The sequence below is a fragment of the Camellia sinensis genome, chromosome 5, assembly GCF_055761805.1.
Source record: "Camellia sinensis isolate YWXY chromosome 5, ASM5576180v1, whole genome shotgun sequence".
Classification (NCBI taxonomy): Eukaryota; Viridiplantae; Streptophyta; class Magnoliopsida; order Ericales; family Theaceae; genus Camellia; species Camellia sinensis.
The window spans coordinates 220,341,386-220,413,474 of record NC_138965.1 but is presented as its reverse complement, the minus strand read 5'-3'; the positions used below and the strand labels follow the sequence as shown (position 1 = coordinate 220,413,474).

The window sequence follows — 72,089 nt, the reverse complement described above, 5'->3', positions numbered from 1 at the left end:
TGTGAGTCTCTTGAAGAAACACATCGGCCCAGTTGCGACTGCCTCCAACCGATTGCCACCTGTGTCTGACGCATCTGAGGCCCTTCCCCAACCTGAAGCAATGCTGGACACCCGTGTCATCCGCAAAGAACGTTGCCGACTGAAAACTAAGATTTTGATTAAATGGTCGGGTGCACCCATTGAGGACGCTACCTGGGAGAACCGTTGGCGTTTTTCAAAGACCTACCCTAACTTTATCCTTGCGAACAAGGATATTGTAAGAAGGGGGGAGTGATATGTACGTGGGGTAATGATGGAAGTGGTCATGCATAGATGGAATATATTGCCTTAGAAATAGGCTTAGTAATAGTTTGTTTTCCTTCCTGTCAGCACATGTTTCATTAGTGGTAACATGTTTCATTATGGTAGTTTGTTTTCATTATTTTCGACACATGGTCGTAAACCACTTCTTCCATGATCTACCACGTCTTTTTTGCATTTATCTTTTGTATAATGTTTTCTGACTTGGCTTATAAATAGCCTAAGAACTATTGAATAAAGAAGGTAAGTTTAATTCCCAGCTTTGTTCCTCTCTCAAGCATCTGTTCTTCTTGCTCTCTTTCTCTAACTGTTTTTTCACAAATTCCTTATCAAAATTTGTAGTGAAAAGATTAATAGTGAAGAGATTAAGTAAAATTTTATTTGTTTTGATGATAATTGTTATGTATGGATTGTTAAATTATTTTTATATAAAATAATAAAACAAATAAAAAATGCAAAAACATTAAACATTAATGTTTCAAAAAAAATGCCCAACATGTAAAAAATATAAAATAAAACAAATAAAAATATGATTTTTACTTAACAAAAAATACAAAAAAATAAATATTAATGTTCAAAAAAAATATCCAACATGTAAAAAATAAAAATAAAAATAAAAATAAAAATAGTCCGGCGAACTATTTTTTAATACCAAGTCTCAAGCCTCCATCATAATCTCCGTCCCAAGGCCTATCCTAATATAGAGGGAATTATGAATCTCCTCTCCATCTCCCAAAACAAATACAGCATTAGTGAATCCCGCCAATCTTAATTCCCCGTCTCCTAAAATAAACAGGTCTTATGAACCAATAAAATGTTAGGGGATAGAGGAGGCACAGAAAGAAATATTGATTTTTAATTTTTCTATTACACTTTCTAACGTAAGAGAGGTTTATCTTTAGTAAAAATAGTGAAAATACTAGCAAATAAAGACACATTTAGTGACCTCATCCTGTTAATATTTTTGTAATTTGATTCTATACATATAAACTTACTATTTTATTATTTAGTAAAGGCAATTGAATTTCAGATAATTTATTAATAGATAGAGACCAACAACCTTTCCCTCTAATACACTAATAAAGTCTGGTGAATGAATGTACCTGATTATATTTTTATACTCAATGTGCCAAATAAAATTCTTTTGCCTCAAGATCTATTATTTATTTCCATTTTCTTTAGTTTAGTTTATTTATATTTTTTTTTCATAAAATTAACCACAACAATAATGCTTGAGACCACTAAAAATGGTACTCTAAAAACACCACTAGTGATGTGACAATAGAGACTCACTGCTTGTCTTTTTCTCTCTCTCTTTTTTTTAATGCTTGCCAACTCATTAGTAGTGTTTAAAAATACCGATGTATCATTACCCTTAACCACAAACTGGTTATTTTCTTACCATCTCAACTCACCTATTGTCATTCCACAGAACATACAAATAATAGAACTAAATATTCATATCCAAAAAACAAAAAAAAAAATTATTTTTATAAATAATGTAATCAAATTTAAAAGGCAACACACTAAATAAAGGGATTCGACATTCAAATGGCATGACTACTTTTTAAAAGACTAGTCACACCCCCCTATAAATGAAGTAGAAGCTATAGTTATTTCAAACCCACTTTAAGTGACTTCTTTTTGATCTCCAGCTCTCTTTCACACAAATGTTATGCTGTTGTACATTACCCCAGTAACATGGATTCATAGCTAACTTTTTCACGCAGCGTAAGTAGTTAACCACATTTTGGTCAAAAAATCTATCAACAGAGCATTTGTTTTTATGTCAAGAACGACTATTAACATGTAGTTGGCTCTTTTCACGTATTTCTTTTAAATGAACACGACAAGGCAGTTCAAATAAAATAAAATAAAAAACCAAAAAGAGCATACAAAATTATATGATGATAATATTTTTGTAATTATAAATCGTAGTAATAGACTTAACAGATATAAATGATACAGATTACTCAAACACAAGGCCTGCTATAATAGAGAAGACGTCATGACCGATCCCACAGAATCTTTGGTTTAATACAATGCCTTCCCATGACTTGGAACCCTCTTTCTTTTGGCCAATCTGTGTTGCTCTTCAAGCACCCCAAGTAATATGAGAGAAACAAAACAGCTTACCTGCCATTCTGAAAAAAAAAACAAAAAAAAAAACATAACACTTACTTCACCATCATCCCAGAAGGTGATGGCGTATCACTCCTCTTTCTTCATCAAACTCAAAGTTGGCTCTAGAGAAAAGGGTGCTGGAGAAGAACGGTTTCAAGTCAGTGATTTCATAATCCTGTGCCTGCAAGGAAAGATACCATCACAAAAATTCAATATTTATAAAAGACGGCCATCAGAATTGTAAAATTGAGTCCTTAGGTAGACTTTAGACGGTCCCTGGATGGGAGCTCCTTTCTTGCTTTTGAAATGTGATGCTTTTAGATTTTGTAGACAGAAGATTTTCAATTGCTGTATTATAGTTCTTATTCCTATAAATGAGTGATTCACCCTTGGCACAATGTTTTTTCTTTAATAACTTGCATTAATCGAAAAAGTATAATTATCAGAAAAGTAAACAAGTTGAATGCAAATTTACAGTACCTTGCTCTGTAGCTCCTCCACTTTCACATCAATATGAGTTAGATTTGAGGCAGAGCCAGACACAATTTCTTCAAAGTGCAGTGCATCCTTCACAAGCCCTCTAAGGAGATGGAGGATTAATTCATTGAAATCCTTCTTGAAAGTCATATACTTTTTGAAGCTCTGCAAAAAATAATAATAATAATAATTAAAAATAATCAAAATAAAAATTATCCAAAATTTATGTCAATGCATCCTCTCCAAAATTAACTATAGGAGAATTTCCAAGGTTTGGAAAACCTTCAGATTTAATTTCGACCATCACAACTCTGAAGAATCAGGAAAAGAAATCTTTTACCACCAAATAGATTCCGATTAAGGTAGCAAGGTCAATAGAAAAGTTGATGCGGGACTTTCTTTGGGAAGGTAAGGATGAGGGGAAAAAGGATCATTTGGTGAATTGGGAGGTGGTGTCGTTATCTAAGGAGAAAGGGGGTTTGGCTATTGGTAACATTGTAGCTAGGAATTTGGCCCTTCTTGGCAAGTGGTTATGGAGATTTCCACTGGAGATTGATTCACTATGGCATTCGGTTATAAGAAGCAAATACGGGATTCAAGACAATGGTAGGGATTCACGAGTGGTTTTAAGGGTAGCTGCCGTGCTCCTTGGAAGTCAATTTCTCAAATTTTCTCGTGTTGGTCTCGACATCTTTCTGTAAGGGTGGGTAATGGGGAAATTGTTCGGTTTTGGGAGGATGTTTGGATGGGTCAATCTTCTTTTGCTGCAGATTTTCCGCATCTTTATCGAGTGGCTCGTTCTCATAATTCTTCAATTGCTTCCATGGCTTGCTCTCTCTTTGCTCCAATTGCTTGGAATTTTGATTTTTCTAGAAATCTTAATGATAGGGAGGTTTCACAGTTGGTTTCTTTATTATCTAGAATTGATCACTTTTCTTTATCTCCTCTTTTGGAGGACAAGAGGGTTTGGGCACTTCATTCGTCCGGAATATTTTCTTCTAAGTCTTTTTTTGATCACATCATTGATAATCCTCAAATCCCTCAATTTCCTTTCTGTAAAAAAGTTTGGAAGGCTTGTGCTCCCTTAAAGGTAAAGGTGTTCATGTGGGCCTTGGTTCATGGGGGAATTTTGACAAATGATACATTGCAGAAAAGGAGACCCAATTGTTTTTTAAATCCTCAGTGGTACATTCTGTGTTGTAAGAGCGAGGAATCCGTGGATCATTTATTCTTGCATTGTCCAATAGCTTTGAATTTATGGCATAGATTGTTTTGTGTTGGAAATGGTTTGTGGGTGGCCCCGAAAAGGAGTGTGCATATGCTCTTAATTGATTTTCATACATTTGGACGGTCGAAGAGAGCCAAAATTTTATAGACTTGTGCTGTCTTTGCCATTTTTTGGGTGCTATGGTGGGAGCGAAATCAGAGGTTGTTTGACGATAAGTTTCGGGAGGTGGACTGTTTATGGGATCATGTTTGTCACTTATCTTCTTTTTGGGCGTCGGGGAACTCTTTATTTAAGGGAGTTCCACTCTTTTTGTTAGCCAGAGATTGGTTGGCAGTGTGTGCTTTGTAAGCTTTTGCTTGTTTTTAGCCGGTTAAGGGCTTTTTCTGTTGTCTTTTCATTGCTTTGTATTGAGAGGATGCCTCATCCTCTTCCTCCTCTTTCATTTTTATCAATAAAGCTTTTGTTGTTGATCAAAAAAAAAAAACCAAGTATCCAAATTCTTCGAGTAACCTAAGATAACAGTTGCCTCTAAATTTATGTTGGAAGCCAGGTAGAGTGTCTAATTTGGTTGTACTTGAATCTCTTGGCACTAATGTCATGTGAGCAGACTGCAAACAAATTATAGAAATTTTACATTTTTTTAAGAAGAAAAAGCCCTATAGCACAAACCCTCAAAGTGGGATTTAACACGAGTGTAACCACTGAGGAACTCAAAGCTTTGGCAAAATACACAAGACTAATGTTGCCCCAGCACAATGACTGTTTCTTTATAACAGTAATGGATTTAACAGCATCCATTGCTAACAGTATTGACCCCTGCACAAGGATTGTTTTACATTGGGAACAGTATTGTTTCTTAGAATCTACTATACAAAATCAGAGAACAAAATAATTGCAGCAAGTAAGCATCACATGTTAGAAAATGACACTGCTCACAATGAATTAGTTTGGCAAATATGCACAAGAGATGCAACATGGTTTATGAGGAAAAATATTCAAGTGCTAGATCTACTAGTACCTTTTGCAAAGCTTTCTGAACACCAAATTTCTGTGTTGAAATGAATGAATCAAGCAGGACACGAATTGCCATGTCCACATCTACTTGAGTAACATGCTGTCTGAGGTGCATTCTTGCATGTGCTTCAGACATCCGAATCATTGATTCGATGTGCCTCACAGCAATGGGAACTCCTTGTCCATGCTACACATGCATAAAAATCAAGGCATACATCATGAGATGACATGTATGAATCACCAATAGCTTGAACCATTAGGAAGAACAAGAAGGAGAATCTAACCGAAGATTCTCTCCGTAGTTCAGCATAAACTTGTGTGAGCTTGTTAAGGTCCGCATCATGCAACCTTGGGAATACATTTAACTTGGCAAAAGTTAAGTACTTCTTTAGCAAATCTTGAGGGAGTATCTGAGGAGATAAACATAAATCAAGACATTGAAATTCAAGCATTTTCAAAGGAACAAGACCAGATAAGATAGCTCTAGAATGGACCTCAGGATCAGTTGGCATGGAAGATGTTTCAATTTCTTCTTGTGAATTGCTTACGGATTTCTCATGTATGTAAACACCTTTGGGTTGAGACTTGAAATGACTATCAACTACAAACTTTGCAAGCATCTCATCCTTGACTGGGTCCACCACATCCTGGAACAAACAATATTTCCTTCCCTATTAGACGTGTCTCATGGAGTTGCAGAATAAATTTATTGGATGAGAAAAATAACCTTAACAACACAAAGGATATCAAAACGTGAAATGATTGGATCTGTCAATTCAACATTCTGTGAGAAAGTCTTTGAGGAATCATATCTGGAGGAAAAAAAAGAGAAAAAAGAATAAACAAAAGAATTTCCATTAGATCCACAAGTAAGCATTTAAAAAAGAAAAGACAACAAAACCGAAGGCAGAAAATACAGCAAGGGGCAACATTGCAAGGTTGGCAGAACAGGATCCCATGTCTAATCAAGCAAATCTTTCATAAAGTACAGAGAAGTGGGATCAATTTATGAATGGCAGGAATGAAATTGGGAAGAGATATAGCTGCCATCTAATCCATCTCTCTCTCTCTCTCTCTCCATGCAATGAGTTGGCATTTGCTAGCATGATCTTCATTAAGCAAGCCTAAATACTAAGCCACAAAGGATATTGCCAACCTTATAATAACTCTTGCCTCATCAAATTAAATTTATTATCTTGCGTATTTTGCATACCTTCCACCAACAGGATTTGCAGCAGCAATAACAGAGCACCGAGCTTGGAGAGAAGTGACAATCCCAGCCTTTGATATGCTAATACTTTGCTGCTCCATTGCTTCATGGATACTTACCCTGATCAAAAGTTAACATTTCCAAAATCAACTAAAAATGTTTTAGAAGACTAAATACATGGGCACAGGCATATGCATTTACTTACCTGTCCTGTTCATTCATCTTGTCAAACTCATCAATAAGGCATATCCCTTTATCGGCAAGTACAAGGGCCCCTCCTTCAAGTGTCCACTCTCGTGTGACTGGGTCCTTGTGTACTGCCGCTGTCAGCCCTACAGCAGAAGCTCCTTTCCCAGTTGTATAAACAGCCCTATGGCCAGTCTTTTCAACATACCTTAGAAGAAAATATCAAACAAATGAAAGCCTGAGAAGTGAACACCATTAAAGAATTAAGGCACTTCAGATATGAACTAGGGTATCTCTTACTTGAGAAACTGAGATTTGGCTGTCCCTGGGTCACCTAGCAGGAGCACATTTATGTCACCTCGCAACCGATGTTTCCCTTCAACATTTTTCTCTTGACCTCCAAACATTGCAAGAGCTATTGCAGTTTTTATGTCGTCGTGGCCATAGATTGATGGAGCAATTGACTTGATAATCTGAGATATAGTTACAAAAGCTATTTACTGAAAAATTATATCTGAAGTTTTATAGATCTAATAATTAAGAAAAAATTACTCAAAATACATATCATTGCAATACAACAATGGCATGGTCTCAAAAGTTATTCACCAAGATACCTTTTCTCCAATATTTGGATCCTTAGCCAACTTCTCAATTTCTTCCTTGTCCTCCTCTGTAAGCTTGTAAGCTGAAAATAGGTCTTGCTTCTTCGTGACATAGTTTGCCTCGACTACTGTGGAAAATACCGGAAATCCATTCTTTGTGTTTAATGACAAGTCAAAATTGTTCGTGTAGATTCCAGTGACCTCCTGAAAATAATAGGCGGAGTAAGGGACCAAATCAAGAAAAAAAAAAATCACAGATCCAATTACTGCAAAAGCATTCCAAATGCAAGATGGGAGCATTACAATCTCTTCCCCAGGGCGAGCACAGTCAATTAGATCGTTCAAAAGTATTACTTCCTTGTATCTTGGAAGTCGACCTGCAGGCACAATTCCCGGGCTCTCTTGGAGAGTAAGTTTCTGATAATTCCTATATATTGTCTGCAGCAAGGAAAGAAAAGACAGACAGGTGTCAAAATTCCTAATTGTGCCTCACCATCATGTACCATATGAGATAATTTACCTGCTCAATGTTGACAGTGAATGGTCCTTTTGATTGGCATTCTGGGCAAGAACCAACCTTAACCTCCGAATATGAGTTTTGGAAAAATGGTCCAAGAATCATGCCACATTTGTTGCAATCATACTTTACCTGCTGCAACTGGGGGAATACTCCAGATCGTCGAGTCACAACTCCCCCTATACGAATCATGGTGTTCAAATGGATCTGCCTGAAAAACAACACAGAAAGGATGTAAGTTGTAGAAGGCATGATGATTATCAGTCATTAGTGGATCTTCCACAGTACCTTATATTGCGTATCTGATCATAAACAGGTAAATTGGTGATGCGGACGTAGATCTTTTGGTGGATTTGCTTGTACTTCGGATGTAATTCAAAGACAACATTTTTAGCAACTTCTTCCATAACCTCAAGGACAGACTGAGGTGCATCAGCCAGCCAGATCGCAATGTTAGGATGGACATAGATGAATTGTTTGTAGTCAATCTCCAGACTACACTTATTAGCTGCAGATCAAAGTTGAGTCAACAAACAAAAACACAAGATTAATGCATCTTGGCAAGTGAGTGGAGGAGTCGAATATGTAGCAAAGGATGAAAGGTTGCCCAATTCTAGAAGTTTTCAAGTTAAAATCAATCAAACAGATAAATTTACCTAACACAATCTCATTTATCTGCCGCACATAGACAATATCTTCATCATTGTTTGATTTGTGATATGTTAGCAAGAACTCCTTGAATTTCTTGGCAATGAAGCGGCGCACTTCATCCCTAGTAACCCACTCCCTAAGGGTTCCCTGGACGCGATACATCTCAAACTCTCCTTCATCATCGTTATCATCCTGCAAAAAGACACCCCAATGATTAGGGGTTTGGATCCATGATGTAATTTTAAATTTCAAGTGATGATCATATTTGGCAGAACTAAAATGATAGAGGTAAGGAGAACTTGATATACATCATAGGGTTCATAATCAGTCTGATCTGTCATAGGCACATCCTCTCTTGAGTGTCCCCGTTGTGATCTACCGGGTGAACTTTGCATTGCATCAGTATCATCAAAACTTCTTGCTGTAGTGGGAGGCCTAAAATCAGCTCTGGACCGTTTTGAAGGCCTGTAGTTATCATCATCTGTATCTGCAAACAAGCCTCTGTTTAGCATTATCATCAATTGTAGTTATCATCAGGATTTGTTCATACTGAAGGGAAAATATGATATATTCAGCTAGGAATCAGAATTAAGAGGTATGAACTGAAGTTCAGAAGGTGAAAGGTTACACAAATTTGATCACATCCTATGTTAGGTGTCAATAGTGTGTGTACAAACAAAATCCATCTATGACCAAGAAGTGCAAGATTACAAGGTAATATGAAGAGCATGTAGCTTTTTTTTCTTTTTTTCTTTTACCATATAGGCAAATGACCATGTAATGACCCCTATTAAAAACTAACTACAAATATATCTACCAGCAGGTTTCTTAACTAAGATTAGCATATTACAATCATTGTCTTCCCGGGAACCAAGGATGATCAAATTTCCAATTTTTTTTTTTTTTTTTTTTTTGCAACAGTCCACTTGCATACTTAATGATCAGCTAGCCTGGTGACTCATTTTTGCACGTGTCCTGCTTAAGAGCAAATCTTATGTGGCACAACATCTCAATTTTGACATGAAGAATGAAACCCAGTATGCCAAATGCTGAGTTGGCATTTGGCATGAACTCAACATGTCTAAATTTACATGCTCTGTGTTGATGTCAAATGTTGAGTCTACCCAATAAAATAATTTCATTTTTAAAAATAACAGAATAATAGATTTGACATATTGGGGGAGGATATCTATGTGAAATTGACATATGCCAAAAAAAATTTGGCACCCCAAATTTTTGAAGGTTTGGGTGGAGATGCTCTAAGATATCAGTAATGACTGCCTGATTATGAGAGAATACAAAAACACTAGCAACCACCAAAACAGCCTTCCACTTACAGGGTGTTCCGCCTTTTCTGCCTCTTTATGTGTGTGTGTGTGTGTGTGTGTGTGTGTGTGTGTGTGTGTGGGGGGGGGGGGGGGGGGGGGGGGGGGGGGGGGGGTAAACTAACTAACATGAAGGAATTTCTTACACAATACCATGTTCTGTACCCAGGAACAAGAAACCGTGATGTATGCTGAACTTATATGTTACTTGATACAGAAATTTGGGGATGGGGTTTACCTTGGTCGTGGAGTAGTTGGGGAAGCTTGCGCTGAGAGGCGCGGCCATCTCTGGCTTCAAGCTCCAACTCAGCAGCCCTTCGATCAGCCATGATCTGATCCAAATCCCTCTCGTCTTCGAGGGACTCGTCCAGCCCCACTGGTTCATACTGGTCGTGCTCATCCATCCTCCGGTAGTCGCTGCATTTTTGCCCCCCCATTCACAATAAATAAAATATCAAACATAGAGATCTAACCTTACAATATGAAGTAAGTAATGTAACGAAGGAAGAGAAAATGGAGAGAGAAAGAGAGATACTTACTCCATGTAATTGTCGTTGAAAAGATCCTCTCCTTCCTCCTCCTCCTCCTCCTCTTCGTCAGCAACTTCGGGGATGATATCGGGATCAACGGCGGCCTCGTCGTCGTCAGAGTAGTTTTCGGAGGTACGGCTGGTGTTAGGTGGGAGTTGATCGGTGTTAAACCCAGCGGAGGTAGGTGAATCGGGGGTCGATGGCGGAAGGTTCCCATGCTCGCCGGATGAGGAGGAAGCGGAAGCCATCTCTTCCCTTTTTTTCTTTTTCTTTTTTTGGAATTTTTCTTTCAGGAATAAGGATTCTGCAAAACTAGGCAATTAGGGCACACGACGCAACCACCCCCTCCGTTCCTCTCTACTACTATTACTACGCCTCACAACTACTTCTAGTTGTCTTTTGGCGGGAAGTTTTGGCGCCAAATGCTGACACTCGTGGCGTGGGCCATTATGTTTTCATCTATTTGCCTCGGCCCAAACTCAACTTGGGCCGGGGGGGTCAATCTCATTTCGTCGGACGGAACATTCCATAACAGCAAACAAAATAATTTGTAAATTTCTAAAAATGACTTTTTAAATGAGACTTGTTAAAAACCTTAAAACTCTCTTTCTTTTTTATCTAGATTTTCCTCTAATAGAAAAGAGAGACAGTGGGAGAGAGACAGCCATGGTTTTCCCACTTCTCTCATCTCCCTCTCTCTAATCCTCCTCCAGATTTGGTCTAATATTTGTCTCGCCAATCTGGTCATCAAAACTTTAAGATCATGTCTTCTTACAGTCTGGAGATCAATATTGGATAACACGTTTATTTAATACTAGGAGATCACCTCAATCTCAATATTATATCTTGATCAACAAAGGCGGGGTCATTAGATTTCAAGTTGAAGGTTGAAGAGTAGTAAATTTCAGAGTATAGTTGAAATTAGGGGTGGGCGCTGGTCGGTTGCGGCCACGAAACCTCCAATCCGCCATCCGTCTGCCATATTGGCGGATTAGAGAAAATCAATCCGCATCCGTCCGCCAATCCGGAGGATGTGGATTGAGCGGATTGGCGGTTTGGCGGATGGATGCGAATCGGTTTGGCGGTTTAAGATTTTATAAATTTTCAACATAATTCAACTTGTGCACTTCCTCAAAAAAATATATATATATTACAGTCAATGACTTAAAAAACTATTACAATCACTGTATGTCTCATCCAAAAAAAGAAAGTTTGAAACTTTAGAATATCACAATCACTGCATGGCTCATCCACATATTACAATCACAGCATGATTCATCCACATATTACAATCACAGTATGATTCATCCACATAAAATATTACAATATGTGATTCTTAAAATATAATAACAATTCAAACCACCAAAACCATGAACAGGACAGTAGTAGAGATTGTATATCTCTGTATTGTTACATCTATATATGTTTTTGAAAACAAAAACCAACCAGCATGTATTATATTTTCTATTTATTATTTTTAGAATTAAATTTAAAAACCAAAAAATATAGATAAATAATACATTTATTTTTTTCAATTCAAAAAATATATTCAAGTTGAAAACTTTTTTTCAACAAAATATTTAAACTCTTTTTCAATTGAAAATACAAACAAAATATTTAAACAAATTAAAAACATAAAATCTTATAAATTATTAGGGGTGCTTGCGGTTCGGCGATTCGGTTGCGACCAAAGGAATCTCAAATCCGCCATCCGTCCGCCAAATTGGCGGATTGGAGAAAATCAATCCGCAACCGTCCGCTCGTCATCACGCGTCCGTCCAAAATGCGGAGGATCGGTTCGGTTCGGTCGGTTTCGGCGGATCGGTATATCCGCTGCTCACCCCTAATTGAAATATACTTTCATTTTGTACTACCTAAAATATAAAAAAGTGTAATTCTTTTTTTTTTATTTTATTTTTTATCTATGACTACTTTTTATTTTTTCTATCTATACACACAAATTGTTTAAAAAGTCTTCCAATGCTCTTCAAATATAGCTAGCTTTGAAGAATTTTATTAAAACATCTATTATAATAGCTTACCCATTGGAGTAACTAAAATATGATAATTATAACTATAATAACTAACAAGTCTCATTTAAAGAGTTCCTTGGAGATACTCGTCGATTTGTTAGTAAAGTTCAATTATAACTAAATAAATAAATATAATTTGGACAACAAAAAATTTACAAATTCATTCAGCTTATTTGGTTCTGGTTTCATAAAGCAGTTTTTCATAAAATTTTACTTTTTTATTTTTCGTATTTTAATGTTTTCAATTAATTTTTTTAATATCTTAAGATTAGACACACGTAACATAAATACATTTAAAAAGTATAATATTTGTAAAAAAAATCTTTAAAAAATATACTAAATACCAAAAAATACAAAAATAAATAAATAAATAAATAAAAATTCAATATATTTTTCATATTTTTGTATATTTATTAATTTTTAAAAATATTTTTTCACAAATATTTTACTATTTAGACACATCCAAATAAGGTGCATCTAAAAAAGTAAAAAAAAAAATTTGCTTAAAATTAAAAAAATATTCACTAAAAACAAAAAAATACAAAAACAAAAAAAATAATTTTCAGAAAACTGAAACCAAACACAATGATTGGTATTTTTTAATAGTTCATCTGTCAAAATCATCATATGCATTTTAAATTTCAAATACAAAACCCAATCATTTTTTGTAGGAATATGAAAAGTAGTTGCATTAAAATAAAGGGTAAGTTAAAAACACACCCCCTGAGATTTACTTAAATTACAAATTACCCATGTGGTTCTAGAAATTACGTTATGCCCCCAAGGCTTATAATTTCATAACAAATAGGTCATTTTATTAATAAATCATCAAGTTAATCAACAGTTTTTAATAATGTTAAAATTTTATTTCAATTAACAATTCAGATAATTTTATTATTGTATAGGTGAACAGTTAAAAATTTCAATTTTTCAATTAGTTCTATTAAATAAAAAATTCTGACAGGGAGGTATTTGTAATTTTTCAAACTGTAAGGGACAATTTGTATTTTAAGCAAATCTCATAAGGTGTATTTGTAATTTACCCTAAAATAAAACAACGTACAAATGAAAATAAAAACAACAAGACTCTAAGAGCCAAATAAATAACCAAACAACAACAAAATCAATTACGATTAAGGAAAAATCACTAATATTTCCATAGATGTGGTTTAAAAAACTAAATATGCATCAAACCAAGCAAAATCTACATCAACACTCGCCATCGCCATTGATGTCGTCCCCGTCATCGTTATCCAATTCTGAAACCCCAGTCGCCATACTTCGGACACTGCTTGTAACGCCCTCAAAAAATATGATATAAATCAACCATTCATAAGATCTACAAATATGACAGAAATGTTATATTTTCATTCATCAGTGTCCACATTACAAAAGATATTACATGCATTAAACTTTCATAAATGTTCATCTTGAAACTATAGCATGTAACACTAATTGATAACAACAAAATAATTGCCCTATGGGCTTACATCTTCCCAATACTTCGCTTGGTTACAACAAAAAAAGAGTCAAAGTCTCTATACAAACAAAGCCCTCGGCTTGAATAAGCATTTAACATAAACAAAACAACAAAATGAAGCCTTCAGCTCCTAAACCTCCCAAGCTATGTCCTTAGGGGCGGCATGTCACCTGTACCTGAAAATGATTTCCCAAGTAAGATGAGTCAAAGCCCAGTAAAGAAATGCTAAAACAATATATAGGATTTAACTAAGATATAAGCATCAGATAAATATACAATATTCTTAACCAACACATATTCTTTCCAAGACCATTCAATATAGATAACCAATACCTCAATTCATTTCGGGTAAATCTATTAACCAAATTCATTATTATCAAAACAACCAAAATGAGACTACAACTCAATAGTTCACAATTCAATAAATTTATCAATCCAACACTTCTATTCTTTGCTATTTTACGGAATCACATCCGAGGGAACGACCACCCATATGTATATAAGATTTTGGAACTTTCACCGGTTTACCCTTGTTGTACAGTGATCCGGACATGTGTCCGTGGATGTTGGTAGTTGTTTATTATCTTGTTTACATCCTTTCTTACTTTGTATTTGAGTTATAGGATGTGTTGGGCGGGTTTGTTACAGGTTGGTTGAGTTTGGAAACCAAAACTAGTTGCCCAGATTTTGGCCTGTACGCTCGAGCGGGGGTTTGGGCGCTCGAGCGAGGAATACACCCATCCAGTTTTTCCTGTGCAGTGTTGTACGCTCGAGCGTGGGATTGGCCGCTCGAGCGGGGTTGTGTGAGTGCCGCTCGAGCGGGGAGTTGGAAGCTCGAGCGGAGACCTGGTTCTGTCGAGATGCTGGGAGAGTGCATCCGGCGCTCGAGCGGGAGTTTGGCCGCTCGAGCGGGAGTCTGTGAATGACGCTCGAGCGGGGTGTTTTACGCTCGAGCGGAAGACTGGGTTTAAGTTTCGAAGTTGTGACTTTTCAAATCACTTTTTCACTTTCTCTTCTCTCTCTTACTTTTCCAAAATCACCATTGTTGAGCCTCTCACTCTAGACTCTACCTTCTCTCTAGGTTTTGATCTAGTATGAGTGATTTGCTCACCTTTGGCCTTTACAAAAAGGTTGTTGATCGTCGAGGGCTACATTTTAATCTGAAAATCTCGGGTTTTGGAGCACGTTGGGTTTTGTCATCTTCTCCTTTGGGACTCCGAATTTGAGGTAGGGATATCCTACTCCTCTCTATGAATTTTGTCTTCAAATTTTAGTATTTTGAGATGTTGGGGTTGGTTTGGTAATTTTGTGAAAGTTTGGGGCTTTTGTGTAATTTTACAAAAGTTAGGGTTTTGTTCATAATAAACCTAGATGCATGTTTGGAATAGAGAAATGGAATAAATGTTAAATCATTGATGAAAATGGGACCTAAGGGTTGGAATGTTAATTATGGGAATTGACCTAATTACATTGGTTGATTAATTGGGATAATTAATTGTGAGAAATGAGGAAATGAAATGGAATTGTTGAGATTGGGAATGTGTGGGGAAAAAGGATGTAGTTGAATTATTTATCACTCACCGAATTGGAATGTTGATTGAATATCCATTTGTGCATTTATTTTCTGTTTAGAAATAATTGCTTTGGGCTATCGGCGGAGGATAGTCGTGAATTGTTGTAGACAATGCATGATGATTAGGCAAACGAAAACTAATCAATAGAATGTGTCATGGAACTTGACGGTTGATAGAATACATTAACTATATGTATTGAGTGATTGTATATAGAACCAATGTGTTTGTATACGTTATGTGTAGAGGAGGAGATGGGGGATGTACTCCGCGGTTTAGGGGAAGATGGGAGATGTACCTCTAAACCGGATAGTGTTGGGAGAAGATAGGGGATGAACTCCGTAGATACAGCTCATATGCTTGTCTAGAGAAGTGAAGATAGAGCTTATATGCTTATCTTTGTGAAGTGTGGATACAGCTTATATGCTTATCTGTGGATATTGTGGTTATACATATCTGTTGTAGAATGTGGATATAGCTTATTTGCTTATCTGAGAATGTGGATATTGTTGTTATACATATCTGTTGAGATTGTGGGTAGTGCTCATATGCCTATCCGTTGAAAAAGGGAAAATGAAAGGTAACTTGGACTCATAAGTCGTATGACATAAATATGTGATTTATGTGAATGTATCAGTGTTGGCCATCTATCAATTGCTAATCTTTTAGTGATTGTTCATGGTTGGTTTAGTGTATTTCTACTGGGTTGTGGCTCACCCTATATGGGAACATCATTTTCAGGTGCAGGTAGCATGCCATCTCCAAGGACGTAGCTTGGGAGGCTAGAGGCAGGCGGACTTTTGTTGTTTTGTTCTTTTGATGTATTACATGTATATTCAAGCCAAGGGCTTAATGTGTAGATGAGTTAGCACTCTTTTGTTATAACCAAGTGTTAACTTGGAAAGCTGTAAGCCCATAGGGCATTTTGCTTTTGTTGTTAACATGTAATACTTATGTAATGAATCTCTGATGAATGGAAGAATGTGGTTATTTCATATGTAAATGAATCTCTTAATTGATGGGTTTAATGTATTATTTTGAGGGCGTTACAACTTGGTATTAGAGCGTACCGGGTTCGAATACTTTGGGTACGTGGGAAGTGATTAGTATCACAATGGGTTTGTCTCGCTTGATAGAGACTTTGTTGTAGTGTCATATGCTATGTGCTTAATTGATAACATGCTTATGTGACTATGTGGGTATGGGATTTAATTTCTAGGATGTTGATTGGATCCTTGGGTTTCTGGGAGTCTTGTTGGAAAGGCACTTGATCAATGCTGTTTCTAACCGGAACTCTAGTAACGCCTCGGGACTATCATTATCCGGAAATGAAATTCGTAAGTGCTTATGTGTTTATGTGCTTACGTGGAATGAATTACAGTTGTCCATGCATTAGGACGTGAGTGTTTAGTTTCGGCACATTTGTGAATGTGCTAATGTTCTGTGTTACCTTTATTAGGATGTCAGGACGAGGAAGAGGTGCTAGGCGTGGTAGACCTGCGAGGCAGGGAGTACCGTTACAGGGGGAGATTCCGGCAGTACAGGAGGGAGTTGGCCAGGCCAATGTGGCCGAGCCAGTGGGTCAGCAGGCTATGGGTGCCTTGGCCAGAGAGATAGCAGGAGCTTTGGGTATTCTTAGAGCTGGGAATCAGGCAGCTGAGGCAGGGTCTTCTTTCTTGAAGAGGGAGTTTTTCCGGTCAAATCCGGATGAGTTTATCGGGGATCCGAGAGAGCCACTGAAGGCTGATGAGTGGCTAGAGCAAATGAGTAAGACGTTCGAGATGCTTGGCATCGAGGACGGAGCACTGAAAGTGACCTTGGCATCCTTCCAACTGAAGGGAGATGCGGGTCAATGGTGGAAGTACGAGAAGGCTCGTGTTGGTGGTACTTGGGAGGCATTTGTGAATGCTTTTCAGGAAAGGTTTTTGTCTGCAGCAGCTAGGGAGAAGCTGAGGGATCAGTTTAGCCGGCTTAAACAGCAGGGCTTGTCAGTGGCCGAGTTTGAGGCTACTTTTACCAGTCTGTCCAGATTTGCACCTGAACTGGTGGCGTCTGAGGAACGCCACTGCTATGAGTTTGAGCGGAAGTTGAGGCGGGGCCTCAAGTTGAGAGTTGGTGGGTCTTATATTCGAGAGTATAGACACCTGGTAGATGCTGCTGCTCATATGGAAATTATGATGCAGGAAGAGGAGGAAGAACAGAGGGGCTCCAAGAGAGGCCAAGATGGTCAGGGTGATGGTAGGAGACAGAGGGGTTATAACCCTCAGCAGTCTCAGGGAGTAGTTTCTAGATCGACCTTTCCAGTGCCGAGTGCAGGCTCGGGGAGAGGCAATTAGGGGGAGTTTGCTTGTTACAAGTGTGGCCAGCTGGGTCACAAGGTTTCTGTTTGCCCGCAGAAGGGTGGGGGTCAGAGAGTTGCTTCTTCTTCAGCTAGACCGCAGAGTCAGAGTGTGGGCAGGGGGCAGCCCTTGTCTTGTTTTCAGTGTGGACAGCCTGGGCACCTGAAGAGGTTTTGCCCACAGTTGAGTGCCACGTCGGGAGCATCTGGTTCCAGGCAGACACAGGGTTTTCAGCCAGCACAGTCTGTGCAGGCCTCGAGGGCCAATCCGGGAGCTTCGTCATTCCAGTCTGTGCAGCAGTCTTTTGCTCCGAGAGGTGAGCAGGTAGGCCAGGGGCCTACGGGGCGCGTGTATGCTATTACCGCGCAGGATTTAGTACCGGCTCCATCGATAGTGAGAGGTACTTTTCTGTTTTGCAACTCGGTTGCTAGTGTGTTGATAGACACGGGTGCATCTCATTCTTTTGTATCTGCTGCATTTGCATCTGTTTTGGAATTGGAGTTAGCACAGTTAGCATCTCCTATTTGTGTGGTATCGCCTTTGGGTGGTGAGTTGATCCTGAAACAGGGTGTTAGAGGATGTGATATAGAGGTCGCCGACTATAGGCTTCCTTTTCCGTTTGTTGTCATGCCTATGAAGGGTTTTGATGTTATTTTGGATATGGATTGGCTATCGTCATACCGGGCTGTTATCGATTGCTACCGCCAGAGGGTCACGTTATGTACCTTGAGCGGGGAGTGGTTCCATTTCTTGGGAGACCGGGTTGGTAGTGTTTTGCCACCGAGGTATGATTCGCGAGGGCGAAGTGAGCTTAGTGGTCTACTTGCTAGCTTTGAGAGTAGTGAGTGTGATGAGACCCAGATTGTGTTACCGAGGGTGGTTTGTGAGTATTCAGATGTCTTTCCCGAAGATCTTGTTAGTTTGCCACCTCACCGAGAGATAGAGTTCTCTATTGATTTAGTGCCTGGTATCGTTGAGATTGTGTATTGACTACCGAAAGTTGAATCGGGCTACGGTTAAGAATAAGTACCCTATGCCTCGTATAGATGATTTGTTTGACCAGTTGAAAGGTTCCCGTTGTTTCTCTAAGATAGACTTGAGATCGGGTTACCACCAGTTGAGGGTCAGGGAGGAGGATATTCCAAAGACGGCATTCCGTACGCGGTATGGCCATTATGAGTTTCTGGTGATGCCATTCGGGCTTACCAATGCACCGGCAGTCTTTATGGACTTGATGAACCGGATCTTCCGGGAATTCTTGGACCGATTTGTGGTGAAAAGATCATTCTAAGTGAGTAGATCTAGAGATTTAAGTGAAAAAGTTTGAGTTTTAGAAAGAGAGAGAAGAACTCGCGGTTTGAAGGGAAAAATGAGAGGAAAAATAATGAAAAAAAAGTGGTTTGAGCCTATTTATAGTAGTAGCAAATAGCCCTAAGGTCAAATAAAATAATAAGACCAAAAACCCCCCAAAGGTAGGACCCAATCAGACCCAATAAATTTGGAAAAAAAACACGCAGGGGTCAACCATTTGGGTAAGGGGATTGACCCTTTAGGTAGAAAAGGCAATCTGGCACAAGTAAAGAGGTCGACCCTTAGACAAGAGAGGGTTAACCCTATTTTCCAACAACTAACACACAGACATAAGAGGGTCGACCTTTCCCAAACTGGTGTCTACCCTATTTTCCAGCAACACTTCCAGAAACTTCACCAACAGGTAAGTGTCGACCCTTAGGAAGGCTGGTGTCGACCCTAGAATAGAATTTCTAAGTCTCCAAAGAACTTTTGACAAGAACAAGTGTGAATAACCAAACCCAACAAGTTTAAATCGGATTATACTCCTCCAAAACCAACCCATAACAACAACAAAGATTTTCAAAATAAAAATAAAGGATTCGAATACACTTTCCCATAAGCTTTGAAGGACACAGGTGCTACGCTGCCAGAAACTAGAGTTGAAGAAGAATAACACCCACAATGGTATAGGAGAAGGCTTGATAGAAGAGGAAATCATCGTGAGTGTCGAAAATCCCAAAATCTATGTCGAAACGGGGAGATAAACACTCAAAAATCCTATTTTAGATATAAAAGCCCAAATTTATACTCTATAAATGCAAATTTATACCCTAAGAATGTAAATCTACATTTTAGAAGTGTAAAGGAAGTCGTCAAAATGTTGCTAAAGTTTTGCTAGAACATCGTCGAAACTCTCTAAAGAGATAAGTTATGCCCCCTCTCTCTCTCTCTTTTCGAGCTCTTTCAAAACCCAATCATTTGAGTTCACTCAAATTTTTTTTTTTTTTTTTGTTTATTTTTGTGTTTTCCTTGTTTTTATATTTTATCATTTTTCTACCTTTAGTCCTTAAAATTTATTTATTCTCACGTTGGCTCTTATGTTTTAAGTTTTTCTCAATTTATTCATGAAACTTATTTCTATTCAAAATTAGACAGAAAATATCTCATTGCCTATCACATGGCATAAAAAAAATATAGTATTATATTTATAAGTTTAAGTCAAAAGTGTAAGTGAAATATAATAATATAATTCATACTATGTAGGTATCAATATGACATTTTTGGTATAATTTTGGACGAAATGTAACTTTAAAAGTAAATTGGAAAAACACTTAAAGCATTAAGAGCCAAAGTAGGGGGAAAAAACTTAAAGAACCAAAGTAAAAAAAATACTAAAATATGAAGGGAGTAAGTGTAATTTATCCAAATAAAATTAAAGATAGTATTTTTCCTTATCATTAATACAAAACATATACTCTCTCTGTCCAAAAATATTAGTCCCTGCTTACTTTTCAATTTTCAAACACAGTTTTCTGACTTTTGACTTTGTTTTTTCATTTTTTTAACGATTTTTTAAAGTGTTAATTGGTGATAAATCCAATATAAGGAGGGTATAAGGTATTAGATCCAGGAGATATTCTTTGTTGAAGAGAGGTTCATGCTTTGTAAAATAATTTGGTGGAAAGTCCTAAAGAATATTGGGTAAATTATGCAAATAGACGCTGTAGTTTACATGACGTGTCAATTTGGTCCTTATTATTTCAATTTGTTCGATTATGCCCCTTATAACACTCCCAAAATAATACAATAAATACAATCCAAAACATAAATAACAATTGCATAAATCAGAGTGTAAAGCTCTTGCTTCCTAAAGGTCCCTCAAATTTTATTGCCTTGGAAGCATGTCATCAATACCTGAAAATATTTTTCCCAAGTCGGGTAAGCCACGACCCAGTAGGAACAATCTAACACAGTATATGAGGTTTAACGAAGGTATAAGTGCAATGTGCATATACAATGCTAGAGATAAAACATTCACATCTTTATATAGTCATATAATACCAAGTTCATATTTCATTTCATTTTCCTTCAATCCATTTCAATACATGAGCTAATGTCATTATTTTTCAATAACCCAAATGAGACTACAACTCAATGGTTCATCAATTACATAATCAACACATAAACACTTCAACTGCCATTTTACGGATATTTAGTCCGCGGGATCGACACCCATGCATAAATTTTGGGACTTTCACCCAGGACACGCCGGTCAACTTAATTATAATGGAGTCCATTCCCTTTCTCCTTCCAAACAATGGAGTCCATCTCCTTTCTCCTCCCAAAGAATGATACATATACAATGTATTTAAACACATAATCATACATGGAGTACATCCATTTTCTCTTCCCAAACAATCATACAGATGCAATGTATATAAACATAGTCATGTTCAATGACAATCAACAAAAGATTAGTTTCAATTCACCTAATCCACATGCAATTTCTACAATAATCAAAGCTATCATCAACCGATAGCCCAATAAAGATATTTTTAAACAGATACACAATCTCAAGATAGATAATTTATTCAAAATTTCCAGAGGTACGAAGTTTTGCATATCAATTCCACCTTCTATCTCAATACTCGCTCAATTTCATATTTACAACACCAATTTCAACTATTTATACAAAATAAATATGATAATCATTTTAGGACAAAAATCCCCTTCTTCAAAATATTAATCCAAGTACCAAAATCAACCATTTTGACACAACATGACTTCATTTTCAAACTCCATATTCATTTATTTCATTTCCACCCAAAACCCCTATTTTCTTTTACCTCCAAACCCTAGGTTTGTTTAAAATGCCACCAAAGCCCACCATTATCACACAACCACAAATATCTAAGTTAAAATCCATAACAAAGAATAGAAAATCCCTACCTCAAGTTTAGAAGATCAATGGAGCGAGGGTGAAACTTCAATGACGCCAAAACCCAACTCTAATCAGGTCAAAATAGGGCTTTCAAGATGCTCTAACTTTTTCCCAAAGATACTAGGGTGAAAAGATCAAAGGATCTAGGCCAAAATATAGAGAGAGAAAGTGTTTTAGAGAGAGAGAGTCAAGATCTAGGTTTTTAGAAAGTTTTAGAGAGAGATGAATGAAAAAGTGGTATAAAATATCACTTTCGCGATCTGATATACGCATAGTCTACTCGAGCGGAAGAGTTGACGCTCGAGCGTTAGACACAAAATTTTGTTCCACTCAAGCGCAAAAATAGCCCACTCGAGCGCATAATACACGCATCCAGAACTTTTGCAGACAACAGTCAAACCGCTCGAGCGCAATGAAGGCCGCTCGAGCGTGAAAAACACCCTCTAGTACTTTTGCAGACGTGCAAAGTACTGAGAGTTTGCAAATCCCGCTCGAGCGGAGGACCAAAAATCTAGGCAACACAAGCTTTGAAAACCAAGCGACCAACCTGTTCCAAACACACTTGTTAATCATATTGTTTAATTTTGATGATGTCTAAAATATTATCTGCAAAAATTTGGATTTTTTTAATATACATATTATTTGACACAAAATATTATCTGTTTAAAATATATATTGTATGATACATTTGTTAAATATTATTTAAATAAAAATATTTTTTACTATTAACATTTTGAAAAATTAAGCTGATCACTATTCATTTTTTGACAGATTTGATATTGATTGATTGTGTTATTTTGATAAATTTGATATTGATGAGTTGTCTTCTTTTGACAAAAGTGATATATCCACATGGAGTGGCAGGTTATGTTTAGTTTAAAATCTTTACAAAAATTTAAAAAGGGTATACATGTTTAGATCTATTATAAATATTATTTAAAGAGATTTTACTACATATGCAAATATTTGATTAGAATATTATATATAATGCATATAATATAAATAGAATACATTATGTGAGCATTTAGACTTTTTACACTCCATTGATTATATCATGTCACACACACACATATATATATATATATATATATTATAATAAAACAAGAAGAAAAAGATGGAGCAAATCATTTGCTTGTTTAAAAGTTGTGAATTTTGTATCATGTCACACATACACACACATACATTATATATATATTATAATAAAACAAGAAGAAAAAGATGGAGCAAATCATTTGCTTGTTTGAAAGTTGTGATTTTTGTATTAAATTGTCTACAAAAGCGGTAGTTTCATGTTTGACAAAACAAAAAAGGAAAAGAAAATTATCATTTGCTGTCTATTTGAATCAAGGAGCGTGCCCATGTAATCTATGACGTCAGCAAGGAGCGTCCTACTTCTAACGGGTATATTTTTGTGTATAAATATAAGTGTTATGTGTGGAGAAAAATCAAGAACTTGAAGAGAAAAATTTATGTGTGCTCCAAAATTTTGAGTATATTGTATTCTGCTCTTTCACTTTCAGATCTAAGTGTAACCTTTGTTCTTACACTTTCATATCTACTCTTTGTGAGAGAATTATTGTAAAAGAGAGTTTAAGTACCACTTATTTTTTTTATTATTTTTGTGAGAGATTGTTTTAAGAGTGAGACATTTATTGTTGAGTGATGCTCAATAGATAATAGTAAGTCCTGTGTAAAATCCACAAGCTTAGTGAAAAGTTGGTGGTGTATTAATTCATTTTGATAGTAAAGAAATTCTCAAGAAGGTTCCTTGGGGAGTGGACGTAGACCTGGCGTGCCGAACCACTATAAATCTCAATGTTTAATTTTCTCTCCCTATTTCTCTTACTTTTATATTGATAATTATTATTCTTTTTTTATTTGTTAAAATTCTGAATATTGTATTTATAAATTTTAATGTTTTAATTTTTTTTAATTAACCCAATTCACCCCCTTCTTGAGTTGTCTACCTGGGATAACAATTGGTATCAGAGTCTAGACTCTAGTTTGTATGACTTAACCGTCTTAGAGTAGATCATGACAATCCCTAGTTATTTCTTACCTGAGGGACAAGCATCCAATAGGCCACCACTGTTTAGCGACACAAATTTTAGCTATTAGAAAAATATGATGACCATACATATTCAATCTAATGATTATGAATATTGAAAAATTATTTGCAATGGTCCAAAAATTCCTACCAAAACTTGAAGACGAGTGGAATGAATCAGATACTAGAATGGCCCAAATTAATGTCAGAGCCACAAACATGTTGTATTGCGCCCTAGATGCCAACGAATTCAATGGAATTTCCACATGTAAAACCGCAAAAGAAATTTAGGATAAGCTTATAGTGACTTATGAGGGAACCGAACAAGTTAAAGAATCTAGAATCAGTTTGCTAGTCCATAATTATGAACTCTTTAAAATGAAACCTGATGAAACTATTCCTCAAATGTTTACTCGCTTTACTGATATTATTGAAGGTTTAACTTCTCTTGGCAAAACATACACTAATGCTGAAATTGTAAGAAAAGTGCTTAGGTCATTGCCAAAAAGTTGGGAGACAAAAGTCATTGCCATTACTGAAGCCAAAGATTTATCAAAGCTAAATTTAGATGAGTTAATAGGATCTCTCTTAACTCATGAGCTCATAATGCAAGAAGGAAAAGAAGAGGAGGACAACAACAAGAAGAAATGAATAGCCTTCAAATCCACTTTGAAACATTAGGAGGATGAAGAAGATGATTCGGATGATGATGAGGAAATGACATTCATCACTAGAAAGTTCAAAAGGTTTGTGAAAAGAAACAAGATGTGTGAAAATTTTTCAAAAAAAGATTTCAACAATAGGGATTTTCAAAGGGGAGAAAATCACAAAAAATCTAAAGTTACCTGCTATGAGTGCAACAAACCTAGACACTACAAATCAGAATGTTCGGAACTTAAGAAACAATTCAAAAAAGACAAGAAGAAAGCCATGATTGTAGCATGGGGAGAGGATAGCAATGAAAACGACTCAGAAACCGAAGTTTGCAAAAATGAGGTTGCTAACCTATGCTTAATGGTACTTGGAAATGAAGACGAGGTTAATAACGAATTTTTTACATTTAATGAATTACATGTTGAATTTATAAAACTTAGTTTGAAAGTAACTATAAAAAAAAAATTGATTTCAAGTTTATCAAAAGAAAATGAATCATTAACTTTCAAGATAAATACTTTAGAAAATGAAGCTATGAAAATGAAAAAAGAAAATGAGATTTTAATTCGAAAAAAGTTTTCAATTACTGATAAAAAATTAGTTGTATTACAAGAAGAAAATGAGTCTTTAAAAAAGGAGCAAATTATTTTGAAAGAAAACATTGAATACTTGAAAAATACTTTTTCAAAATTCACTCAAGGTAGAGAGACTTTAGATAAAATTCTTAAAAATCAAAATCGTACTTTTGGTAGAGCTGAAATTAGATATAAACCTTTTTCAAAAGTAAAAACTGTCAAAAATGATTTTGTGCATGCATCTTCTAATCACTTTCATCTTACATGTCATTTATGTGGTACAAAATGTCATATTTCACCTTCATATCCTGTTAAAAGAAATCATTTTGCTAAAATAAAAAAGATATGGGTTCCTAAGGACATTTCAAGAGTGTCAAATTCTAACTTTTATGGACATAAGAAAATATGGGTACCAATAGAAAAATTAAATTTTTGTAGGTATGTTTCAAGACAAAATCCAGTAACGATAGATGGTATCTCGACAGTGCATGTTCGAGGCATATGACCGGAAATAAAGCTATGTTCACCATACTCCAACCAAAGGATGTCGGATATGTGACTTTCGACGACAATAGCAAGGATAAAATCATAGGTGTAGGTAGTATCGGTAAAAATCATTCTCCTATTATTGAAAATGTTTTACTTGTTGAAGGTTTAAAACATAACTTGCTTAGTATTAGTCAATTATGTGATAAATTGTATAGAGTTATTTTTTAGAAAACTCATCGCACTATTGAGAACACCCTAGAAAACAAAACTTTATTTGTAGGTTATAGACATGAGAATGTATATGTGTTTAATTTGCATAATTTGTCTTTTCATTTTAATATTGAATTCTTATTTGCCATAAATCATAATGGTTGGCTTTGGCATAAAAGATTAGGACATGCTCATTTTGATTTAATTTTCAAGTTTTCAAAAAATGAGTTAGTCATTGGTTTACCAAAAATTGTTTTTGAAAAAAACAAACTTTGCAATGTATGTCAATTTGAAAAACAAACTAGAATTTCTTTTAAATCCAAAAATATTGTTTCAACTACTAAACCACTTGAACTCTTACATATTGACTTATTCAGACCATCTAGAACATTAAGTTTATGAGGAAAATCGTATGCTTTTGTTTGTGTTGATGATTATACTAGATATACATGGGTATTATTTTTAGCACACAAAAATGAAGTTTTTTTATAATTTCTCAAGACTTTGTAAAAGAATTCAAAACGAATTTTTTTTTAATATTTGTAGTATCAGAAGTGATCGTGATAGAGAATTTGAAAATGATGATTTTATTATATTTTGTGATGAGTTTGGAATTAATCTTAATTTTTCTGCCCCTATAACTCCTCAACAAAATGGTGTAGTTGAAAGAAAAAATAGAACTCTTGAAGAAATGACTTGTACTATGCTTTGTGAAAATAATTTGCCTAAATATTTTTAGGCGGAAGCCGTTAACACTGCATGCTATGTTATAAACCGTGCCATGATTAGACCTATTATTAAGAAAACTCCTTATGAACTTTGGAAAGGTAGAAAACCTAATATTAGTCACTTGCGTGCTTTTTGTTGCAAATGCTTTGTATTGAATAACAATAAAGATAACTTAGGAAAATTTGATACTAAATCGGATAAAGCTATATTTCTTGGTTATTCTATGTCCAGTAGAGCTTAAAGAGTATTCAATAAAAGAACTCTACTTGTTGAAGAATCTGTGTATGTTATTTTTGATGAATCTAACAACATTATTTCCAAGAATCTTGTAAGTAATGATATTGTAGAAAATCAACCAAACATGGAGAGCATTTACATAAAAGAAAATGAAGAAAATCCATTACGCGAATATAAAGAAGAAATGACAATGAAGAAACTTCAAGAAATATATGCTCTTCCAGAAAACGACTCAAATCTACCAAAAGAATGGAAGTATGCTCATGGCCACCCCAAAGACCTCATCATAGGTGATACGGTGAAAGGTATAAAAACTCATTCCTCTATTAGAAATGTTTGTGGTAACCTAGCGTTTGTTTTACAAATTGAACCAAAATCGTTTTTAGAAGCTGAAAATAATGAAAACTGGATTTTAGCAATGCAAGAAGAATTAAATCAATTTGAAAGGAATGAAGTTTGGTTTTTGACCTCTCGACTTAAGGATCATCCCGTTATTGGTACAAAATGAGTTTTTCGAAATAAAATGGATGAATCCAGAGTTGTTACTAGAAATAAAGCTAGATTGGTAGCCCAAGATTATAATTAAGAAGAAGGCATTGATTTTGATGAAACTTTTGCACCGATTGCTAGACTTGAAGCTATTAGAATGTTACTTACTTTTGCATGTTTTAAAGATTTCAAATTGTAGCAAATGGATGTTAAAAGTGCTTTTTTAAATGGGTATATTTCAGAGGAAGTTTATGTTGAACAACCTCCTGCTTTTGAAACTCATAAATACCCGGATCATGTTTTCAAACTCTCAAGAGGATCTGTTCCGATTTTTCCGAATCTGAGCAATGACGTTGGCGTCATATTTGAAAACCAAAATCGCCGGTTACGTCTTCGTAGTGAAGTAATCATTTGTCGCTGGCAGTGACAGCCACCACGTGTCGCTACTCTACGGCATTGCTGCGTCAATCTGAAGAGAAGATGAACAAAGAGAGGATGAGAGAAACAAGAGGAGGAGAGAGAGCTGACTAGTTAGGGTTTGGTTAAAAAGAGAAATAAGAGATGAGAAAGAGAAAGAGAGAGAGACGAGCGGTAGTGAAAAAGGGTTTGGGCGTATAAGTGTTTGTATTAGTGGGTACTTTGGTCATTTTATGATAACTTGTCTTTGTAGACAGAATAAATTAGGGTCTGGACATTCAGTCAAGGGCCAAACACCACTTTTAAAAATATTTTAATCAAAATATATATTTTTTTAATTCTTAGATTCACTTAATTAGGGAATTTTTTTTTTAAGGTCCATGGTATTAAAATTTTATAGCATAAAGGACATCTAATATTTTCATAATGTCTAAACTCCTTCAACATCAATCCAGAGAAAATTTGAATTTTTATATACTTCCCACTCTCCAGAGAAGTTCCTAACTTAAGCTTTTATCATCTTTTTTCTCTAGAGAAATTTTGGGAAGTCCAAAGAAATTTCTCTCTTGAGAAATTCCTAAGTCAAGCCTTCATCATCTTCTTTCTTTAGAGAAATTCTAGACTTCCCAGAGAAATTCCTAACTCAAGCCTTCATCATCTTCTTCCTCCAGAGAAATTATGGGAATCCAGAGGAATTCCAAAACAAAATCACTTTCCAAAGTAGGCTTTGGAATAAAAAATTTCCAAAAGAATAAAGAAGAACAATCTAACAAGAAAACAAATTGAGCAAAAGTTCAAATAATTAACTTAAAACTCCAACTCTACATAGCAATTGAAATAGAGTCAAACTTTTTCATAGCGGAATTAGAGACTACGCAATCCATTTTAGAAATCATTTCTTCATATACATACATAGGTATACAGAAACAGAATTCATATTTGAATTGGAGAGTACATAAGTCATTTCAGAAACCATACCGATCATAACAAAAAATTACAAAAATTATACATAATAAGTCATAAATATATACATATATATATATAGAGAGAGAGAGAGAGAGAGAAAAAGAGAATCGATGATTACAATGGAGAAAGTCGCGATTGGCTGTGAGTTGCGATTGACGTAACAGTCGATGGAGGTCTTGATCTCGAAGAGTAGAGAGAGATGTTGTGCTGGTTCGCTCAGTCAGGGACCAAGTTGAGAAGACTCAGAGAGAAACAACTAATGCTTCATTTCTCTATATATGCATAGTTACACACAAAGACTTTAAGAAAGAGAGAGAGAGAGAGCTTGTGTTTCAGCGATCTCGATTTGCCGCGATTCCGTTCTTCTATCCTCGATTCACCGAAGTCAGCAACAAGCATCCGACACTGAGAAATCGGAGCAACTCGTCGATTTGGTCTGTGTTCACGACGTACAAGAACAAGAGAGAAGATAAAGAAGCGAAGAAAAAGGAAATCGAAACAAAGAATGATTATGCGCAACTCATGATGATGATGAGATCGAGATCGGTGAGTTGATTTGAGAGAGTCAAACTTCTCTGTGATATATAGGTGTGGGGTTGAGGGACCTTAGACATCATAAGATAATATTGTAGATCTCTTCCATTACTAGAAATAGGAGAGAGACCTTAGACTAATTTTCTCCTTAATATACTTAAAACATAAAAAAAAATTATACAAAAATTTTTAAAAAATTCATTGAATACAACAAAATATGACAATATATTGATTTTTTGGGGGGTATTTGGTGGGTTTTTTTAAGATTTTTGTCACAGATATTATACTATTTAAATTAAGTGTATCTTAAAAAAAAAAGAAGTGCATAAAATATTTAAAAAATTCACTAAAAATAAAAAGACATGAAAAATAAAAAAATCATTTTTTTGAAAAGTGAATTCAATTTTCTAAAACTAAACATGATTAATTTTTCAGATGGTATAATTATAACACTTCAAAAATATTAATGTGAATAAATTTTTAAAAAAGATAAAAAAAAAATTATATTATTTTAATCCTTAAAAAAGATAAAAAGATTAAAAAATAAAAAGATATATTATTTTAAAAAAGATAAAAAGCGATCGATTTAAAACTCTAATTTTAAATTTTTTTAGGCTGTAGGTCTACGCTGTAAACTAGGTTGTCCATAAGGACAAATTGTGTCAAAATGACCAAACTAACTCCATATATATATATATATATACACACTAGCAGTTGCCACACGCGATGCGTGTGTAATTCAAATAATAAAAATAAAATAAAACACTTATTATATATTGTGTGCTAGGTAAGTAATAAGAAACTTATTTATTTAATATAAGTCTAAGGTTCAAATCTCCTTCTCTCATCTATCTATTTTTTTTTTTAATTTCAAATAAAAAAATAAATACGTAATAATATAAGAAACAAAAATTTCAAGACACTATAAAGAGCATTCACTTTATAATAGTATTGTATAGATAGAAGATAGATAGATACACGGTCAAAACTGACCGAACCAACTATTCTCTCTTTCTCCTCTCTTCTTCACCTCTGCCTTCACGAGTCCATCATCGTCACCAGCTCTTCTGTCTCTTTGTCAGTTCTTTCGTCTTCACCTCCGCTTTCGTGAGTACACCAGCGTCGTCTCACCGCTAGGATTGAGATCTTCTGTGAGTCTACCGTTGCAGTCTCACCATCGAGATCGAATTCAGACCACCGATTCGGTCCTTCATCGTCGCCAGAGTCGCTTCACCTCCCCCTCCGTCAGTCTACTGTTTCCGTCTCATATCAACCTTCGCCATTTCGCCGTTGCCGTCTCACCGTCGGGATCGAGATTGGACCACCGATTCGGCCCCTTAATCGTCACCGGAGCTGCTTCGATTATTGTTGCCCTTATCATTATTAACTCTGCTGATATTGGATGGTTGTTTGGTGGTCCAATCTCTGTGTGTTTATATGAATATCCACTGACAATTGACAATGGTTCTTGTGCGTTTATATGAATATAGATCTGATGATGTAGAACAAGTAGCCAAAGCCTTCTTGAAACAAGTATGTACGGGGAGCAAATATTCCGGCAAGCCCGTACTCCTTTCTTCCGAGCTCCGTTTCTGTCCGATCACCTGCGAGCAAATAACGGTGAGCTACCCGGCGGTGTGTGGCCGGAAAAACCCTCCGACGATCAAGTTAGCACACACCTTAGGATAGAGAGAGAGAGAGAGGAGTGTTTGAGTGTAAGAATTCCTTACAAAGTGTTCGTCTGTCGTCGTATGGGGGGCGCAGACATGCTTATATACCCTCTGCGCCCCATATCCACTCCCAGTCATCTCCTGACACGTGGCTCCGCTATCCCATCTGTCAGCATAAACCTTGCTGAACATCACCTAATCTCAACTGCCTGTCTTCTCAGCTGGGGCTCGGCAGCCGAGCTTCTCTATCCATGGCCGTTCTGTGCTTCATACCCAAGCACTTCACTGGCTTAGCCCAAGGAGGACCGGGCTAGGCGACATCTCGGCAAAGCCTAGCCGGGGGCACCTCCTGTGGTCGGCCTTCCTGCCGATCAAACGATTACCTCGGCTGACCACGCCTTTCCGGGCGCCGGTCACTCAGCTTGACTGGCTCCACCATCGCCTGATCAAGCAGCTCGGTCCAACTGAGCACTGCCTTGCCGAGCAGTTTCTTTCCAAACTGGGCCACACATACTTGGCCCAACTCCTGCCCGGTCCAACTCCTGGCGGCCCGACTCCAGGCGGATCGCCTGTCATCTCGGCCCGATGCACCATTAGGCTCTCAGCCTGCTCGGCCTTTACCTCGGCCCAATTCCAGATCATAAATCTCCCTCTCAATTGCCCCTTAATTCCGTCCGCTGAAGCGTGACTGGGATTACTTATTTCGACCGGGATGACACTTTCTCGATCCTCAGAATGCGAAATGACGACCGGGCTAGTTGACATTCCTGCCTGCAAACCTGCCCATTTATACTCTTCGGTTGACGTCCTCTTCTTAAAAAATTTGCCCGGTTGTCTCATCGACTCTCTAACCTGTCGTTTCAGTTCTGATGTCGACATAAATGGGGACACGTGGCGGGCTTCCATTGGTCCTCGAGTAGCCAAACCAGCCGTCCGCCAGAATTTGAATTTTTGGCGGTTTCTTCGTCTATACATACAAGCCCCCTCTTCCTCAACTCGCTCCTACTGCTTCTCTGCAATCCGACGCTTCAGAGCTCAAGCAACTTTCTCCCAGCCTCGTCTGCCATTCTTCGTGCTCGAAGGAACAGTTCCTGCCTTTCACTGGTAAGTCCTTCGACCCCTCTTTTGTTGCTATCTTCTTAAATATTTCTCACATTAGGGCACTAAAACATAGTTCTTAGGTCATAGCCATAGAAATCGTCCAAAACCTGCCACTGTTCATGGTGTTCTTCGTTTTTCAAGAAGAACACTGAAGAACTGGGGCGGACCGGGCTCCTGGTCTTCATTTGATCCAAAAAACCAATCTAACCAAGCAAATAACACGTTTGTCTCAACCCCAGCAAAAACTGAGATAAAAAAAGGAAATGGTCGCTCAACTGGGCTAACAACTGGTCTGCTTGGGCGACCGAGCTCTTTAGTTAACTTAGACGACCGAGGCGGTTTGGCACTCTTAATGACCGAGCTAAAGTCCAGCTCCTTCCGCGCGACCGCGCTCACACTTACACTTGCCATCCTTTTCCTGCAAAGTCCAAGGAGACCACTGTCCATTCCTCAGGCTCTCAAGACTGAGCAATTACCAATTGCCACTGTGCCAAACACCTCAGCCGAGCTACCTTAGTCCAGCCATAAATGGGGAAATTCCGCTTCCTAGTAGATACTCCGGCCGTGCTAGCTGCATTCAGAGAGGAGTACGGCATCCCGGCCGACGTCCATCTCGAACTGGCTGAAGAGGAGACAACACCCTGGGGCAGACTAGACCAATGCCCCTTCACCGTGCTGTCAATTGTCGAAGGAGGCCTCCGTTTCCCACTAAACCCACTTATCACCGAGTTCATCCGCCGCACCGGGCTGGCACCCACACAAGTGTCCACCAACACATATTGAATTATCAACGGTGTTCATGAACTGAACAATTGGCTAGGCACCAACTTAGGTCTAGCCGAGATATTGAGGCAATACACGATGGGTCACACCGGTGACGGCCTAGCTTATTACTTGAAAATCAGACCGGGCAAGGAAAAAATTGTAACCGGCACCCCGGATAAAGATTTGCATGACGACGATTTTTTCTGGGTGTCGGGCAATTACGAAACAGCCGAGGTGCGGGGCTGGTTTATAAGCAAGAACTTCGGTTCCTCATGTAAGCCGCTCAAACTTGCTCGGTCAGCTTACCTCTTTATTCTGTAATTAACCGGTTTTCCTGTTTCTTTTGCAGCAATCCAAGCCTTGCAAGCCAACTATCAATTTCCCAACATAGAGGCAATTCGGACCGTGCTTCGATATTCCCACCGAGATTGTAACGATTTGCTCGGTTACACCCCGACCTACAGGTACTCTGCTCCGCGCCGGAGTAGAGTAACAGACTTCCTCCGTGCTCTTTCGCCACCTCCAGACCCTACCCTTCCTGACGTCCCCTTAATCCGGTTGACAGACGAACAAGAAATGGCCAAAAGAAGCCGAATCAAAAACCTTCTCACTGTAACCTCGGCCGAGATACCGAGCATCGTCGCCCGCTCCCCGGCTGCCGGTCAATCAAGCGCCGCCCTTAGCTTCTCCAGCCGCCGGGCAGTCTAGTCAAGAAACACGTCGGGCTGGCAAAAGACCACGGGCAGATTCCTCTGCCGAGCTCATCGCTGAACTGACAACCGAGCAACCTGCCGACAGGGTCAGCTCCATCCCAGCTTGGCGGCCGCAGCTGAAGCACCGGGGCAAAGAGATCCCGACAAATGCTTCGGTCAAAGGCGACAAGGAGCACTTGCTTACCTTCGACCTCTCAAAGGCTCTGCTGCTGCCCAGCGACGTGGTTGGAAGCGACCACGTTCCTGACAACCGGCTGGTCAAATCCGCCGTGAAATCCATGACCAGGGTAAGAAGTTCAATCTTCTGCTTCAATTTTCGCAAGTGTTTGCACGGTTTCTTCTCTGATCAAATTCTCATTTTGCAGGCCATCCAAAAGTAGCACTTGGTCATGGAGCGCATCCACAGACTTTGGCAGAAGACGAGTGATACCGCCAACAAAGTCGAAAGCCTCCAAACCGAGCTTGGCCGAGCAAGGTCATCCCTCGAAGCCGGCAATTCCGACAACAACCGGCTGCTCGGCCAACTTGAAGCAGCCGAGAAAGAGAAAGACGGGCTCCAGGCCGAGCTCGACGAGCTTAAGAAGTCCAGGAAAAAAGACTGCGAGGACGCCAATAACGCCGGCTTCAACGAAGCCGAGGAAAACTACAAGAAACAAGTCTTTGCCACCCAGGACATTTACTTCAAGGCTGGATAGAAGGCTGCCTGTCAACAGCTCGGCCAGGGTCTTGACACTGACGTGTTTTCCTCTCCACCGGCTGTCTTCTTACCGACCTACCTCATTCCCTATGCCAATGACACCTTCAGCGCGCTGCAAGCTGAGGCCGAGGAAGGGCTTGAAGAAGAGGGTGAGGCAGACGCTGAAGGAGAGGATCAAACCAAACAGGAGCAGGCCGGCCAGATTGGGACCGGTGTCCAGGAGCCAACTGCCACGGTCAACCTGGAGGCTGATGAGGAGTTCCCTGATCTCTCCCCCCTAGCTTAGGTTTCTCTTCTTTTTGTATGTTTGCTTTCTGTGTTGCTGATGTAACCGGGCTCTGTCCCCACCTTTTGTATTGACTTTCTTATCAATGAAAAACTCAAATTTTGCCAAGTGTTTGCACGGTTTTCATCAATTCCATCTTCAGCAAAACATCTCGGTATAAATCATAGATTGAACAAAACACCTCGTCAACCGGAATTCATAACTCGGTTGAAGTACTTAAGCAGAACAAAACAGAAAATTCATAAACTGAAATAACCATCTCGGTTGGTAATAACAAAGTTGGACAAATCACCAACTCTTCCAACCGGAGTAAATCATCTCGGTTGGGAATAGCAGTTGAACAAATCACCAACTCTTCTAACCGGGATAAATCATCTCGGTTGGGAATCCTAAGTTGGACAAAACACCAACTCTTCCAACCGGAATAAACCATCTCAGTTGGGAATTCGAAGCTGGACAAAACACCAACTCTTCCAACCGGAGTAAATCATTCTCGGTTGGGATTCCGAAGTTGGACAAAACACCAACTCTTCCAACCGGAGTAAATCATCTCGGTTGGGATTTCGAAGTTGGACAAAAGTCCAACTCTTCCAACCGGAGTAAATCATCTCGGTTGGGATTCCGAAGTTGGACAAAACACCAACTCTTCCAACCGGAGTAAATCATCTCGGTTTTTTACATTAAAACAATAGTCCAAGTGCTAAAGCAAAATTACTTCTATATATTGACAAAAAGAATTAAATTCTGCAGTGCAAGCCAAAAAATTCCTTTGCACAAGAAAAGAAAGAAAAATCTTAGAAATAATACAGTTTCAGGTTGGCCGCATTCCATGGCCGGGGTATTGCTCTCCCCTCTAGATCCTCCAAGTGGTAAGCCCCCTTGCCCGCCAGACCAGTGATCTTGTAGGGTCCTTCCCAATTTGCCCCTAGTTTGCCTTCACCTGGCACCAGAGTGTTGCCCATAACCTTCCTCAAAACCCAATCACCAATTTTGAACGGTCTGGGGTGCACCGTCTTGTTGTATTTCTTTGAGAGCTCTTGTTGGTAGGCGGCCACATGGATGAGGGCCTTATCCCGACGCTCTTCCACTAGGTCCAGCTCCAAGGCAATAGCCTCGGCGTTCAGTTCGGGCTCAAAACTCTCGCTTCTTAGGGTGGGCATGCCAACTTCCAAAGGTATGACCGCCTCCATGCCATAAGCCAAAGCAAATGGAGTTTCCCCGGTAGATCACCGCGGGGTTGTTCGGTATGCCCAAAGGACGCTGGGTAACTCCTCAGCCCATTTTCCCTTTGCTTTCTCCAGCCGTTTCTTCAACCCATCCAGAATAGTCTTGTTCGATGCCTCGGCTTGACCATTGGACTACGGGTAAGCCGGAGTGGAGTTGTAGAATTCAATCTTCAAATAATCACAAAATCCTTGGAACAGGCGACCGTCAAACTGGGTGCCGTTGTCAGAGATCAAGATCTTGGGGACGCCAAACCGCGTGACCACGTTCTACCAGACAAACCGCTTCACGTCTTTCTCTTTGATTGTTGCCAAGGGTTCAGCTTCAACCCATTTCGTGAAGTAATCTGTGGCCACAATGAAGAATTTTCGGTTGCCCGGTGCTATTGGCAGTGGCCCCACTATATCTAGCCCCCACATGGCGAAGAGCCAAGGACTGGTGAGGGGGAGAAGTTCCCTAGCAGGCTGATGGATCTGATGGGCGAATTTCTGGCATTTTTCGCACTTGCGGACGTACTTTTGGGCGTCGGCCTGCATGCACGGCCACCAGTATCCCTGTGAAATAGCTCGGTAGGCCAAGGACCTGCCCCCTATGTGGCTGCCACAAATGCCTTCATGAATTTCGTACAAGAAGGCCTCCACACTACTCGGGTGCATGCACTTTAGATAAGGACCGGTGAAGGATTTTTTATACAACGCACCAGATGGAGAGAGCCAAAACCGCTCTGACTTCACCCGGACTTTGTGTGCTTCTTTCTTATCAGTTGGTAGAGTCCGGTCTCGGAGGAACAGATTAAGGGGTCCATCTAGGAAGGACCTAGCGCGGCGCAGATAACATCCGTTTGCCCAGCGTCTTCAATGCTTGGCCGTGGAAGAAAGTCAATTATTAGGGGGTTTGGAGACGTACTATCTACCATCGAAGCGAGGCCGGCCAGCTCATCAGCTCGACTGTTTTCTTCACGGCCAATCTGTTCGACACGGATTGCCTGAAACTTCTTGATGTGTTCCCTGACCAGAGCTTGGTACTTCGCCATTCTGTCATCCTTTGCTTCGTAAATCCCAGAGACTTGGTTAACCACAAGCTGGGAATCACTGTACACCAGTAGCTCGGCAGCCTTTATTTGAATTGCGCTCTTGAGCCCGGCGAGAAGGGCCTCGTACTCAGCCTCGTTGTTAGATGCGGGGAAGCCAATCGTGATAGAATGTTCAATGGTTAGGCCATCCGGGGAGATAAGAACGATACTTAGGCCGGCACCATGACGGTTGGACGCTCCGTCAACAAAACGTTTCCACATTTCCCCCACAAAAAGCTTCTAGTAGTCTGATGGGTTCTGAGAGTTGCGAAGGGCAATGAGATCACGGTTTCTTAGCATTCTGGGTTCAAGTGCTGTGTTGATTGGTTCCACTCCAGCTCCCCTTGGTGATTCGGCACCGGACTCAGCAAGTCGGTCTGTAATGCTCAAGTCTGTAGGCGAATCATCAGGTTGCGGTGCTATGCAGGCCGCAGGTTCTGAGCTGTGTGGTTCCATTTCTTCCCCCCTTGGTGATGCAGGACCGGACAGAGCAGATGGGTCGGTGATACTCAACTCCGTCATCGCATCACCGGGTGGTAGAACTGTGCAAACTGAGGGTGCTTCAATGGTGCGCGCAAACTCCGCGTCGCTACCTCCATCAACTGGTTGTATCTCGGATGGTCTTGCGTGCATCTCATCATCTGCCACGGTAATATCGACCGGGCATACCGGATGAGTGCCAGGTGAGAACTCGGCGACGAAGTCTGCCAAAGTCTGGGCTTTGATAGCAGTGCGCGGCTGGAACTTCACATCAAACTGTCCCAACTCGACCGCCCACTTAAGAATTCGGCCTGAAAAGTCCGCTCGTTCAAACAACGCCTTAAGGGGAAACTCGGTCAGTACGATGATGGTATGGGCATGAAAATAATGCGTTAACTTCCTTGAAGCCATCATCAACGCCAACGCAAGCTTTTCCAGCGGCAAGTACCTCGTCTCAGCCGGCAGCAAGGTCTTACTGACATAAAAAATTGGGAGGTGCTTGATTCCTTCAGCGCGGACTAGCACCGCACTGACTGCGTGCTGGGAGACGGCAAGGTAAAGGTAGAGTTCCTCACCCGGCTCGGGTGTAACCAACAGTGACAGAGAAGACAGATATTCCTTGAGCTCGGCCAAAGCTCGGTCACACTCTTCGTCCCACGAGAACTTTGACTTCAATGCTTGAAAGAAAGGGCGGCAGCGATCTGATGATCGGCTTATAAACCGATTAAGCGCGGCGGCCATCCCAGCCAGATGCTGCATGTCCTTAGCCGAGCTGGGTTGCTTCAACTCTTGCACGGCTCTGATCTGAGTAGGGTCTGCTTCGATGCCTCGGTTCGTGACTAAGAACCCCAAAAATTTTCTGGATCCCACGCCAAAGGCACACTTTGACGCATTCAAGCGCAGCTTGTGCTTCTTTAGAATGGCAAACATCTTGACTAAGTCGGACAAATGGTTCGCCTCATGTCGGCTCTTTACCACCATATCATCGATGTAAGCCTCCATTGTCCGGCCAAGCAAAGGAGTAAACATTTTGGTCGCCATCCTCTGAAAGGTTGCCCCGGCGTTCTTCAAACCAAAAGGCATGACTCGGTAGCAGAAGAGTCCCCTAGGAGTCGTGAAAGAGGTGATCTCTCGGTCAGGCCCATGCATGGCGATCTAATGGTAGCCGCGGTAGGCATCCAAGAAACTGAGCCTATTTTGTCCAGCCGTCAAGTCCACAAGTTGGTCAATTCGCGGCAAAGGGAAGCTATCTTTGGGACAAGCTCGGTTGACTGTCTTATAGTCGACACAAACTCGCCACTTTCCATTCTTCTTGGGCACCACTACTGTGTTGGAAATCCACCGAGGGTAGTGCACTTCCTGAATTGCTCGTGCCTCAAGCAGATTCTTCACCTCCTCTGCGACTACCTCGGCGTGATGCAGTGCTGATCTCCTTGTTCGCTGGATAATTGACTTTGCTCCAGGGAAGACATTGAAGTGATGGCAGATAAAACTTGGATCGAGGCCAGGCATATCGTAAGGCGACCACGCGAAGACTTCGATGTTGGCCATCAAAAACTCAACCATCTCGGTCCTCTTTATGGCCGTGAGACTTGAGCCGAGCAAGAAGAACTTGTCCGGTTGTTCTGTATCAATTCGCACCTCAACCAATTCCTCAACAGCCTTGTCTTCGGCCTTGGTGCCCACATCATCCAAGACACCCTGGTCCTCCGGTCCCTCAATCATTTGAACGAATCCTTTGGCAGCCCGGCTCCCGTTGACCGCCACGAAGCACTGCTTGGACATGACCTGATCGCCCCAAATCTCCTCGATTGCCCCCATAACCGAGGGGAATCTCATCACCTGGTGGTAGGTCGGCGCTACAGCTTGCATAGCGTGAAACCATCCCCATCCAAGGATAAGATTGTACGTCGAAGGCACTTGTAGCACCCAAAACTCCACTTGCTTGACCACGGATCCCGCTTTGACCGGCAGGATAATTTTCCCAAGGGCCACTCTGGCTGCGAGTTGAAACCAACCAGTGGCGAAGTTGCCGGAGCCAAGTCTGTCTCCCAGAGTTTGAGCTGCTTGAACGCATCATAATACATGATCTCGACCGAGCTTCCCTGATCGATCAAGATCCGTTTAACATCAAATTCCTTGACGCGTAGTGTCACTACTAGGGCATCGTTGTGCGGCGTTTGGATACGCTCTAGATCCCTTGAGGTGAAACTAATCACGTCTTTTTCTTCAGTCTTCCCCCTTTTGATGGCAGGTTGTACCGACAAAACTTCCCTCATATGCTCTGTCTTTTTTATCATGCCTCGGAGTTCGCAAACATGCTCCGGTTCCACGATGCCGTGGATGACATTAATAACCCCTTGTGGTGGTGCGTCCCGGTCATCCTGTCCCCTGGGACCGACCGGAGCCTGATTCAGCTTTACGCCGCCATCAATGTAAAGGTCGAGGTGCCCGGCCGCGACCAGCTCTTCTAAATGTTGTCTCAAAGGCAAACAATCCTCAGTCTGGTGGCCTCTCTCCTGGTGGAATGTGCAACGATACCGCGGATTGTAGCCCTTCTGTTCATCACCCAACTTAGCAGGAAACCAGACATACTCCTTGTCTCGAATTTCACTAAGTATGCAATAAATTGGAATCTTGAAGACCGTGGTGATGCCAGTCCTTGCCTTCAATCTTCTGTTTGCATCCGCTACGTCATCTCGGGGGTAGTCATCCCGGTCATTCCGACGTCCTCTACCCCGGTTTTTGCGATTCGAGCCACGATCTGATTCCTCTGCTCGGTCGCTTGAGCGACTGGGCTCTTGCCCTACTGCGTGTACTTTGCCTGCTGTCTTCTTGTTCATTACTACCGGAGTTGCCTTCACGGTAGATGCTGACGCGTCATCCTCTACGCGGATGTGCTCATTGATCCGCTGCATGAGCTGGCCCATGGAGGTCGGTTGGTGCATGGTAAGCGAGTCCCGCAGTCTATGGCCGACCGGGAGACCACGCTTATATTGCGTGATTGCGAGGTTGACCGGGCAATCCAAGATCTCGTTGAAGGTTTCCCAATACCTTGAGTTGTATGCCTTCAGTGTGTCGCTCGGCTCCATCTTGACACTTAGTAAGTGATCGACCTCCTTTGGTGTTTTTGTGTTGGTTTTGAAGTGTGTAAAAAATGCCTCGGCCAACTGATGCCACCTTTGTATGCTCCCTTCCGGCAACCTCTCGAACCACTTTAAGCCCAGCTCACCTAAACTTGACGGGAAGATTAGGCACATAAGTCCGTCATTTTGCCGATGTCCGGCCATAACCTGTCGGAAGTGGCTCACATGCATGTAAGGATCGGTTTTTCCGTTGTAGAGCGTGAACTTAGGCTGATGGAAGCCTACCGGAAGCGGTGTTGTTTCTATTTCCAGGGAAAAAGGGGTGGCACTCAGCCTGTCCAAGTTCGTATCCTCAAAGAGTGGCACTGCTTGGCGGGGTGGAGGCATTCCGACCTCCTCGTTGGCGTGAACCCCGTAGGACAGCCGCTGGAAAGCCGGTATTCTCTGAGCTTCGCGCCGGCGAGCCCGCTCCTTTAAGACTGCCCGTAAATCCTTTGAATGAGCGGAGTAAGAATACCTCAACGTTGTCACCGGACGTGAGGGTTTGTAGGTGCTGTCTTGCGCGCTAGACTTTTCTGCGTGCGCGTCGGAATCACCAACCTGGTAACTTCTGGTAATAGATATGGACTGAGTACGTCGCTGACTCTGACCGCCTGAACGGCAGGATGGGGTGCGCTCACTGTGGTCTCCCACTCCAGCTACACCTTTCCCTTTGACATGCCGCTTCAGATCCTCCATCTCCGCCGCCATTCGCCGGATGACAGCGTCTTGGTCCCTCAACTTATTTTCCAGACGTCTGGCGTGTGAGTCTCTCCTCCGTGAATGACCATGACTTCTTCCGCGCTTATCCCGCGCGTCTCCTGACTGTCCTCCGGTGGGCGTCCCTAAGTTCGCCATGGGATGGATGGCGGGAGGGTCTTCTCTCCTTCGGGTGAACTCCGGGGTGGCTCCGTCTATGGCAGACAACGGAAACTCGTCGTTGTTCGCCATGGACGGCGATCAGATGAACTTGGAAGACAAGGTTTTGTCTGTCGAGTTCCCACAGACGGCGCCAATTGTACGGGGATCAAATATTCCGGCAAGCCCGTACTCCTTTCTTCCGAGCTCCGTTTCTGTCCGATCACCTACGAGCAAATAACGGTGAGCTACCCGGCGGTGTGTGGCCGGAAAAACCCTCCGACGATCAAGTTAGCACACACCTTAGGATAGAGAGAGAGAGAGAGAGAGAGAGAGAGAGAAAGAGTGTTTGAGTGTAAGAATTCCTTACAAAGTGTTCGTCTGCCATCGTATGGGGGGCGCAGACATGCTTATATACCCTCTGCGCCCCATATCCACTCCCAGTCATCTCCTGACACGTGGCTCCGCTATCCCATCTGTCAGCATAAACCTTGCTGAACATCATCTAATCTCAACTGCCTGTCTTCTCAGCTGGGGTTCGGCAGCCGAGCTTCTCTATCCATGGCCGTGTTGTGCTTCATACCCAAGCACTTCACTGGCTTAGCCCATGGAGGACCGGGCTAGGCGACATCTCGGCAAAGCCTAGCCCGGGGCACCTCCTGTGGTCGACCTTCCTGCCGATCAAACGATTACCTCGGCTGACCATGCCTTTCCGGGCGCCGGTCACTCAGTTTGACTGGCTCCACCATCGCCTGATCAAGCAGCTCGGTCCAACCGAGCGCTGCCTTGCCGAGCAGCTTCTTTCCAAACTGGGCCACACATACTTGGCCCAACTCCTGCCCGGTCCAACTCCTGGCGGCCCGACTCCAGGCGGATCGCCGGTCATCTCGGCCCGATGCACTATTAGGCTCTCAACCTGCTCGGCCTTTACCTCGGCCCAATTCCAGATCATAAATCTCCCTCTCAAAGTAGTTAAAGACTTCTTGAACAATTGGACCAACAAAAGACAAGAAAGGTATAGAACAAAATTCTATAATTTTTATATTTTTTAATTTTATTATTTTGGAATTAGATTTTGACTAGGATTTTAAATAGTTTAGAATTTTAGTCTTTAGGTTTCTTAATTTGTGTTGATTTAAGTTTCCTAGTTTTCTATTATCTTAGGTTTCTTAATTTGTGTTGATTTAAATTTCTTAATTTATTTTAGAATTACTTTTCCTACAAGTATTAGGTTTAGTTTATTATAAATATTTAAGTTTTCTAGTTTCCTATTCTCTTAGTTTTCTTAATTTGTGTTGATTTAAATTTCATAATTTATTTTAGAATTACTTTTCTTACAAGTATTAGGTTTAGTTTATTATAAATAAGCCTACAAGTATATGTAATTCATTTATTCAATCAATAATATTTTAAAGAGTTTTTTTCTATCTTCCTTGTGGATTCAAGGGTGTTCTTGTTGATTCAAGAATTCTCGTCTACTAGAACAATACATAGTCTCATGTGATTTATTTCGTTGCGTTAAGTGGTATCAAAGCAATGAGTCATCTGGCTCAATGGCACAAGACAAAGTAGATCATGCAAACCCTACTGGCAGTGATCGTAGGGTCGAGGCCTTATGGTTAGCATATGAGAAACAACAAAAGCAGTTGAACAAAATTCATGATCTACTTATTGGCCTGAATCTCAATGCCAACAACATGCCACCAATGGTTGATAGGGTCTGTGCTGAGGGAGTTCCCCAAGGCCGACCTGTTAACCAGAACAGAGTGTGCACCGAAGGATTCGCCCATGGTCAACCTGTTCAGAATGCTCTTAGACGTCCCTTTCGTTGTCCATCTGATAGTGAGGAGGAGTCTAAACTAGAGTTTGAACCACTTCCAGCCAACTATCAACCCAGAAAGCAACAATAACAAGGGTTCGATGAGTACCGAATGAAGATAGATCTTCTTTAGTTCAATGGAAATCTGCATATTGAGGATTTTCTTGACTGGCTTTCTGGCAATTGATCCCACCCTACCGCAGCACTTCCTTTTAGTTTGTATGTCACCAATTTTACCATTTTTTATTCTAGAACATCCATCATCTTGAAAAATCGCTCCACCTCTAAAAGCCAGTCAAGAAAATCCTCAATATGCAGATTTCCATTCAATTGTGGAAGATCTATCTTTATTCGGTACTCATTGAACCCTTGTTGTTGTTGCTTTCTGGGTTGATAGTTGGCTGGAAGTGGTTCAAACTCTAGTTCAGACTCCTCCTCACTATCAGATAGACAACGAAAGGGACGTCTAGGAGCACTATAAATAGGTTAACCTCAGGCGAATCCTTTGGTGTGCACTTTGTTCTGGTTAATAGGTTGGCCTTGGGCAACTCCCTCAGTACGGACCTTATCAACCACTGGTGGCTTGTTGTTGGCATTGAGATTCAGGCCAATTAGCAGATCACGAATTTCGTTCAACTACTCTTGCTGTTTCTCATATGCTATCCATAAGGCCTCAACTCCATGATCACTGCCAGTAAGGTTTGCATGATCTACTCTGTCTTGTGCCATTGAGCCAGGTGACTCCTTGCTCTGATACCACTTAACGCGACGAAATAAATCACACGAGACTAAATATCTTTATAATAGACGAGAATTCTTGAATCTACAAGAACACCCTTGAATCTACAAGGAAGATAGAAAAAAAACTCTTTAAAATATTATTGATTGAATGAATGAATTACATATGCTTGTACGCTTATTTATAATAAACTAAACCTAATACTTGTAGGAAAAATAATTCTAAAATAAACTAGAAAGCTTAAATCAATACAAATTAAGAAACCTAAGAGAATAAGAAACTAGGAAACTTAAATCAGCACAAATTAGGAAAACAAAGAGACTAAAATTCTAAACTATTTAAAATCCTAGTCAAAATCTAATTCCAAAATAATAAAATTAAGAAATATAAAAATTATAGAATTTTGTTCTACATCTTTCTTGCCTTTTGTCGGTCCAATTGTTCTAAGAAGTCTTCGGCTATTTGTTCTACATCATCTGAAGTCAGATCTGGAGAAGAAGAGTGATGAGAGAGATTTCTCTGTTTGTGATGATCGTGGTTATCTGTTTAGATTTGTTTCTGGTTTGAATTTTTTTGTGTGATCTGGCTGCTTCTTCTTGTTGATGATGATTTGTATTTTTTTTTCTTTGTTATTGTTGTTGTTGTTTTTGATAGATAGATTTAATTTGGTCTTGTGTTCTTTAATCAATAAACAGATAAAAGAATTTTAAGAGTGAATATGTGTTAGGCCTTTAATGGAACAAATAATTCATGTAATCTGTGTAACTTTGTTTGATTGGATCTAATTTGATCCAGGGGTATTGTTTGGATCTAATATGTGTGTTTGATTGAACATATAATTTCTCTCTTCTCTCTCTAATTTGCATAGATAATTGTTTTTTTGATGCACTGTTTTGTTGTTTTTTTGTATTTAGTGACACAGATAGATGATGGGGAATGAATAGATAAAAAAAAAAAAAAAATTGAATAGATAATATTTTTCAATAGATATTGTTTTGACAAATAAGAACATAGAAAAACTCATAGAATTTGAACAGATAGGTAAAAAATTGAACAGATAAAAAAAATTGAACTGATAGTCAACAAAAAGTCAAACAGATAAAAAAAAATCAAGGGGTGAAATTGGAAATAAAATGTCTTACCAAACATTTCATCAAATTATTTCACAAAACGTAAACTTTTCACCAACAAAAAATATTCATTAAATCTAATGCCTTAGGCACTCTCTAAGGTGGATTTATCACAATTTTTCTTTTTTCTTTTTTTAAAAGGGATTAATATTTTAAAATAATGCAAAAATAAAATAAGGAATTAATATTTTGAAATAGATTGGATATAAAGCACCAAGGTTGATTCATATCATAAACTAAAAAATGCCACTCAATTAGGGGAAGAAAGCCAAATGTGTATAGGGTATTACATTACTTACGAAGCCAAGAATAAACGGATAGAGACTAAAGAAGGCATTAAGGTAAGGTTGATTCAGATGGGGGAAAATGTCGTGTCATCATAGAGTCTGATTCGGTAGAAGCAATTTTAGCATTTCAAAAGGCAAATCCAATGCATCCTCAGGTCAATATTTGTCAAGAGATTTGAGAGCTCATGGAGAAGAATTGCGAGTGCGACCTGCAACAAATCTGGCATGAAGCTAATGTGTGTGCCAATATTCTTGCAAAAAGGGGCCCTTGGTACGGATGTTGTAAGTGAATATTTGGTAGATGAGCCCTCTGTTTTGGCTATAGCTTTAGAAAGTGACATATTAGGAATTGGTTCCTCTCGTTGTGTTACTCTGTAATTTTTTTCTTTCAGCTTCGGCCGGGATTTTACCAACCCCAAAAACAAAAAAAAAATATTGATCGCATAATTTGCCCAACAACAATAGATAGATATGGATACATACATACAAATTACAATTGACCTCAAAACAAACAACCAAAATGATCCATCAATCAACCGCTAACATCAACATCGCTCCCGCCATGCTGCAATAGTCCAAAAAAAAGCATAGCAAAACGGCCACCAGATAATATGTACACATATGGGACTCATTGGACCCAAACTGAAGCTCGACAGACACGCTCATACTTATCAAATTACGTTTATTAACGCCACCACAACACACACACACACACACAGATTGAAAAAAAAAAAAAAAAGAAGAAAAAGGAAGGAGTCGTTAAACAATTTAGATCAGAAGAAGTATGTGGATGAAAATGAGGATGAAGAAGAAGAACCGCCAAAGTCAAAACCATGATGAGCTTCATCAGCTGGTAGTAGTAGTGGTAGTGAAGATGGTGATGATGATAACCCATCAGAAACTGGCTCCATCCTCCCAAGGAGTGTGCTTTGCTGTTGCAAGAACTCGCTCAAATACGACCCAGACCCAGTCCCAGTCCCCACAGAAAACTTGTCTTCACCAAGAAAAAGCATGTCCTCCTTCCATACATCAGCACCATGACCCACCTCGGAAAGTTGCTGCTGCTGCTGCTGCTGGACGCTCTTTGAACCATCATAATAATAACTCGAAATATCAGGTGGCAATGGTGGCAAGTCCACTTCATCATCACAGAAGTATTGTTGGTGTTTCAATGACCCACCAGCAGTACCAGTACCAGTACCAGTACCAGTACCAGTACCAGTACCAGTACCACCATGCATAATAATACTTTGCTGCTGTTGCTGCTGCTGATGATCACTGTCATCATCATTCACCCTTCGTTGAATCCACTCGTCTCCTGGAACTGGGAAAAATCCACTTGAAAAATGACTGACATTGAGAGGCCGGTGGTGGTCTTGGTCATGGTCCTCCTGACCAGTTGAACCAAAGTAGAATAATTGATTGTGTTGTTGGTTTTGATGCGAATTCACAAGGAAGAGGCCGGCAGAGAAGTCGTGTAGCAATTCATGGTCGGAGGAAGCTGCAGGAGGAGGAGGAGGGGGAGGAGGAATAGGGATGTTGTTGTCGGAGTAGACAAAGTTGGTGCGAGCGAGAGAGCCACGCATGGAGAGGGCGGCAGTGTCATAGGCGAGTGCTGCTTCCTCTGCAGTGTCGAAAGTGCCTAGCCAATGCCTTTCTTTAGTGGATGGATCCCTTATCTCCGCTGCATATCTGCCCCATGGCCTTCTTCGAACCCCGATAAACCTTCCTCCTGCACACCAAGACTTTGATTCTTCTTGCTGTTGGTCATGCTGCTGCTGCTGATTCTTTCTTCTGCTCTTTGACGACGATGATTGGGAGTTTACTTTTTTTGAGTGGTTGATGAAATCCATGATTGAGATATATATATATATATATATATTGTTTATATTTATATACAGATAGCTTGGTGGAAGAACTAGAAAGACTTCTCCTTGTCTCTGCCTTTCAATCTTTGTCTCCTGCTCCGCTGATAAGAAGTGAGATTTTCTGACGAGAGAGAGAGAGAGTTGTTCTCTGCTTGAGTCAATTGTTGCCCAATGCTGCTTTAAATAAACTGGATTTCATACTGGAATTCAAATGGCACCCGTATCCCTGCCTCAAGTGTCTTCTTTTTTTCCTAAACAATAATGAGGCTTTTTACTTTTATAAAAAAAACCTTAATAATACGTATATCTATCTATCCATTCTAATATATAAAGTGAACGCTGCCGCTGCTGATACTGTTGTTGACACATTTGTGGGAAAATATTCATGTAAAAAAGAAAACTACAAGACTTGAAATCAAGATTATGAGTTTGGCAAAACAAATCCTTATTACTTAAGTAATAAACACTACATGTGCATTTTTCTGTATCATTATTTTTATACTATTATATTTTTTATAAATTGATCAGGCATTATATATGTCACCCACCAATATATATTATAAAAACTAGTCACTGAGTAATCAGATACTCAGTGGGCCTACGCCTAATTAATTCCATCAGTTGGTATGTAATGCTATTGATAATTTCCCATATAATTATACATACAAATTTCTCAAAAAATTCTTATTCATGTGCTGTTGTTTATTATATTGTTTATCACATATACTGATGAGCAAGAGTGGGCTATGTTTTTATATCATTTCCATTATGTAATGTTATTAGTGGGTACCATTTCTTAATTGCCATAATCATAAGATTCATAACCATAATCTTCATTCTTCAATACTAGTGCAATAATTTCCATTAATTAATAGAAACAACAGTTACAAGTGTATATATTAGTGTTATGATATTATAATTGACCACATTTATTATACAAGTTACAAATACCTAAAACTATACAAATCTTTTAGTACACTAATGTGCACATTAATTGATACATATAACATTATTCGAGTTAGAGTGACTCTGTATATTACTTCATGTTAATGCTTATGTGTGTGTATTATCATTAGAAGTTTTTATAATCTGTATAATAAGTGGGGTCATAGTTTTAAAATGATAATATCATAACTATATTAATACACTAATTAGTACCTTTCACTCTCTCTCTCTCTGTTTAATAATAAGTTGAAGCTGCCGCCAATTCAAAGAAGATGAAGAAGGTGACTACTAATTTGCATCAGTCAAAATTGCTTCAGTAATAACTATGACTTGTTATTCTATTCTAGTTTTTTGAAACCAAAAAAATTAGTAACAAAGAAACCGGTAAAATGAGCTTATATATATTTTAACTACTATTCTTTTTCTTCTCTGTTTTATTCCTTGAAGAGTTAATAGTCTTAAATGGTGAAATCCATCCCCTTGTGTGTCTAATTTGTACTCTAAATGATCTTGAGAATACTTTTTTAATCTTTAATTAACTACTTAATGAGAAGTGACATATTTTGAATTAAAATGAGGACCATTCAAATCACTAGTTAATCAAAGTAATGAATGAGAATGACTAAGTCAGAGATTACTAACCAAGAAAAAGATAAGAAAAGCACAAGATATTTTTCATCAATTTGAAAACACTTTTCACTCTTATCTCAATTGAATCAATACTAGTCATTAGCATTTGTGTTTTTATTAATTATTAATTACCTTATTTTTTGAGTTGTATCAACATATTCAATCCATTGTTCTACACATGAGAAAGAGAGAGAGAGCACTTGAATCACATACTAATCATTGACTGTATTGAGTAGATGTGCATAAAGAAAAGATCATTCTTGCAGAGTGTACTGCATTTAGGAGCATGCATGCCTTTAAAGAACTTTACACAAACCAAAAGTAATTTGTCTAAAAAAAAGAAGGGAGAGACTAACATGCATCTTATGATTGCTTAATGTATGCAAACCAATCATGATTACTGAAGGATAGTCAGATGATCACTCAATCATTAGCTCCATCAGCATCACAATTACTACCATATGGGCTTTATCTTTCACCAACCTATTTCCTCTATTTTATCTTTTATATTTAATACACATATTACTACTATTATTATGCAAATTTAAAATTTTAAAAGAAAGAAAATAAAATGTTACAGGCACTCCCCAGAAGCTCAGGAGATTTTCAAAACCAAGCCTGATATGATAACATCAAGCAAACAGCATACGTACACTCAAATTAGCTTCATTCAACAATTAAGCAACCAATGAATTAGGAAATCTTTAAGGAATTCACAATCCCTCAGCTCCCAAATCAAGATAGTAGAAAAATCATTCTCCTCGTCAAGAATTTGGCTGCATCATCAGTACACATAAGTAGTTAATTAATGTTTCAGTATATATGGGTCATAGATATATTCCAGTCAAAAGAATACAAGTTTGCCTGTTTTCAAAAGCCATTCTTTACATTCTCCATGAACTCATTCTGGCTCTAACATCTTCCATAATTGCTTTAATAATAATATCCACATGTTTCCCCTCTTTTTTTCCATGAAAAATTATTAGTCATTTCTTTCTCTCTATCCGTGGTAGAAGGCTATCCAGGTCTACAAACATATATTCCCCAATTCAATTAGCCCAAAAAATTAAGAAATTTAGTTGACGCTTTAGATCTCAACCTTTATTGTTAAAACCTCACTTTTGTATAATATAAACTAGCAAAAATATCAATACTCCTTATTTGCAATCTTCCCAAAAATTTTGCAAGATAAATTAGATGGGAAAAAAATTTAAATCAAAGGACACCAATGTGACTAAGATGATTCAGTTCTATGGATATAGATAAGATGGTAGCATCAAACAATCCATAAGGAAAAGTTGTTACTAATGGTCCATAGATGCAGCAGTAATTGTGGGGAATTTCATTAAAAGTAATCAGTGTGTTTGGTTTCAATTTTCTGAATTCAGCTTTTTGAAAACTAAGTTTTTTTTTTTCGTATTTTTTAGTTTTTTAAGTTATTTGTGAAAAAATAACTTGTATCTAAATAGTAAAATATTTGTGAAAAAATATTTTACAAAATTAATAAATACACAAAAATACGAAAAATGTACTGATTTTTCATTTTTTAAAAATATTTTTTGGTATTTAGTGAATTTTTTAAATATTTTTTTTCAGAAATATTATACTTTTAAATTGTATTTATGTTAGGTGTGTCTAATTTTTTTTAAAAAAAATGCTTAAAATATTAAAAAAATCATTGAAAATATTAAAATACAAAAAATAAAAAAGTAAATTTTCTGAAAATTATTTTATGAAAACTAGAACCAAAAAACTATGAATTTGTGGGTGAATGTAAATCATATAACTTTAAATTGTTTGAGGTTCATGTGTCATGCATATTCACAACTAAAAGTATTTGAAGAAATTGTTCATACACGAATGAAGAAATTGAAATTGATATCTGAATGGCTAGCAATTGGGAACAATTATGACCAAATGATGTTAAAAAATTGTTCCATTTTGAACTTAAAATTATATAGATAATGAAGATTACAAAAGGAATAGAGAGGAGGGGCGAAAAGGGGGTCTCGTAATTACTGGGGTGGAAATGTTAGGGATATCATTATATATCAGCCATGTGCATCCAATTTAATTCAAGTTAAATTCAATAATGTGTTCCACAAGCCTTTCTTGCCTTTAACCAAAACCCAAGTTTTTTTTCTTTGTTTTCGTTTTCTGTGATTATTATTTATTACTTTGTTAAAGTTTTTAAGTTCCATGCAAATGACTTTTTTTCTTTTTCGTATTCATATTGCAAAAGCTTGGAGCATTCTTTGTATCACATAATTAGTATGAAATCTCGTAAGCCTCCAAAACTAGAGAAAAAGGCAAGTTGGGTTCCATGTGAGTAGAACTTAGAGGCATGTTCTTTCCAAGAAAACAATCACCTTATCAAATAAAATTATAATAATTTTAATAACAATTAAAATAAACAATGGTTTTTTTTAGGAAAGTAGGTCCTTGCACATGGTGGTCAACTAAGAAATGCAAAACAAACGTGTAATGATGTTCTTTTCCCCCTCACTTGATCACAAATCTATGGAACACATCAAAAGATTTTATCAACAAAACAATTTGCAGTCTTAAAAACTAGTGTTGGACTCATGCAATGCATTGGATAATTAATTTTAAGAAGCCATTTCTTGCTAAATAAATATTATAATACATTTAAACCACTTACATGACAAATTTATTTTGTAATTCCCAACTAATTGTCAATAATAATAATTTATTTAGACAGCCTCATTTGAGAACATACTATTTTAGTAATTTTTTAACTTTTTACAAAAAATGTATAGAAAAATAAAAAGAGTTGTGTGATAACTTATAGTAACTTTTGAGCATTTTAGCTAAAATATTTAGTCCCCAAATGAGATCTAAGTTACTGGTGTAACCAAAAATTTAATTTGTATGCATTTTTTATTTAGAAAGTAAGTTACTGTTATGAGCTAAAATTTAATTTGTATGCATTTTTTTGGTAAATATAATAAATTTATAATTTAAGATCATGCCTCTTTACCTAGTTTTAAGTTGTATGACAAAAATGGGGCTTGATCCATGAAAATGTTACAACTATACTTTCATTGCCAGTGTATTTACTTAGGGTTCTTTTGAGATGTAGGTTGGTTTTTTGATTATTTTAGCCTGGAGCTAAAAAGTCTTATTTGAAATAGACCTTTTGATTTTTTTGACTTTTATGAAAGAAAAAATGAAATGATTATTATTTAGATGTGGCATTTTATATTATTAATTTTTTAGCCCCAAAATTTGCTACGCCAAACGAGTGCTTAGTTTAACTCTAACATTGAACTAAAATGACCAATCTTTCCAACTTTGAATACTTAAATATTCTTCTAGGCTCTACAAATAAAGATAATTCACAAGATGCAATATCGATTTGATTTATTTTGATAGGTATAAAAAATAATAAAAACGGAATTAATTAAGCCTCTTTGCTCAAGTATACAATATTAAATTGATTTATTTTCATAATCATTAGGTAGAAATACATTGTAGAGTTGAGTGTATATTTCAATACTCATACAAAAATAGAGTCCAGAATTACATAATACACAAATAGTCATCTTGTGACTTATCGACAGATTAGAGGGAGAGTTGCTGGAGGGGTCATGGGGGAAGAGTCACCAGAGGTGGGGGGAGTTGCAGGACGGAAGAGGGAGAATGTGAAACTCGTTCGGAATTCTTTACCTTTTTTTTTTTTTTTTTGTTTCCTTACAAAATGTAGGAAATTTCTGTCACTTTTTTTCCCAAAAAAAAAAACAGTTGGCAAACATGTTTTATTTTGGGTTTTCAAAATATTCTGAAAAACAAAAACGACAAAAACAAGAAACAGCAACCTTAAAGCTCAACCCTTGAGTTGAGACCATCATTCCTATACTGCAAACAAATATCATCTAACAACTCATTTCAAACCAACATGGATACCATGATTAATTACCTAATTGAATATTCATTCTGAACAATCAATACGAATGATAATTTTAATGACATTTACAGGTGCATAGGTACAACTTCAGAATTCAAATCAGATTTTAGTTACAGAACTCTACCATAAACTCTTTAACATGACAGAGTGTCACAAAGAGAGGAGGAGAGATTTGAGAACAAGCTTCAACACTATTCCAACAATCAAGGACAGCAGACACTTAAAAACCCACCCAGATCAACTTGGCTACGGAAGACCAATTAACCCAGAACAGCACATTTACTACAAGATTCATCAAGGTGTTGGACACCAGATGGCTTACCAAAGTAGAGAGGTGATAGCGTTTGATCAGCCTGAGCATCTGAAACTGACAACCTAGAAAATTCCACCAACTCTTCCCCAGTTTCTTCTGTCCCACTGCCCTCTGATAGAACCATTAAGAGTCTTTTAAGAGCTTCCCGCATCCAATCGTACCGGCAGAATTTGAAGGCTTCATCGATGGTAAGCTGTTATACATGACAAGCAAAGCTCTAAATGCAGAGTTTCTCATATTAGTGATATAAGATTTGATGATGAGACAAAATGATGTGAAGAAAACAAACACTTCAAATTTTTAGGATATGGATTTACCAAAAGAAGGATGTCACATGCATAGATAAACAAATCATATTCATCTCATTAACAAGCACTTCAAATTTGTAGGATACTATTACCGACCCATTTCCTATCATAGATATCCTGCTCTGGCCAGTAGTCCAGTTCTTCAGTCACCTCCAAGGCAAACATAAAACCTCTGCAACCTCCTCCTACGCTGCAGCTGTTCTGACTGCTCTTGCTTCTAAACTCCCAATCTCCCAGAGGTTCTTCCTAAACCACATGAAAAATCAGGTTCATTATATTACTCAATAATAAGGGGAAAAACTACTATTTGCAATATGCTATGCTATCAAATTACCAAGTGTTAGTTTTCCTTTGGCTTCAGCCCCTATTTTACCAAAAAAATAAAATAAGATTTACCAGATGTATATTAGGACTTGTTGATATACCAATCAGAATTAAGTGAAGCTGCCACCATTACCAAACCAAGCCTTAATTAAGTTCCTAAAATAAATAAAAGACTTGAATAAAACCCACATTCCACCCTAGTATATGAAAGCATCTTTTGGAGCAAGAGCTCCTCTCTGAAAACTACAAAAAGCTTTTTTCTGTTTCAATCAAAAAAAAGTTGAAGTAACTGCAACCATAAGGTTATTCCACAACATCATCAAATTGATCTGTGTGCTCATGAACATACTAGTTTAATTTAATCCTTTACAGAAACAGTAAAGTTACTTCCAGTAAAAGACAACAACGGCGAATGCCATTGAGACGTGAGGCAATTTGCCCCACTCGATTTTTTTATAAAACCGATGTTTGTTCTTTAATTAAAAGTTTTATTACCGAAAAATGCTCAGTTGCCCCCACTGATTTGTTGATCTCTTTCTCTTCCTTTGTCTTTCTGCATTAAATAAATTAATTAAAAAGAAAGAGCATTGGTCTGTTTTAGCCCAACTAATCCTATAATATGGCATTTCTTCTAACCCACACAATCCATGATTATTATTAGTTCAATTTCCTGATTATTATTATTTGGTTTTCAAATTTTAGTTCTATCTAAGATTTTACCTCCACTAGAAAAAAGCCATAGCTCTGGCCCTGCATTCAGGCTGACAGCCATCAAGGGTGACATCCGTCAAATGATCTCATGGTGCCATTTGATTCATACATGGACCCAAACAGAAATGACTAGTGAAAAAAGTCTGGCTTTAAGGCTTTGTGGAATTATTAATCTACTAGGTCATTGTATAGCAAATTTCCATATAAATCAGGTTCACCAAGTATATATGCACTTGACCGAATATAACCATCATGGCACCAGTTTTAAGGTTTTGAGCCACTCTTAAAGAAAGGACTAGAAGCCTAGGAAAGGATGAATATACTAATCCACCAGCAACATAGGGCCACTGTGGTACCTGCAGCACGGGGAGCTCCTTAAACACCAAATGGAACAACTTAGAAAAAGGAGTTTGGTTCCTTCATTCGTGGGATTGGTCAAATCAAGTGTTGTGGCTGCAGGGTCAAATCCCTACATGTTTGGCAAAAAGATTAAACTCCTAGTAACAAATCAATTCAAAAATTGATAAATTGGCATATCTTGATATGTCCAACACCCTGCAATGATACCCTGAATTATTTGTATCCAAATGCGGTACAATTCTATCACTCTTCAAAAGGAAAAAGAAAAGGAAATGGAGCCTAGTACAAGTTCAGGATTAATAATATTGTGTTCAGGGCAAGAATTCTTAAATCACAAGTTGGGTTCTGAGCAAATTCAAATAAAACTTTGTTCATTGCTATTATTCGTCTTTTATAACAGTTAAAGGCTCAAGGTGCACTAAGGCACTAAGGTATCCTATAGCCAAAGCAGAAGGCATAACATAGTGCAAACCTGAGTGAAAAGTATTTGACAAGTAATTGTTCTTTTAACCAAGATACCAGTTTCTTTTAGCAGATACTGCATCTTCAGCAGAGTAATTCTGAAGCTTCATTTCATAAATGAGCAAAAAAATGCAATAAAATATAAGGCAATTCCAGTAAACAAAATATAAGCAGAAAAATGTCATTCTCAACAATAATTGACATAAGGGAACAAAAGCTATTGCGCCTATACCAAGCTGGTACTAGAAACCTACACGAAGTATTCCTTTCACTCCTCCTTCCTCCAAGGCCTCTCGACATGCAGCTTCAGTAATGGTCTCATCATCTTCCCATCCACCCTGACAATCAAATAAATGCATTACAATCGAAACTTATATTTAGCTCACATCATTCGTTTTAGAACGATAGATCCCGATATTCTGCTTCAAATGTTGAATAAAAAAGCACCAAGATATACCTTTGGAAAAACAAGATCATCACGATTTGGTGAAGAAATCATGAGGACAAGTAACCTCTTCTCTAAATCGCAAATGTCATCCTGAACAACTTTCTCAAACTTAAAAGGAATGCACCTGAATTTTGCACCAAACAAGGAATATAACCCAGGAAAATTAATTCAGCTATTAATGCAAAATGTGAACACATTAACAGAAGAAATGCATGGGATGAAGAGTATGTCTAATAGTGAAGCACTCGCAGTAGCAGTAGTCCAATTTAAACCCCAAAGCTCATTAATATTGCATGAATGAACCATACCCAAAAAAGAAAAAACAAAAAAGCAACAAAACAAAAAGATGAAGAAGAAGAAGAAGAAGATCCAAAGCGTCACAAATGGAAACTGACAATCTCAATGAACACTTAAAAGCATATTTTGAACTTTAAAATCAAGGTCCACCCACTACATTTAATTAAATTGTACCAGGCTTTATGAGAGAAAGGCTCCTCTGAAGCACAATTTTCTTCTCAAGGTAGAAATGTAATTCAGGACAAGAATGTATTGAAAGGAATATTTTCCAAAATGTAGAAATGTATATGGTGACTGACTAGTGCTAATTCAACCGTTGACTCTCTCTATATCTCTCACCATACATGGCCACTGACTAGTGCTAGCATTTTACGACTGCCCTATATTTATGCTCAAGAAAGACGATCGTTAACCATATATTCTTCCCAATGGAACATTGAAGGCATGCCTTCAAAAGTGACAGAACAGAAACTAAAGCAGGGAGAAAATCTAGCATATTAATTTTTTCATATCTAGTAACCCGTCCTATATGTCAAGCTTAAATTGGCATCAAATCTAGCATTCTCACATACTACGCTTTAAATCTTGACATTTAAAACTAGACTCTTATAATTTCTCTTATTTATTTTGCGTAATATTAAATATGTTTTGCCTTTATTAACACATTACCTGTTAACAGAACAAAATATAATAAAGAACTTTAGTGTCACAGCAAAGGCTCCACTTGGCATTAGAAAGCAGCTGTTCAAAATCATACAGAAGTATCCCCTTCCACAACTTAATATTGTTCTTGTACCACAGCAGGATGCAAACATCACTAGTAACAATGTTGCACTTATACTGATGGAATTTGGGTTCCAAAACATGAGGTGAACTGAACCAGCTTCATTCAGCTCAAGATATGTGGTGTAGCTTAAATCTTAAAAGTGTTGCATTCTCAATGATCGTTGAGAATTGAGGAGTATCAATAATTAGCATGGAGATATTTCATTTCCTGACCTTTTTTCAGGCAAAACAATTGGACCCTTTATTAGTTTTTGTCTCCTAATAATTAGTAGGCTGGCATTCAATTAAATCAAAGGCCTTAAACGTTTCCAAATGAAATGAGAGAGTCAGAGACTCATCCCAATTTATTGAATAAGCACAAATCAGTATATGCTGAGTTGTTCCATGAACCCATGCTATGAATCATGAAAAAAATGTCATGAAAATGATCATGAAAGATTCTCCACCTTTAGATTACACTTAAAATAAAACACCACATACTAATCAAGGGATGAAAAATATTCATGATGCGTTTCATGATTTTTTTTCATGACTCCTAATATTATTCTTGTTATTTTTGCCACCTGAATTCATGCTTGTTTAATATAACCAACCCTCAATCATTTACAAGAAATATGATAGTATCTTCTCTTCAGCAATTTGACAAAAAAATTAGCTTAGGAAAGTCAACACCTTCACTAAGTTGGCAGTGGACCTACATTATTAATCTCTGAGATCAATCACACCTTTCCGTCAAACTTTGTAAAGAAGAAACGAAAGTAATAGATTGTTGTGAATCAGATTTTACAGTAAAATAAAACAAAAATTGATGCAAAATCTGCTGTGAACTACTTACTACTGGTCATGATGGCATGAGAAGAGGGCCGAGTTTTGGATTACTGTTTCTTATCACTTCTTGACCCAGACATATGTATGTATATTATCACCACATCCAACTAATATGCTACATTTATGTTGTATAAAAGACCAAAATTTATTCCAAGAAAACAATAATAATAATAATATTAATAATAATAATAATAATAATAATAATAATAATAATAATAATAATTGAGATAACCATATCACAAATGGGCCTGAAAATGCCCCAAATGCTTGAGCAGCTTCAGAAGCTTAATTCTGTAATATTTGAGATCTAGCACATCATCTGGAGAGCTTGATTAGTTTATGTCAAGCTTGAGGATATAACAAAACAAACCATTAATTGCAATTCCCACATAGTGAAGAAGATTAAAAAGAAAAGTAAAGAGAAACCTGGAGAAGGAGAGCAAACAAAAAAAAAAAAAACGACAACAACGTAGGAGAAACTGACAGGGGAGAAACTGTTAAAATATGTTAGTATTATATGTTAGTGATGCTAGTGGTATCATTATGTTTAGTTTGCTTTATGCTTTCGGTGCCTCAATTGGCACCCAATGTTGGCTTTCTCCTCTCTATAAAGAGAGTGTAAATCTCTTTGTAAACATATCAATACATCAATCAATAATAATACATCATTTATTTTACATGGTATCAGAGCAAGGTTAAGAATCTAGTAATTTCGCTTCACCGGCGGGCGGCAACCTCGCCTTGGCCGCCCGCCGGACCTCAACCTAGTCTGCTTGTTTTTTTTTTTTTTTTTTTTTTCACACATACCTTCTTCCATAATTAAGCTCTTCTCTGCACCTGGTCTCTCTCTCTCTCTCGCATGAACTGGTTTGGAGATGAAGAGATCACACGCATACACACATGCATCTGATGCAAGCAAATCTCTCCATCACATGCAAGCCAATCTCTTCACAACTGCCATGGACGCTGCTGCTGTTCGAGGGAAATCTCTTTCACCCTCCTTTCTTCGTCACACAGCCCAGCCCCCCGTCGCTTGGAGGTTTTGGTGCCCGATTTGGATCCGCGTGACCCGTTTGTCATCTGAGCAGACAACGTGGTTCCAGTTGCATGGATCTGGGTCGGACCACCCCATGCATTCGGGTGGGTTTAAGGTGTTCTTGAGAGCTCACATCACTGCAGCATCAGATGGGTTGGTCTGGGACACTCCGTATGTGAAGAATGAAGCCAACCCAATAACAAAGATGGCTAACAGATTCGGAACACCTGAACTTCATACACTTTCAGCCCGCGTAAACAACAACCTAGCCACCTCAGGTTGATGAGCCTTTACGGCCATATGCCACGTTCTCTTGGACTACTTCGGCACCGCTTCCGGCTCCTCTGGATTCGTCCATATCACGGCTCTCAAAGGCGGTAAGGTCGGCTTCGAAGCCCAGGATAACGGCGGCAACGTCGACGCCGTCTTCATCCAATCGTCGGGTGAGGTTCCGTAACACATGTCCGTCATTCAGATCAGCAAGATCTTGCCGTCGGTTCAAGCCAAAGCTCCGACTCCTGGTCCGAGTCAGATGCATATGACGGCTTTGATGTCGGCTCACGGCTGTAACGTGTTCACCGAGATTCTGCAGACCTCCGACGCCGAGCAAACGTTCCACGTTGGTCTTCACCACCTTCTTCACTACCTCTTCTTTGTTCATTGCCTCACAAACAGTGCTTTTTTCCAACCCATCATCCACTACCATATCCACCAAATTTTGTCCCCTTTTCTTTCAGTAGACCACAGCACTTTTATTTTATTTTATTTTATTTTATTTTACAAACTCTCATCATTGTCCCACCGAAAAGTGAGCAAAACCCCAGCTGGAATGTCATAGTCGGAATCATCCTGTCGGCTCCAGCACCAAGCCAGGGCAGACTGCATTATCTTTTCTCTCTCTCTTCCTTTTGGCAGTTTGAAAACACATGGGCATGTCTCTCCGCCCATGCTCCCATCATTTTTTCTTTTTTTTTCGTATATATATTTATTCCATTATCTTTTATGTTTTATGTATCTCTCTACATATATATATATATATATATCTATGTACATTTCAATCACTTCTGATTTTTCAACATTTTCTTTTATTTTCTTTCCACAAAAAAAAAAAAAAAAAAAAAAAACAAACAAACAAACAAACCAATTTCTTCCAAAAAAAAAAAAAAAAAAAAAAAAAAAAAAAAAAACACCAAAAGATTTGTTTTCTTTTCTGCAGACGGCCTACCACCGACCTCACTTCCCCTACTCTGCCGCCGGTCTCTTCTTTTTGCCTCCGTCCTGGACAGTCCTTGCCGGTGCTGCCTCCGTGTTTCCCACTCCACTGGGCACGATCACTACTCCCTGCTCCTCCACTGCAGCATATGGTGGCCCTCCAAATCGGAACATCACGGTGGCCTTCCGCTTCAGCTCCTTGTTTTCTGCCCTTAGCACGCTTATCTCTGCTCGCGCATCCTTATACATGCGTTGGAGCAGAGCCAGCTGGGAGTTTAATTGCTGCACCTCATTTGTCCTACTCTGCAGCCGGTGCGACAAGTTTGTGACCGCCGTCATGGACTCCACACATGTCTTCAACGTATACTGATTAGCCTCCACATCCGTTTGCACTGCCATTTTTTGCTCCACCGACTGCATCGGAAAGTTCAACGGAGCAAACCCAGTGGTGTTTGGTTGCGGTTCACTGGCCACCGCACCAGTTATTTCTCTTGTGGACTCGTTCAGTTCGGGAAAGAGAGTGAGCAGACCACGGGAAGAAGAGGAAGAAGAGGCCATTTTCTGGGCAACAGAGTGTTACAGAATATCTCTCACAACAGAGTGTTACAGACTATCTCTCTCAGCAATCTCAGCAAAACGACCTCTCTTTCTCAGCAAAACGAAGAATTTTTCAGAGGTTTCTCTCAGTTTTTTCTGTCTCAGTTTCTGCCTCCTCCGCTTCGGTTTATAAAGACCATGACACAGAGGCAGCCACGCGCATCGCGCGCCTCTTCTCGCCGACAAACTGGCACGCCTTTTCATGGCACGCCTTTTGATGCATTCGGGCACGCCTTTTGATGGCACGCCTTTTGAGGGTGCGGGCACACCTTTTGAGGGCACGACTTTTGAGGGCTCGATATCTACATCTATGTATATTTTTTTTTGGGCAGCCTATATACACACTCATACAGTGTCTTCTACACCGGTCAGCTTTCTCAATCCCTTTGTTTCAACCTCAAATAGGTTTCTCTCTTCACACCTATTTGAGTTTGAGGGGGGGTTATACCAGTATCATGTATAAGTCGCTCATGGCGCACTCCCTAAGTCGCCTCCTCGGTGCACCACCACAGCTTCTACAACGGTCCGACATGACCTCGTAAACTGTCCTGCTACATCGGTCCGACATGACCCCATAAACTGTCCCGACATTGATTCCGGTCAGCTTCTACTACGGTCCGACATGACCCCGTAAACTGTCTTCTACATCGGTCCGACATGACCCCATAAACTGTCTTCTACATCGGTCTGACACGACCACACAGTGTCTGCTACAACGGTCCGACATGACCCCGTAAACTGTCTGCTACAACGGTCCGACATGACCCCATAAACTGCCTGCTACATCGGTCTGACACGACCATACCATGTCTCCTATCCTGTTTTATTTTATTTATCAGTTTATTTTTCTATTTTGTTACTCTCTCCAAACTCAAGTTGGTTAGTACCTATCCTCCTTGAGTTTGAGGGGGGCTGTTAAAATATGTTAGTATTATATGTTAGTGATGCTAGTGGTATCATTATGTTTAGTTTGCTTTATGCTTTCGGTGCCTCAATTGGCACCCAATGTTGGCTTTCTCCTCTCTATAAAGAGAGTGTAAATCTCTTTGTAAACATATCAATACATCAATCAATAATAATACATCATTTATTTTACAGAAACATATATATATATATACAAAGCCGCAAATGGATGCAAAATTTGTAGGAAAGAAATATCGAAATAAAGAAAACCCAAAAGGTGAGTGAAACAAATAAATATGTATTGTATTGTAATTTGTATATATGAAAACGTAGAAGGAAGGAAGGACTGAGTGACAGACCCAGCCACCAGCCTAAATTCATCCATATACCGTTGCCGATGTCTCCCTGTTCTCGCCGGCGAACACAACATCATTACTAGTATTACTTTAAGCCCCACCCTCTCTCTCTCTCTCTCTCTGTGTGTGCAAGCTTTCAAACGAATCTTCTCTTTTTTATTTATTTTTTTACATATATATCAATCCCAACCCATGTCAACTTTATGCAACAAAATTGGCCGGCTTTACATTCTATCCTAAAATTAGGACACACAGAAATGGAAAGAATTGGCCAATAATTTCCAGCGGGATGGGATCCCATCAAATGTTACCTGTTTATAAAAACATTACACAAACAAATTTAGTAATTTATGTTAATAATATTTTAATATTTAATAAAATTAACTGATAATAATTACACATCAACTTGTAAAAAATAAATAATTATTCCATTTGTATAACATTACTCAACAATAATTAATAATACTCCTTTCATTTCAAAATATTAGTCTCTTTTAGAAATTTAGTTTTTATTAGTATAATTATTACATTTCAAAATTATTAACAATTATTATATTTCAAAAATATTAATATTAATAAATATAAAGAAAATGACAAAATAAAAAATACAAATTATTTTAGTCTTTAATTTTTTAAAATAAATTAATATTTTGAGTCAATAAAAAACTACAAATAACAATTTTGAGACCAAAGTTGTATTAATTTGTAACTAAAATACAATTAACTATTTCTATTTCAGTTATACTACAAATACAGCTACCCCTGCAGCATACCCAAAAACACACGCACACACACTTACACTTGTTTGCATTACTAATTTTTTTTATATTTTTAGTAGTATAAATTTTCAGCAAACAAATCTACATCAGTCGTTACTCGCTATCAAGCCAAACCATCAACGATCAGCATATCGTTATATTTAAATATAACAGATGGGATGGGATGGGATGGTGGTGGGGAGTGAATGCCAATTTGCCAAAAGCTAGCGTTTACTTTGGGTCAATGATTGATTGCTAAGCTCATAAGTCTCCGTTTGGGAGGGGGGTTGGATTTTTAATTTTTTTTTTGACTCTTTTGATTATTTGAACTTGAATTCAAAAGCTTGGTTTGAGAAGGACTTTTTGATTTTTTTGATTTTTTTGAGAGAAAAAAATATAATGATTATGAATTAAATGTGATGTTTTGTCTGTTGTGACTCAAATAACTTATTCTGTCTTTTGTAATTCAAAAAGACAAAAGAACCCAAATAAACTCTTCCCAAACGACACCTAAATGAATTTCGGAGATCAGTTGAGACCAAAATGGTCTCTTTCATCTTTATCATCCGCACATGGATTTCTTTACTTTGCTGCTCTCTACTCCCGAAAAACCATTTATTATAACGGGAGAGGCTTCGCTTCAATTAAATCAACATCATACCCGGGAGAGCTCTCGAATTTCGTAGACTCACCACGAAACTCGCATCAATAATTTGGAACGTTCATATGTAAAACTTGTCGATTGTTTTATTTATTTAAAAAAATTATATTAATTAGATATTGATAGTCATTTGATTAAATCATATTTCATTTAACGGTAAATATAATTTTTAAAATAAATTATTGACAAAAATATTATCTGATCAAGTAACTATTGATATCTGATCAACGTGATTTTTTATAAAAATGAAATACTTGACAAATTCTACATATTGAACGGTTTAAATTATCGATACGACCTCCGTGATACACCCAGAAGCCCAACACCACCATCTAAGTGAGAAGCCCAACTAGAAAGAAACTAATCTCTATTATAAACACTTGATTCCCTTTCCCCCATTTTCCAAGCACGTGCTAATGTCTATCAGATTTGGCGTTTATAATTTTTTTTACAAATCACTCGGTGATAAAATTTATCATTAAATATATACATATATTTATTAATTTTGTATTCATCTATGACAATAAAAAATGATGTAAACTATAATTTGGTAAAGATTTAGAAGTTGTTTGGAATGACCTAAATAAGTGTACTTTTTATTTTTTTACAAAAAGATATGCATAAAAGTAGAGAGGTGATGTGATGGAAAAATAAATAAAAAGATAAAAAGATAGACTATTTTTAGGTTGCCAAACTTAGCCTTATTTTTTCTCCTCATTCCTCTCTCATCCTTCTTTATCTCTATCTCTTTGTTATTGTTATCAGATCTGAGAAAGTGGTAGCAATAGTGATGCGATGGAGATGAACATTATTTTTGTTGAAAAATTATTAGAAAAATGTTGTCGAAAGTCACCGGAGATTGAAAATGATTGCCGCTAGTTAGAGACGATGGACAAAAATGGTCACCGAATGTTGAAGGTTGTTATTGACAGTCATCATTAGAGGTAGTCGTCAATGACCGGAGGTAATTGCTGACAGAGTCATGACAATAATTCTATGGTTGATGTACAAAATGAGATAAGGTGGTGACATTTTGGACATATTAATAATTGAAAAAAAAAATTATAAGACTTATAAGTAAATAAGTCTTATCAATGCCAGTATATATCCATTTTTATAAAGGAATTATTCTATAGTCCTAAAACAAATTTAAACGGTGGCAGAATTTGAAGGGACAATACAAAAATATGTCAATTAATAAATAAATCGAGTATTACTTGCTGAATAAAATTTTCATTTTATATTAGCATTGCAGGTGACAAAAATATGTCAATTAATAAATAAATCGAGTATTACTTGCTGAATAAAATTTTCATTTTATATTAGCATTGCAGGTGACATGTTATTTTACATAAGGCCTTGTTAACCTGTATACTAAGGGGCCATGTTAAGAAAATAATAAATAATTTCAACAATCTTCACTTGTATGCAGAAGGTAAAACTAAATTATAAATAAATTTGATATTATTGAAAAACGTTTTTTTAAAACCTTATTTGTCTAATCGGCAATGCTGGAGACCCCCAACACCCCCACCTCCACGTGGGGGGCTGCCAATGGCTGAAAAAAAAAAAAAAAAAAAAAAATCAACAATTTTTGGACCAATCAGAAAAGACCCCAGCACCCCCCTTGGGGGGTCTAATGCATTTTCCTTTGTCTAATAATTTTACATAAGGCCTTCTTAACCTGTATACTAAGGAGACATGTTAAGAAAATAATAAATAATTTCAACAATCTTCACTTGTATGCAGAAGGTAAAACTAAATTATAAATAAATTTGATATTATTGAAAAACGTTTTTTTAAAACCTTATTTGTCTAATCGGCAATGCTGGAGACCCCCAACACCCCACCTCCACGTGGGGGGCTGCCAATGGCTGAAAAAAAAAAAAAAAAAAAATGAACAATTTTTGGACCAATCAGAAAAGACCCCAGCACCCCCCCTTGGGGGGTCTAATGCATTTTCCTTTGTCTAATAATTTTACATAAGGCCTTGTTAACCTGTATACTAAGGAGACATGTTAAGAAAATAATAAATAATTTCAACAATCTTCACTTGTATGCAGAAGGTAAAACTAAATTATAAATAAATTTGATATTATTGAAAAACGTTTTTTTTAAAACCTTATTTGTCTAATCGGCAATGCTGGAGACCCCCAACACCCCCACCTCCACGTGGGGGGCTGCCAATGGCTGAAAAAAAAAAAAAAAAATCAACAATTTTTGGACCAATCAGAAAAGACCCCAGCACCCCCCGGGGGGTCTCATGCATTTTCCTTTGTCTAATAATATGATGTGTTAAACACAAAATTACAAAGTAGTTTTTTTTTTTGTTTGTTTTAAGGGCACTCACAGGGTGAGAGCCTCTCAAAATATTTGTGTTTCAAAATAAAACTTTCTAGTTGCAAAATATTTGTATTTGGTTGAGTTTTAAAATTAAAAATCAGTTTGATAAAAAATAAATACAAAAAGAATATTTTCAAAATTTCAAATTATTTGTTTCACAAAAAGATAAAATTATATAAAAATAATAATTTTTGATTGTTTTTTTAATTTTTTCTAAAAAATTCAATCAAATTAATAGTGTATTTTAATAAATCCATATCAAAATCCAAAAAAAATAAAAAGAGAACGAAATAACTACTAACACAATTATGAACAAAAATTTAGACGAGTTTTTGGTTTTAGATTTCAATAGCTCTTTGGTTTGGAGCTCCTCAATGCACTGTGCATTAGTGTTTCTATATATAATTTACTCTTTTTTTTTTCTTCTTTCTATTAGGTTAAAAAAAGGTATACAAAAAATAAGAGAATCTGATGTAAAGAGGTAAAATGAAAGGAAAACAAAAGGGGCATTTGATCTTAGTTCAGGCAACTTTTAAATCTTTTAATTGGGAGTAACTTCCTTCTAGTTCCAAATCAAATTTGAGGGTGTTGTTGGGCTTATAGGGGCCTACTACGGGTCCCGTTTCGATAATCCGAACCGTTACATGTATAGAACTCATCAAGTACTATTTTCTTATAAAAAATCACATTGATCGAATATCGATAGTTATGTGATCAAATCAGTATTATATAAAAAAATGGATGGTGAACAAATTAACGGTTGACAAAAAACTGATCCGATAAGATAGCTCTCGATATCTGATCAACATGATGTTTTACGGGCATATAGAACTCGACAAGTTCTACACATTAAACGGTTAAGATTATTGAAACGGGACCCGTGGTGGGCTCCCACGGGCCAAACAGCAAGCTGCTCCCCTTTTAATTCTTGTTATACAAGGTGTAATTATTCTCATTAATTATTCATTTAATGCTTCATTAATATATGCTCTTAGGGCATATGTTAACAAACGCCTTTTACATATCGGTGGTGTTATATGCACCAATTAGTATACCAATATATGTTATGACATTAATATTGATCTCACCTATTATATAAATTACAAATATTTAAAACTTCTAAAATTATGTCATATCATTTGTTATTACACTAATTGATATACTAATTGGTGCATATAATATTATTCTTTACATATTGTTGATCTAGCTCTCAACCCCAAAATAATTAAAGAATGAAAATATTATTCACAAGTAATTAATGTTGATATAGGTTGAAATTTCTAAAAATCCTTAAGATAGTGATTTGTGATTATGATTCAATTTAAAACAACGAATAGCAATCCCAATCAAATAATCAACAACAAATCAGTAGAATGATTTAACGTGAAAAAATCACAATTGGACTCCTTCAATTGTGATAAAATTCCATAGACTAAAGCCACAAAATAATCCACTAAGAAAACACAAAGAATTACACGGGAGAACTCTCAATTACTTAGTGAATCTATAGCCGAATTGAACCGAACCTGATATGTCTCTTCCACCACCATCTTCACCTCGAAATTACTTTGCTCAACATTGAATCCACAACGCCGATGTCGAATCCATGTTGATGAGCTATTTCAAAATCCACCAAAGCTTCAAGCCCAAGTTCCCCGAAATTCACCAATAAACACCTCTCTTTTTGTGAACAAAATAACAAAACAACCTTTAATGATAGTCAATGTCACGACCCAAACTTGTCCCTATAGGTTTAGCGTTATAACTGACCAGTAATCCTTAGATTACCAAAGGCCTCTGAACAAATTATAACATAATAAGAGGCTGCATAAGCAAATATATGAAATATACATAGTCCATTGTGCTTGTAAACACCCCATTTTTTACCGCCCTTAAAACTTGAACGCTTTATTCCAAATACCCGATGATGAAAGTTACACTGTGCAATCTTTTGAATTCTCAACGAAGAAATTTGGATTCAAGCTCTAATCCCAAACCTTGCACCCCATTTTGGCCAAACTATTTTAAATCTTAAAACCCTCTTTTTCAAAATATTTTTCCAAATGCTTCTACGATGTTTCGAGGCTCGCATTTCGTTTAAAACATTGCACTTTCGGTAAACCGAGCAAGGAAAAAGTGGAAATAAATAGAAGGGAGGTGAAATCTTTGAAAAATCTGTAAAAACATCTTAATTATAGGTTTGGAGTTGAAGAAAATAGGAGGGGAGGGAAGAAAATTAGTTGGGGAAGAAGTTAGGCATCCATTCATTAGGATAAAAATGAGCAGTTTTCACTAAAATAGGCATATCTCTTTGCACACTTAGAATTTATATGTGAGGCCACCACCATTGGAAAGTAGACTTTCGGGGCTTCAATTTAGACTCAAGAATTACCTAAAACCGAGTCTGGATGAGGGAGATATGCCTATTTGAAATCGGGCCTAAAGTGCAGCTTTTTAGACTTGGCCAGGTCCATTTAGAACTGGCTTTTTAGACTCAAGAATTACCTCAATGAAAACTTTTCTAGACTTGCTTTTTACGCCCGATCGTGCATTTTTGGGCCCGGCCATAGGTTTTGGGGCCCGACCGGGTCTCAATGACGCCAGACAGACAGCTGGCAGGAATTGAACAAATATCTTTGTTTGAAGATATTTTTGACCATTTTTGCTCAAATTCTATAAATAGGACCTCTTCCTTCAGAATTCAAGGTTAGCAAAATTTTCAAAAGCTTTGAAGAGCTAAATAGACCTCATACCATCTTCTTTACTCCTTTGATCTTCAAACCTCCTTTTAACTATACATACACAATATGTACACCATTAGAGCTTGTTCTTGAAGCTTTTACTACAGTTTCAAACCATATTTCATAAACTTGAGGGTTCTTTGGAATCAAATTTGTTTAACCAAAGCTTTCTCTCTTCAAAAGGCATAAGCTTGTCACCTTTTTCCTTGCTTTTATTTCCATCTTTTTCTGTCTTTTTCTTGTGTTAATACACTGTTTTTTATCCATTCCAAGTGTTAAAACTTGAGGTTAAAAGGCTACCAAAGGTAGAGAGGTTTAACAACCTTTCTTGCACCTTATCCTATAGCTCATACCTCTCGTTTTCTGACTATTTTCTTTGGTTTTTACATTGATTTTCATAATTTAAAAAAGCTGAAAACCATGGTTTAAAAGTCTCAAAAGTTGAGGGATAGCCACCTCTCCTTGATTTTGCTTACTAGTTTTATGTCTCTTGCTTTTGTCTATTTTTTTGTGCTCTTTAAACACACTTTTAGCCACTGTTTTTGGGCTGTTTTGGGATTGTTCTTGGACTATTTTGGGGCTTAAACATATGATTTAAAATTACAAAAAGTGGAGGGGTTAACCACTCCTCCTTAGGCTTTGTTCCATAGCTTTTTCTCTACTCTTTTTACTTACTTTCTTTTGCTTTTAGCTACTATTTTTGTACATTTTAAGGGCTATTTTAGGGTAGGCCCAGGTTGTTTAATTAGTTCATGTTTTGATTAGCTTGATTGTTGTCTCATAAGCTTGCATACATAGCTTGTTGTATATTGTTTTAAGCTTTTCTTTGACTAATTTCCATGTTTGAGAACTTCATTTTAATAAGTCAACTTGCTATTCATTTCTTTCCTTTGAGAATTTTTTCAATCGGTTGACGGTTATTCAAAACATGAACTAGAGATCTATGCTTGATGGCTTAATCTCTACGGAGATTCATTGTCAATGGTATAGTCTCTTGTTCATGTTGAGAATCACCTCCTGTTTGACATATTTCTCACTTAGCGGACAAAATCTTTAGTGGACGTAACAATCATCTTAGACTTAATGGGTTAAAGGATGGCAAAGACTAATAAATTTGACTTAAAATGAACCAACTCACATAAAGAAAATGAGTCTACCTCCCTCTTTGAGTTCACTCTATGATAGGAAAAAGCGGTGGTTATAGTTCCTTTCATTTGTTGATTTTTGTCGAAATTGTATCGGAAATCATCAAGCAATCAACTTGCTCATTGATGGTTTTGGAAACAATTCCAACCTTCTCTCGAGGCTTTTCTATAACAGAGAAGTGTGACAGGGACAAACTGAGTCCAGAACAACTCTGTTTGCACTATTTTCATTTCAGAGCACAAACATAATTTTGCATGAAATTGAGGCACGACTGGCCTTCTTTAGGCCCGGCCGGGCTTCATTGAGGGCCGATCGACCATCAATGTTTGGTCAGCAATGTATTTTGCAAAAAACAGAGGGCAGTGGCTGAAGGTGAAACAGAGCAGGCCTAGGCAGACAGAGCAGTTCTTGGACCCTGTGCATGCAACCCTTGGGCATCCTTACTTACATAAATGTTGTAAATTAATGTTCCGATTATCCTTATTAGTATTGTTTATTTGTAATCGTTATAGCTAGTTAACTTAGATAACTAGTATATTTCTCATTATTATCCTTGTTATAATAGAATAACTAGCTAGTTAATTCTTTGCTTATTTATTTATTCGATTTTGTAATAATTAGTTTAATTCGGACTTTCGGACATTCATTCGCACCCTCTTGCACGAGGACCGACATGTAATAATTTGTATATCTTCCAACCCTACGTCTTTCTCCCTTTTACTTATTTGCTTACGATGGTTAGTTTAAAACATCATGTTTCTCTTAGCATTTTCCATGTTTGTATATACTTGCCTTGTATGCATAAAGACTCAGTTCATCATTACAACAAGTATTGTCATTTATTACTTCATTGAATACGTGTGTTATTGCATGCTATCAAATTGATTCATATGCCATGTTAATAGCCGAGCCTATTTAAAATGGCATATTACATGTGTTGCATTAGTCATTTTGCATCTATAGGATCATACATTTTTTCTAACTCTTTTATTTCTTTTGGCTTGCCTTGGAGTACTAGGTGAGCACTTATTGTTTTAGCATAACCACATGCGTGTGATTGTTGCCATGATAAGCATGAATACCATGAGGCTAATTGCTTTTTACATAAGTTGGGATAAATTGATTAATGTACATGCAAACTCACCTTTTTCAAGTGACGAGTATCAAAGATAATTTTCAAATATGAAATCAAATGTTCCAACTTTTGCAAATTGGTCTATACTTGTGTGTATCACCTAGTAAAGTTAACTTAACAATTGGAATAGGAACATATAATGTAGATAAAAATCACACCATGATTAGTAGAGGCCGATCTTTGATTGGGCGAGTAGGGTGCTCAATTCATGACCTTCCCCTCTCGTACCTAAGTTCTCGAGTCGAGACACTTTGGTAGTGACGGATAAGTAGCCTTTGGCATGAGTCTCGGGTTTCCTAAATTTTTAAAAATTGTTTAGGTGGCGACTCTGTAATCTAGTAAAGCAGTCTATTTTTGGCATTTGATTCAAACATCGATTTTTTAAAAAAGAATTGTCGGATTTAGACTCTTTTGAGTTTTCACTGTTTCACATTGCACTTATGAAATCAGATTCAGAACTACGGGAGTCCGAACTGTATGGCTGATCGTATTCGAAAGGAGCACAAAAAGTCAAGCCATAGTGTTGTGCAGACATACATGGAATAGAAATTTCAAAATTGAAGTATATACATACATATGTAACGTCAAACTTCCTTAAGTCTTGCATCACTATATAGGTAATATCATAAAGGACTTAGCCCAGCATATCGTTAAACAAAAACAAAATAACAAAACATTCTTGACATGGTTCTAAAACTTGACTGTTCAAATGGGAACCTCCCAAGAGGCACGGTGGTTGGGTAACCTAAAACTCTCCAGGTAGTAGCTTAGGCTTGGTCACATGCCTGCTCATCTACATACATAATATATATAGTGAGTAGAAACCCATTGAATAATAACAGAGTAAAGGAGTTTACTGAATGATGTCCCATATCAGATTCATAAAGCATAAGCATATTCATATTCTTATTCAGAATTTAGAAGCATGTACTTGTCCATATTCACAAATAATCATACTTGGTACACCCATTAGCGCTAACAGATCATATACATAGCATTAAAGGTCATACTTGACCAGTTCCATAAAGGAACCTTCGGTACTGGGAACTTGTAACATACTTGGTCCATGGTATTGTTACCCCCCGGCATGGGCCATGAGACCATGGAATTATTACCCCCGGGCAAGGGCCACGGTATTGTTACCCCTAGGGTAGGGCCTTGTGCTAAGGATGCTACGAATACTTTTTAATATATGGACAATCATTCATTGATTCAAAATATAACATGTCAGAAAACAAAGCATTTCTTGTCATATCATATCATATAAGAAAATACTTAAATGTGAACATAACTTTACAAAGTTATTACTCATAGATGACTTCAAAGCAAACAGATAGAGCAGACAAATCAAATAACTTACGCCACGTGACCTACACAAATGCAGAATGAATACTTACTAAACTACACACCTGGAATCATTAACTTAGCTATTCTTATCTTGGTGTGTTTCTACTTCTTATCCTCAGTATTATGTCTTAACCATGGCCTAGGAATGCCTAGGATGTAATAAGGATGCCAAAATGCACTTTGAAACGCTTAACAAAATTTGCTGAAAACAGGGCCTTCGCTCGAGCGTAACTTCCTTTGCTTGAGCGGAGGCTAAAAAATATAAGTGGTCACTCGAGCGCAACTACAGTCGCTCGAGTGGTCTGTGAAGTCTGCAAAAGTATTGGTTGCTTGATTTTATCGCTCGATGCACGCTCGACGGTCGCTCGAGTGTGAGACTAAGGTTTGCGTACCAACACAACTCTTGTTGCTTGAGCGGTCTGCAAAAATTGTAAACTTCTGAAAGCATGTGTAGACCACCCGAACTCTCTCCGAACACACCCTCCCATTTTTTGAGAGGGCGCGAATTGGGT

At 37.9% G+C, this 72,089-nt stretch overlaps 3 protein-coding genes across 5 annotated transcripts; all 3 read right to left on the bottom strand.

Annotated features, from left to right (window-relative positions):
* Nucleotides 1–2,205: 2,205 nt before the first annotated feature.
* MCM2 (minichromosome maintenance (MCM2/3/5) family protein) lies at nt 2,206–10,548 on the bottom strand. Of its 2 annotated transcripts, none has more exons than XM_028242413.2 (17): nt 10,174–10,548; nt 9,873–10,051; nt 8,618–8,796; nt 8,315–8,501; nt 7,947–8,166; nt 7,662–7,869; nt 7,445–7,579; nt 7,154–7,345; nt 6,840–7,012; nt 6,559–6,747; nt 6,357–6,473; nt 5,871–5,955; nt 5,638–5,790; nt 5,428–5,553; nt 5,148–5,330; nt 2,905–3,066; nt 2,206–2,605 (listed from the first exon to the last, which is right to left on the bottom strand). In XM_028242413.2, exons 1-17 carry the CDS (start codon nt 10,410–10,412, stop codon nt 2,489–2,491), a joined length of 2,844 nt encoding a protein of 947 aa, XP_028098214.2. In that variant the 5' UTR covers nt 10,413–10,548; the 3' UTR covers nt 2,206–2,488. The 2 variants fall into 2 exon arrangements, with proteins under 2 accessions (XP_028098214.2, XP_082727655.1); XM_082871529.1 differs by having other exon boundaries at nt 8,618–8,790; nt 10,174–10,529.
* Nucleotides 10,549–45,907: 35,359 nt separating this feature from the next.
* On the bottom strand, nt 45,908–47,073 carry LOC114261490 (uncharacterized). The gene has a single exon (XM_028201757.2). The coding sequence runs from the start codon at nt 46,985–46,987 to the stop codon at nt 45,908–45,910; it is 1,080 nt and encodes a 359-aa protein (XP_028057558.2). The 5' UTR covers nt 46,988–47,073.
* Nucleotides 47,074–52,484: 5,411 nt separating this feature from the next.
* On the bottom strand, nt 52,485–62,334 carry LOC114261511 (nudix hydrolase 13, mitochondrial). 2 transcript variants are annotated; one of them, XM_028201775.2, is made up of 5 exons: nt 61,450–62,334; nt 55,441–55,555; nt 55,238–55,321; nt 53,223–53,372; nt 52,485–53,011 (listed from the first exon to the last, which is right to left on the bottom strand). In XM_028201775.2, the coding sequence occupies exons 1-5, from the start codon at nt 61,521–61,523 to the stop codon at nt 52,766–52,768; spliced, it is 669 nt and encodes a 222-aa protein (XP_028057576.2). In that variant the 5' UTR covers nt 61,524–62,334; the 3' UTR covers nt 52,485–52,765. The 2 variants fall into 2 exon arrangements, with proteins under 2 accessions (XP_028057576.2, XP_082727654.1); XM_082871528.1 differs by having other exon boundaries at nt 61,480–61,737.
* Between the last annotated feature and the right edge of the window lie 9,755 nt (nt 62,335–72,089).

What these genes read in the sequence shown, in the direction of transcription:
- MCM2 (XM_028242413.2), bottom strand. Translation starts at nt 10,412, where the DNA reads ATGGCTTCCGCTTCCTCCTCATCCGGCGAGCATGGGAACCTTCCGCCA. An exon ending in GATCAGATACGCAATATAAG is followed by an intron (nt 7,870 to 7,946) that starts GTACTGTGGAAG and finishes GTTGTTTTTCAG; the next exon opens with GCAGATCCATTTGAACACCA. An exon ending in AACTACGGAGAGAATCTTCG is followed by an intron (nt 5,331 to 5,427) that starts GTTAGATTCTCC and finishes ATGCATGTGTAG; the next exon opens with CATGGACAAGGAGTTCCCAT.
- LOC114261490 (XM_028201757.2), bottom strand. Translation starts at nt 46,987, where the DNA reads ATGGATTTCATCAACCACTCAAAAAAAGTAAACTCCCAATCATCGTCG.
- LOC114261511 (XM_028201775.2), bottom strand. Translation starts at nt 61,523, where the DNA reads ATGATGTTGTGTTCGCCGGCGAGAACAGGGAGACATCGGCAACGGTAT. An exon ending in GAATTTAGGCTGGTGGCTGG is followed by an intron (nt 55,556 to 61,449) that starts GTCTGTCACTCA and finishes TGCAAAATTCAG; the next exon opens with GTGCATTCCTTTTAAGTTTG. An exon ending in ATGATCTTGTTTTTCCAAAG is followed by an intron (nt 55,322 to 55,440) that starts GTATATCTTGGT and finishes TTTGATTGTCAG; the next exon opens with GGTGGATGGGAAGATGATGA.